This window comes from Ursus maritimus, unplaced genomic scaffold (assembly GCF_017311325.1).
Source record: "Ursus maritimus isolate PB19 unplaced genomic scaffold, ASM1731132v1 scaffold_24, whole genome shotgun sequence".
Taxonomy (NCBI): Eukaryota; Metazoa; Chordata; class Mammalia; order Carnivora; family Ursidae; genus Ursus; species Ursus maritimus.
Window position 1 is genome coordinate 10,294,727 of NW_024424897.1, and position 72,089 is coordinate 10,366,815.

The following is a 72,089-nucleotide window of genomic DNA, read 5'->3' on the forward strand; positions in this document are numbered from 1 at the left end:
CGAATGTACCACTCTGGTGGGGGGTGTTGAAATGTGCACGTGTGAGGGTGGGGCACAGATGAGAAATTTTTGTGGCTTACCTCTCAGTTTTGCTGTGAACTTAAAACTGCTCTTAAAAAAACAAAAACAAAACAACAAAAAACCAAAAAAAAAAAAAAAAAAACCTCTTAAAATACGATGATGTATCTTTCCACCCGTGATAGAAATTTTGACTTTGGTGAAGATACGCTGATATTCGATTTAGAGAAATTTCCTCCTGGAAGAAATACGGCACTTAATAATATAGATACTGCTAGAAATGCAAAGGAGCATTTTTACTTTTAATCTTCCACAAACTGCTAATATGAAGATGCATGTTAGCTAAGGTACATATGATCTAAGGACATTTGTTTTGACCGTTGGATCGCGCCACAGAGCACACACAAGCTACTCAATGACTATAAGAGTTATTCTGACAACAAGCAAGAGTTCGGTCCACATTCATAGCTTTCTTTCCCCCTCCCAATTTATAACTTACAGTCTCAGTAAAATATTCCTCAAGAACTCCACTCTTTTTTTCTTTGATGTTGTAATTTGGGCTGGGGAGAAGTAAGCACTGACACTTGTGGTCGTCAAAACCTCCTTGCCCAGGGACCCAGGAAGGCCATTAAAGTAAGGCCCAAAAGTACTTCATCTGAGTGATACAGCTCCTAAATACTACCCTATTCTCACCAACGTGTTGCAGTCTTTCCTTTTCTTAGGATATAATTTCCTTCAGGTCTGCATGAAGTTAGGAGAGACAAGTTGCCACCAAAAATAAGAGTTTGTGTTTCTATAGCTTCTGTTGATGACAATGTATATAAATAAGAAGAGGTTCCACCCTGGTATAGGACAAAAAAAAAAAAATACATATCTTCTTATGAGTTGGCTTTCTGAAAATGCAACTAAATGAAAGAATGTGGAGGTGGAACCCAATATAAATGCAATGTCAGAACAAAAAAGAACCACCTACAAAAATCTTTCCTTAAAAAGCATCCATTCCTAAAGAAGATACATTGCACGTAGGCTCATACACAGATTTACTACCTACCCAAAGTAGCCTTCTGACAATGGCTTCCTTGAGGCATCATCTTTAAACTTTGAGGTTAGGAAAAAATAAGCAAGTTATGATTCTTAGATACTCCTTGCCATTCTAAATATTGAACAGAAGTTGGGTGTGGTAGGGACACGCAACTCTATTCCCAAGAGTTGCACCTTTGGGGAACGATGTGAGAATCAACATTCAGAGGCAGACAAGATTAATCCCTAAGCCGACCAGCTTTAGGAGTGTATCAGTCATTCTGTGCATTTACTTATGTTAGCATTTTGAGATGGGTATTGGTTTTGTTACTGCATGTAGATATACATATATTATATACAGAATAATATATATATATTATAGAGACATATGCATATAAGCATATGTGCATATAGTAATATCTTTAAATGCATGGGAATGCCAATTGGATGGGAATTTTTTTTTTCATTTGCAGGCTCCCTAGCACATTGCGGGAGTGTAGCATTCCTGGCTCTCCCTGGCATTAAATATTAAAAATATGTTCCAGTCACTGTGAGATTCAAAAACACCCATATGTATTCCCAAACACCAGAAAGAGTGGTGCCGCCCTGGGTGAGAGAGAACTAGTCCATAAACACAGGCTGAGACATAAGCCTCAGATCCTTCCCTTTTGAGGCCCGGGTCCCCTGACTCCGGCTTCCCTGGTGACAGCACTGTCTCTGGGCCCGGGACTCTTTGCAGGGAGCTCTTCCCGCCATCGGGGATGGGATGGCAAGAAACCACCTTGCAACCTTTTCCACTTAGAATGTTTGCCTTCACCAGTGCCTAAAGCTGACCCACAGTCTTTGAATCTCTGACACTGACAAACGGAAGTACAGAAAGTACAAGGAAAAAAAAAACAACTTGGGATTTTATTCCAACTGTGAAGGACAGATGTGTGCTATACCTTTAACCCGATAGGTAACCCTTCATTTTCAGGTCCTATTTTAGGTTTAATGAATTATTTCAAACATTTTAGAAACATTAGATTTTACTTTCTCTACTCTATAACTTTCAGGCATTTTAATGAGATGTAAACATTGGTTCCAAAGTACTCCGGGAAAGAGAGGCACAGAAAATAGAACTAAATGAGAATCCAGTCTAAAATGAGGGAAATTAGACCTGTATAATGTGCCAGGCACCATGCTGGATGTTTGTATAATTTTGTTTTTCTTTTATATCCTTATACCAGCTCTGCATGATAGATAGTATTGTCACCATTTTTTTTTTAGATTTATTTATTTATTTGAGAGAGAGAGGGGAGGAAGAGAAGGGGGAGGGGCAGAGGGGGAGAGAGAAAGAGGCTCCCTGCTCAGGAGCCTGACATGGGGCTCGATCCTGGATCCTGGGTCATGACCTGAGCTGAAGAAGACAGAGGCTTAACTGACTGAACCACCAAGGTAACCCCTGTTGTCACCATTTTGATACATGAGAAAACTGAGCGAAAGAAAGTTTAAGAAAGCCTAAAAGGTATTAATAAGATATATATCACTTTCAGAATGCTTGAGTTTAAAAATTTTTTTAAAATATTTATTTATTTATTTGAGAACGAGAGAGAGAGAGAGTAGGGTGAGGAGCAGAGGGAGAGAATCTCCAAACAGACTCCCCACTGAGTGGGGAGCCTGACACAGGGCTCGATCCCACGACCCTGAGATCATGACCTGAGCCAAAACCAATAGTCGATTGCTCAACCGACTGAGCCACCCAGGTGCCCCTTGAGTTTAGAATTTAATGTGTTTCTAACTTTGATGGCAATGCAAATATTTATTTTGACGCCCATTAAAATGTAAATACATATTCTTCTATCTCACCCTCATAGAATCCAAAGATAGCCCTCTCATTGAAATTACCTTTATTTCAGTTATTTTTCATGACTGCTTTAAGAAGTGTGAAAGAAAAATTATATCTGCTGATTATTCCAGGACTTCTCAGGGGACCCAGACTCTGATGTTACGTCCTGTGACTTAAAGACAGAACACCATGTACTATTCTGGCCAAAATGTAGGTACACCCAGAATATCACATGGGCTCTACATGTTTGGTAGAAAACCAAAAAAGAAACAAAGGCTGCATCTATATGTGGCCAGAGTGTAAACATGGAAACAAGGAAAGGTAGGTGCCTGCCACTTGCTGTCCATTCATCTGATTTTTGTCACTTTTAGGGGAAAAAATTAGCTGCATTGCTTCAAAGCTAACGATACAATTCCTCCTACTGGTCTCATTCAGAGTGATCCAATGTTCACCATGCTTGACGAAGAGTCAACGCTGTTACCGTCATAGCTGTGGTCATTTCCTCATTCCCTTGAGCAAGCTATTTCTTCCTTCTTTTCTTTTTCTTGTTAATTTTGTCTTTTAGGGTGGGGTGTCTTTGGTGGAAGAGTGCCCAGTGAAAGTGCTTTTTCCGGGTCATCTCTTTTAGAAGTACTGACTTAGGCAGATTAAATGGGTATGGGATACGTTACTGGACTTTAAATTCATCCAAGGTAACCCCAGCTCGGTGTGCTCACTCGGTAAAATAAACTTGATGGCTTCAATGTCAGTTCCTTAATGACATTATGCCAAGCTGTATACACTACGAGAATTACGAGTCTCAAGCGAAGGATGTGAAGGGTTAGGTTAATATATTTTCTACCACAAATTCAATAGGTCGAAATTAAAGAATACCAAAAAAAAAAAAAAAAAAAAAGTCATTTAAACAAAAAATAAAAATGTGTACAAAAGAACGAATTGCACATTTCCTAAATATTGTTAGCCTTTTGGGTGATCAATGTGGCAATTATTTTTTAACGTTGTGAACATTCACTTAATAAAAACAGATACACTAGTGGAATTGCCCCACATTTGACCTCCACGTAGCCAGTGTTTGAGAGTTTCTTTTGCATGGGTCTCCTGAGAGTGTGCCATTTATTCATCCGTAGGGACTTTTAAAATTGACCTCTGACCATTTTCCCTATGCTCACTGTGCTTTTTCGATTTAAACAAATGAATGGCCGTGGTGTAACTCCTAAATTCCCACCGGTGATTTTGAGGCCAGAAAAATGCACATGTAGGAAGTAAGAATTAACACGCGAGTTAGGTAATAAAGAATTCTTTTTCTCGGAAGCTTTCATCTTACTGATCAAAAAAACAAAACAAAACAAAACAAAAACAGAAAAAAACACACGGGAAAATCAGTGATTCACAGCACGTTGAGAAAAGATAAATACGGATCAATAGCAGTCCTGTACATTGTAACATAGCAATTAGTATTGACGGGATACCAAGAGACCAGGGTTAAAATCCTGGCTCTCCCTAGAGCAATTTAATTTTGAGCAAGTTTCTCAAAATCTCTTCAATTATGCAAAAAATGACAGTGGTAATACCTCTCTGTTAAGGATTAAAGCATGTAATAGAGTGTAGCACAGAGCAAAGCCGCCTTCATTATTGTCGTTGGTCTTATGTTTTAAAAAGTTATTTGCTTAAATACGACACAAGCAAAGACAAATCTCATTCCAATTACAAACCAACTCAGTAAAAATACTTTGGTTTGTTTTATTTTATTTTGTTTAAATCTCCATCTACCTGAGCAGTCAGCTAACATTCTTGACATGTTCACAAAGTTATTTCTGCGGAACCAGTCTGAGAAATAAAGGCGAAGCAGTCCACGAAAGCAATAATTGCCGATGCCTTTTGCACGATCTTCTCTCAAGCTTCAAAATCACCTAAACGCAAGCAACTATGATAATTTGACACAGCACATACGTAACTTCAATCGCAATTTCCAGAACACCGCTTTATCTCCAACATCATTATTCATTTACTATTTGCGAAGTTGTTTTTATAAAAATGCCAAAATGATTCACTTCTCAGGGATTTTACTATTTAACAAAGAGAAAATAGTCAGAACTCCCTCAAACTCAGAAACATATTATTGACCACATTTTCCAAGATCATTGTGGCCCTTTTCAAAAGCAGTGTTTATATAAAAAGTTTTCACAAGTTTCAAAGGTTGTCCAGAATTATCCAGAACAATTTAAGCTTTCCTGTAATTCTTTAAAAGGAAGACCTAAAGTTAACAACAAGTTTGCCAAATACCGGGTCGGTGGCCTTGAGGGCTAATTTTCCTTGCCATTAAAAATATTTATCTTTGGTTACTTACACTAAATCATTGTCTGATGACTAGAGGAGATGGGAGGCTAACTAGTTAATGTAGATCTTTACCCCAAGACACTGTGATCGGCGACACACCAGCCAGTTTAGATTCATTTGGTTTAATTAGCAGAGGCAAAGATCTTACTCATAGGGCCTGGACTAATGACCCAAAGGACTTTTTCCTCCCAATAGTTCCTGAATTAATGGAGGTAGTTTAGGAATTGCATTAAAGTTCTTAGGGTAAATTGTTTACTAATGATGGCTCCTTAGTGATACAAAACCAAGGGGTTAGTAGAAACCCTAGGTAAGGTCACTAAATCTATAGAATTAATAAGTCCCTGGCCCATTTTGCAGGTGAAAGAATATGTGACTTCATGAGCTCTTTCATCCAAGGTTGTCCTAGGGAAGAATGTGACAGAACTGTTTAAGGTACAGTGGAAGAGAACCTGTGTGTCTGTGTGTGGATGCATAAAGAGCTAAAAGTTGGTACTCCCCAGGAGCAGTCAGACTAGAATGGTTTTTAGGTAGTAATGGGCATCCGTACCCAACTCAGTCCTCTGTCATCATTTCTGACAGAACCCGAATAGAAGGGCTCCTTGGAACAGGAAACACTTGGCAGGAATCTGAGATATTATTAATGCCATACTTTCCATTTCATCTCTATAAAATTATATCATTGCTGCGGAAACGTATAGTCTGAAGATATTTCCTAAAAACTGTTCCAGATTGGTAAAACAAGAAGGAAGAAAGATTGTGACTGACTAGGTCTTATGTGGAATAAAGGAGAATTTCTAAAGGTATTTTCTCCTCCCCTAAAGAACTAATTTGTCACTAAATACCATTCTGGAAGTCTCTTCCAGAGCCCCCGAGGAGCAGTTTGTCTGCCTTGAAGTTCTGACGATTAAAGAAAACATGAATTTATCCATCTAAATCCTTTAGACAAGAAATCCAATCCATTCCATAGCTTTTCAAGTATTCACATTTTCTACATTTTTCCCTTTTTTTAAAAAATCATCCCATTCTTTGTTTTTTATTGTTCTTTATCTTCTTCAAACTCAGAATTTTCAAACAAACTTCAACTTAAAATAGCCAGAGGAACAGGATTAGTTTAAGCTCTTCTTTTTCTCTCTTTCTTTGAAGTCACCTGTTATGATACCTTCGGCTTCAAAAGCGTTTGCTGAGGATTATTATAGATCTTTGGGAATGTAAATATTATAGTTTGTACAGAAAAGCATAGAAGTGGCAAGGAAGGGAATCACGGCCTGGCAGGCAAGCAAAAATATCCAGGAGCTAGATTCCCCACTAATGAGGAGATGTAGCCTGCTGAGATGTAAGTATCTTAGGATCCTGGGTCGGTGAGGGATTGATGTGTCCGTTGGCAAAAGTGTCCATGCAAGCATGGCAGATCAATGGCATTGACCGATTTGTCTGCCTAGAAGTTGTTTCTTTGGTGGCATGTGGAAGGTGGTGGACTGGAAGTACTTTCTCTTTGCCCCTTCCCATGAGTAGGAAGACAGTCTTTCAGCAGGTTTCCTGATGTATCACCTTAGCTTATATTTATCGGTGAGTTTGATTACTGGACATGGAGATGAGTTTCTCAAGGAGCTTACGTACTGAATCCAGCCCAGTCGATAAAATGCATAAAATATACTCCTGCAACTGGGACAGCACCCTGACACACCATTTAGTAGAAAGCTCATGGGACAGAGATAGAAAGAAATGTTGTAACTGACTAGAGTTCGTCGCCTTACATCATGTTTACTCTTTGTATCATGAGCTCTAATTGCATGGCAAAGATATGGTTGGGATCCACAGAATAGGTAGATTCTAGCATTGCCTGATTCTACGGAGCTGGGAGCATGCGGAAATCCTGAAGCGGAAGCAAATGTGCCTTGCATAAGTCAGAACGAATTAAACTGGCCATGCTTCCATCTGATGAATACATCAAAATGCCTGTTTCTGGCTGCTGTGTACATCAGCTGTGGGCAGTGATTAATTCCTGGCCTCCTCTACTTCCACTCATGCCATCAGAGGAGGAGGGAGAGCATCTTTGCCCACTGCAAAGTAAGACATACATAACAAGCCTAACAAAGCACCATGGGTCAAGTTGCAGCAGGAACGATGGCAAGTACATAGGAATGAGTCAATGCAGGATTAGAACAAAGAATGTAATTCATGGAAACCTCTCAAATGTACATGTTGGGATGTGCTGAACAGTTGACTTGAGTGGATTTGCAGCAGCATGTGAAGATAATTTACATAAATGTGAACTCATGCCCAGAAAACAAATGTGACTTGCAAATTTACAACCCTGAAATCATGGAAGATGTACACAGAAGCAGACACAATTTCTAGTAAACAAAACCCATTACTTCCCTTGACGACTCTGAAATGTTTAGTGCACTCCAATCATACACTGCTAGGCCGAGACTAGATGAGCTGTCATCTCTGGTGGAATTGCTGAAAAGCCAAGCCCATGCCCCCCGCCACCTAAGAGTGAAAAGATTTCACTGTTGCGAGCGAGGGTGGTACCTTGGTTCAACTCAACTGGAAGAGTTTGGGAATGTGGACCGAGGTGTTACTCTGATTCTATCTGCCTTCTCGCAGATTGTTTGATGCGTCTACCTGTAAATGTCCTGCCCACACTGCAGACTCAGTGGGTCTTCCCCACCCATCCGACCAGCCCTCTCTCCTGACTCCCCATTTCCTGATTCAGCCATGCTGTGACCAACCTTTGATTCTTTCCACCACCTTCTCCCCTCTCGCGATGTAAACGGTTGTCAAATCGTGTACATTCCTCTTCTGCAGAGTCTCTGGAATGAACGATTTCCTTTCCATTCTCAAGTTCAAGCACTGATTACCTGTCATCAAAATATTGCCATTGGCTCTTAACCAGCTCCTATCTTCACCTCTAACTCCTTACTCCGGTCAACTCAATGTATTTGGCATTTCATCTTCCTAAAAGTCACTATAGCTGCACCATTCTCTTACTCTGAAAACTTCAGTGGCGGCTCACAACCTTCTGTTCCAAATAAAATCATTTAAAATCCTTAAGTTACTTTCCAATCTTATTCCCCATTAATGTCCCAGAGAACCTAGTTCCTAGGCTGGGGCTTCTCAACTTTGGCCCTATTGACATTGGACTGGATAATTCTTTGCTGTTCATTGTAGAATGTTGAGCAGCAAGTCTGTCCTCCACCCACTAAGATGTCAGTAGCACCACCCCCCAAGTTGTGACAACTAAAAATGTCTCCAGACATTGTCAAAAGTTCCTGGGAGCAAAATCCAGGCCCTAGACAACACAGGTCACTTGTGGTTAGCAAGGTAGGCCTTAGGTTCCCCATGTCTGTATGTGTGTTTGCAGTGGGCCCTCTGCTTCGGATGTCCTCTCTACCATCTCCATTCAAATCATAACCATCATTTTCAGTTTATCCAAAAAACTCCCTGTTATCAAAGTCTTCTCTCTGTTTTATCCAGGCTCCCTGAATTGAGTTATTTTCCTTCACCTGCAGATGACAAAAGCACTTTCTATACTTCTTAAGCCATTTATCTTATTTTGACTGTTTTCCTTTAATTTGGCTGCTAACAACATATACACAGAAGCATATTTTTGGCCCACTCGTTAAACATATAAATATTAATGGCATGACTTCTGCAAGCTACTCTCTATTCTGTTGGAACTGTACTTCCCTAGTTGTTATTAGGGTCATTTGTTCTGTTTTGGGTTTTTTGTTTCTGGTTTTTGCTCCTAACAAATCTGTTGCATCTTTTTGCATGAAATTTTTACCAGTGTATACATACTAAACACAATAATCTTGACGGCATTATCTCAATATCACTGATAAATGCACGAATGTGATGTTCTCTCTTACTAAATGAAACAGAAAATAAATCATAGTGTCTTTACAGAGAAGGACAGGGTGGGGTGAGGGAGGGGGAAGCAAAACTAGAGTTCGCTGGACCTTAGGAACTATCTGGTCCTTCCTCTGCCCCTTTACTTGAGGAAACTGGATTCTTGGAAGGGTAAATGTCCCAAGGTGGCTGAGCTAGTGTGTTACAGACAAGCTAAGTACCCAGAGCTCCTGTTCAGAATTTATTGCACTAGACCAGTTGTGCCTCCCGTGGAGCCCTTGGGCCAGCATCCTGTGCACCACTAAAGAACTTGTTAGAAATGCAAATGCAGGGGCCCCACCCCAAGCCTACCGACTTAGAAACTCTGGGGTGCGGCCCATCTATGTTGGGTCTAGTGCAGGCGTTCTCCAACTCCCAGGCCTCAGAATGACTCAGAAGGTCTGTTTAAATACAAGTGGTCCTTTACCACACGCAATGTTGGATGAAAGGTAAACTGTTGCGGGCTCTTGAGAGCAAACTGTGAAAGGCAGCTGTGCTCAATATCAGATTAACAACTTGACCTATTTCCTGGAATTTACAACTTAATCCAGATCCCTCTGTTGACATAGTAAAAATTGTATTCTACTTGAATCACTGCAATGTCTGTTTCATCTTCATGAAGAGAGCATAATGAATTGGCATCAAATTTAAAATAAAACCCACAAAAACGCATTCGGCTCTGATTTTTATCATGTAACACAGGGTGCAGCAATTCTAAGCACAGGGATAGGAGGGAAGGGAAGGGAGGTGAAGACATGTTAAGTTCTTGTCTTATTGGGACAATTGATATAAATGCGAACTTCACAGTCCTAGGCATTTTCGGAACAGCTTTGTTTAGATACAACCATCAAATATATAAGGACAACCACTAAGATAAAAGAACTAGATCAATTAAAGAAAAAGTAAAGACAAAGACATCAATATAGTAAAGGGAAGGAAAGACAGAAGGAGCAAGGAAAATGGAAAACATGAGTATTCATAATAATGACAAATATTCTCCTGAAATTTGGTATAAAAATCAGACATATAAAAAAATACATAGAAAGATACAGAGTGCAGGGAGGAAAAAACAAAAACTGGGTAAACACACACACACAAAGAAAAGAAAGAAAGAAAGAAAGAAAGAAAGAAAGAAAGAGGAAAGAAAAAGAAAGAAAGAAAGAAAGAAAGAAAGAAAGAAAGAAAGAAAGAAAGAAAGGGAGAGAAAGAAAGAAAGAAAGAAAGAAAGAAAGAAAGAAAGAAAGAAAGAAAGAAAGAAAGAGAAAACCACACACAAAACCCCTAAAACATCATTGCCATATTACGGTCTGACAAAAAAATAATTCACTGCAAAAGAGAGGATTATTTTAGTTGAAAAAGTGACAATCCTCCAGTAAGATTGAACAGTCATTAACATGAATACACCTAACAATATATCACTGAGACATACAGGAAGCAAGTGCCATTAGAAATACAAGTAGTGGGAGACCTAACGTGGCTCAGTCAGTTAAGTGACCAACTCTTGGTTTCAGCTCAGGTTGTGATCTCATGGGTCCTGAGAGCAAGCCCCAAGCCGGGTTCAGCACTCAGCAGGGGAGCCTACGTGAAGATTCTCTCCCTCTGCTCCTCCCCCAGCTTGTGAGTGCATGCACCCTCTCTCAAATAAATAAATTTAAAAAAAGAAAGAAAGAAAGAAATACAACTGGAAATAGACTATTTCATCATCATTATAGAGACTTAAGTACACTTATCTCAGTAGTCAAGAGATTACACAGATGAACATACTTAAAGGTATGGAATATTTGAATTATATAATACTTGAACTATGGAATGATGTCATTAACAGGCATATAAATGCACAGAATGTATACCTAACGAAGTACAGATATACTTTGATTTCAAATAGTCATGGCATATTTACAAAAATTGATCATCACATTTGAAAGAAAATCATATTACATGTTTTCTGATCATGGTTTAATAAAATTAGAAATTAAAAGCAAAAGGAAAGAGATGGCCTCCTTCTACAAGAATAAAATAATACAAAAATAAACAAATATCCAACTGGATATTTTTTAAAATTCTTTTTGATAATCTTCGAGTTATTGCAAACTACTTAGAAATTTTTAAAAACATGAGAATGCTACATATCCAAAAGCCTATGGGTTTTGGCAAAAGTGGCACCCAGATAATATTTTATAAATTAATGTATGTATTATAAAACAAAGAAAAAAAAAGAATGGGAAAAATGAGCCCTGTGTTCATGTCTTGCACAAGAACTAAAACAATCATATATTTTCATTGGAAAGTTGTGGAAATTGTAAATACATTATAAACCAAAAAGTGAGAATCACCCACAATCCCACTGTTATTACTTTTCGCTTTCTTGTAACTGTAACACATATGACAAACAATAAATAACTCCGGCTAAATGATCCGAGTTATGCGATGTTTGTGCCGTTTCTAGGCTGGATTTCCCTTTTGATCTTAACCAATATCGCAAGAGAGACACCTTAAAAGTGAGCACTCTGGGAGTAAATGGAGTGAGTGGAGTTTTATTGGTGCATACGCAGGGGGGTGCCTGTGGTCGTGGGTGTGGGTGTGGGTGGGTGGGGGTGTGTGCACGTGGTAGGGTGTGGGTGATGGGCAAAATGAGCTCCCTCATAACTCCTTGTCAGGAATACTGCTTTCCTTTTAAAAGAATTTGTCAAAGGAAAATAAATGGTTCGCGTTAGCAGATTTTCCAGAAAGATTTCAGTGACACGAAAATTTAGTGATTTGGCTTGCCAAATGATTTGATGAGAGCAGTGAGAGGAAAAAAAAAATCTGTAAGGAAGTGATAGAGAATCCTTTGGAATCAAATGAGGGGAAATCGCTTTAGACACCGAGATGGAGAGAGGAGGCTTTCCTATACAACCAACCCTGACAGAAACGTCACCAGTCCTCTGCGGCAGAGCAAGGCTACTCTAGTGTGGCTACAAGTTCCAGGAAGAGCTTGCTGTGTTTTGGGCCAGTGAAGCCATTTTGTTCAGCAGAAGGCATCTGGGGCACCTAATGCGTTTCTTGTTTGGGCATTGACCCTACTAGGAGGTATGCCAGGAGACTACACTCTTCTCTCGGAAAGGACGAGAATAAGAAATAACTAGCATGTCTTAACAAGCTGTGAAATCCTATTCTTCTTGCCCCCTGAATAGAGTCCAATGCCCCAAGATAAAGGAAATCCACTCTGTAATCTGATAGGTTTGTTACTGAGCATTTTGCCAAGAACAACGCCTTTCCTTCCCGTAGTGCCAGGGTCCAGGTGCATAAACTCCAACCTTATAAACTCCAGTACAAAAAAAAAAAAAAAAAAAAACACGTTGGCATTTAGTATCTATGATATAACATGATAGGTAATGCCATAGATTTTCTCAGCAAGGGTGGAGAAGAGTATGCTTACGTCTCTTGCACAGACACATTGGAGGTCTTTTGGCCTGATTGCTAAGATCAGAGCACAAATATAGAAATCTAAAATTAGTTTACTGTGATTGTTGTTCTCATGCCCCCTCAGACCACTGCAAGCTCTTAGAAAAGAGTACCTTTGAATCTCCAACCTACCTCATAGTTCTGGGTGCTGGATGCTTGGTGAATGTGTCCAGAATGAGAAAGGGCAATTTTCTTTTTCTTTCTCTTTTTTTCTTTCCTTTTTCTTCCTCTTTTTTTGGGGGGGGGGCACGGGGAAGGGGAGATGGACAAATGTTTTGAATTTGGAGTAAAGATCTATACTAGAAAATTTAAAAAATTGCTACTACAAATACAAAACTAACACAATACGGTACTTCAAATCATCAAGCACTCTTACAAAAACTAGCTCCTTTTAAATCTCACAAAATTCTATTTTTGTTCTTCTTTTTCAATGAACAAACCAAGGCTCAAAAGTGAAAAGTAACTGGATTCTAAAATCTAGAATTCTCAGACCTTTGTACCCAGAGGCAGGTAATAACCACTCAGAGGTTCCTCAAACACAGCTTTAAAAATCTGTTTGGCCCTGAGTTCAGATGGACTGTTTCTGGGTTTTATTTGCTGTTGTTGGTGTTGGTCTGCTTTTGTTTTCCCCACATCAACCCACAACTAGAATTCAATTCCTCTTTGAGTCTTTCCAAAATGATTTAAAGACCCATTATTAAGCAATGCGGGCTTTGCAGAAAATTTCATATGGGAGGTTGAGTAGGGGTTTTCAGCCTACGAAAGAAAACAAAAACAAGCGAGCAAACAAAAAACCCCAAAACAAACATCTAACTCGTCTTGCAGGTCCTATGTCTATAAGGACTTTTTTCTCTTCCCCCTCCCCCTTCACTAGGAGTGCCCAGCCAGACTTGACTCTTCTTACCTCCGGAAACCCATAAAGATGCAAAGTAAAACAACTGACCATGTGATAGCAAGACCCTCCTTGTTAGAAAGGACCAACTTCGTAACCGCGCAGATTTCTTTTTATCTTGTATAATCACTAAGATGGACGAGGAAGCACCTCCTCTGGGTAGTTGTTACATACCTCTAGGTACAAAGGTCTGAGAATTCCAGGTTCCTGAAAGTAAACATTTCCAACCTTAGATTCCCAAGCACGTTCTTTAGCTCCATATTTTTTGCAAGCATGTAGATGCTTGGTTTTGCAGCCTGGTTTTGCAGATAGCACCAGCTGAACCAGCCACAGGTTTTACCTGCAGGCGGCCATCTCTCCAAAAGGGGGATGTTCTTTCATATCTTATTCATAGAAAGAACTTCTTGGCCTTGCCGAGAAGCTCAGCGCAGGGCCCACACACCATGTAAAATGGTGCGAGCGTATATACCTAATCCTTCAAATCAAGAGAACGTACTCACGGGCATATACACAGACAACAAATAAGGCTGCATTCTTGCTTATGAGACACATCTCGTACCTTCGCATTTTCCTTTTTAAGTAAATTCCATATTGCACACCACTTCATGCAAATCACTGGCAGGAAATAGCAACCTAGACACTTTTCAAATCATGCCAGCAGGTAGATTCAGGATTGCCTTGTTTCCAGAACAGGAGAGTAGGGAGAAGAGGTCACTTTTTTCTTCCAGCAAATTTAATCCATCAGCCCATCAGAATGGGTAAAGAGCAGGGGCTGCCTCTGTAGTTCTGACCCTTGCTCCTAGGTGAATATTGCAATAGGACTGCCGTTGAGGTCTGTGTGTCTCCCTCCTCCACCTCCTCATTGTGAAAGGAGCTGTGTATTGCAAGTAGCAACAGGATTGGGGGGGGGAAGGTGGAAGAAGAAGAAAAAGAAGAAGAATTTTGTTAGCTAGCTTCTCCACTAATTGCTTTTTTGGGATTCTCCTGTCTGTCCACTTCCTTTTATTAAACCTATACAATGATCATAGACCTATAGGATGTTTTAGACCAGGGAATGCTGAAGGTAGAGCAATTTCAGTAGGTCCTGGTGAGTCCAGGTGGCCTCATACGAATGAACAGACCCTAGAAACGGACCCTCTTTTAAAAGACTTCACATTCCGATATCCAGTATGAGCTGGGAAAAGGTAGAAATTCAAAAGACAGCCTCATCCTCCTTATCTTGGCAACTGTGGGCTCCCTTCAATTAAACCTTAAATGAAGACTCCTATTTGAATAGTTCAAATGTCTCAAAATAGAAGGGAGGAGCCAGCTGTAGACTGGGGCCAAAGTACATACTGTATTTATAATTGAACACGGCTTTTTAAATAATTACATCCTTGTGCACGTTTTATTTTTGGTTCTTGAATAAAGTCACTCAGATGAAATTAAAGAGGATGCAGGAGAAGGTGCTTTGATGCTCCTTGCAGTTTCTATGGCAACCCTGGGGCATCTATTGAGCTGCCTCATTGACTGAATGAGCCCGAGCGAGCCACGCAGGCTGCAACTTTGGGCTGCTTCTGGAAGAGGCAGGGAGGAGTGCTGTTGATCTTATGGCCACCAAAAGAGCTTCTGACAGAAATGAAGAACATCTCTGAGGGGTGGATTCAACTTTTCCTGGTTTTTGTATGAATGGCTGCCACCTGAGAGCGCGTTTGCCAAGAGTATCTTGTTAGGGATGGGTGCACACTTGCCTTTGACATGTCGCTATTGGTAAATAATCCGTCGTTACGGGTCTGCGTCTAAACCCCTAATGCAGTTATTTATATATTTTAAAAGAAACTCTCGTAACCTGTTAGGGGAACACTCTGCAGGATCAAAGAAAAATTGTTCAACTAGGGCTTTAGAGGTGGAAGTATATATTTGCAAAAATTCGAAAAACAAAAGCCAAATAAAAGTCTACAATGTGAGATTTGGTTCATCTGTTTGTTAAGCAGGAGTGAACCCAGACACTTGCCCAAGGGATGTTTTTCTGCCCATGTGTCAGGATTGGGGAGGTGCGAAGGCAAATGAGTCCACAGACCTAATCTCCACGGAGACTGGGGTCAGAGCGGTCATTCAGTAGGAAGTGAAAGAACAGCATCGTTGGGAGCAGAGTTTTCACAAAACCAACTTAAGCAATTCCCAATAAGGTGTTGCGAAAGTATTTGACTCCATGGCAACATCCCTGAAAAAAATATTGAATGAAGTGAGGATTCCTGCATATGGAGGGCAAGAATTCTATGTTTGTGTAGTGCGGCGGCAGTACTCAGTGACCGGTAGCTACTGTTGTCCCACGGAAATTTCTCACATCTAAAACGCCACTGCTTTTCTCGGTTGCCAGACAAAAATGACGATCCATCTTAACCAATCATTTTTTAAACTCGGATCTAAGGAAGACCAAGTCCATATAGAAACCTGAATAATCCGCACCGTATCGGAATTCCTCAATAAATATTTGGTCAAGAAGCCAAACCCCTTAGCCTCAACCTCTCAGCATATAATCTGAAGCCTGAAATTAAACAAAACAAAACAAAACAAAAAAACTCTGAAATGAGTACCGTCACCATGAAATCCCTCCGTGCAAGCCAGACATTCTTGTCTCATCTGTGCCTTTCCTGATTTGCCTGGCATTCTGATGTTCATCATATAGTCCTTAGAATGGATTATCTTATTTTCTGGGCACCGCTGATGGGAAGAAAAGACCTAAATGACGCTAGGAGACTGGCAACGGGCGGAACAGCAGCTGATGATTTCATGGACAAAATTTACAAGCACATCCCACCAAGCAGAGCAGCACCTATTAGCTTGCGTTGCACAAGGAAACATTAAATAATACATATCATTTTTTTTAAATAAGCAGAGAATTGTGTAATATTTTAGAAAACCATTCCTCCAAAACAATTGATGCCCTTGAGGCAACAACTTTCAGTTATTTGGAGAAAGCCACTTAGAGGTAATTATTCATCATTATTATTCTTATGAGTTAATAACACTCTTGTGTTGGATTTTAAACTCCTCCCCTTCCACGTTCTTCTTAACTGTCTCTCTCCCTTCATTCCCCAACACTCCACTCCTCTGAGCTTCCAAACTAGGGGACTGACTCATCCCGGTTTGCCCAGAACGTTCCCAGTTTTAGCACTGTGAGCCTTGCATCCAGGGAAACCCCTCTGTCCCGGGCAAACCAGGACAGGTGGTCACCCTGTCCCGGAAGCGGTCACTGTGGTAGTATTATTGTGAGGGGCCTTGCAGGTATTACCTTGTAATTATGCCATTTTTCAAGGCATGATAACAATCCTCACGGAGTGGATCAAATCATCAGGTCACCAGAGTCCTTGACCTGAACTATTTTGGGAAAAAAAAAAAAAAAGACTGGGTTCTTAAAATATGCTGATCATGGACTTGGTTCTTCAGTTAAAGTGGGTAGAGCTAGCCGTCATTTATTTATGCATAAATTTATTTAAATTGGGGAAGGAAATCTGATTGACTTAATCCGTTCTGCCAGCTCTAAGATGGAAATTTCTAGAGGGAAATTTGTTTTCTTCTTTGCAAGTGTGATCTGGGCTGCTGCTGCTTCCAAAGGACGGTAGTTGGAGGTTTTGTTTGACTGCCACTGAAAAGAAGCCTGAGCAGAAGGACTCTGAAAGACCACCCCTGCCTTTTCTTTTTGCATATATATGTAATAACAACTTTTAAAAAGTAGAGGTGAGGCCCATATTGCATTCAACTCACTGCCAGGAGGTACCATTATATATCTTGCTCCGTGGGATCAATCACCAAGAAGCTCATGTTACAATTTTGGCTCCCTGCAGTGGGAAGAAAGCAGAAGTGTATGATGTGGTAGGGTGCCTGCAACCTGCTTAGTAACAGGGCTTTGTGGTTTTGCCTGGAGTCAGGACTAAGCAATTCTTGGTTAATTGAAATTAATCTGAAGTTTGAAATTTACCCAAGTCCCGGAACCAGTGCTTAAATTTGTCATTAGTCTACCCTTTGTGAGTTGTTCCTTCTCTCCAAGAAAGGGATGAGAAATGGGGGAGCAGGTTTTGAAGGAGGGGGGAATCCTGGGCTCATGTGTCTTGTGTGGAGAAACAATGCAATTTCATCACCTAGGAAAATTTTATAAAACTAAGAAGCAGAAAGGCCTTGGGGTAAATGGTGAAAGTTTTACCAAGAATGCCTCCAAATGGAAAGCATAGAATACTGGCAAAAGCACAGCTAAATGGCCTCAGTTGAAAACTCAGCTCTCATAACTACTTGCTGTGCGTACTTGCACAAGGCGCTCAACGTCTCTGGTCCTGGTTCCTCATTTCTTTTTTTTTTTTTTTTTTTTTTAAAGATTTTATTTATTTATGTGACAGAGAGACAGCCAGCGAGAGAGGGAACACAGCAGGGGGAGTGGGAGAGGAAGAAGCGGGCTCCCAGAAGAGGAGCCTGATGTGGGACTCGATCCCAGAACGCCAGGATCACGCCCTGAGCCGAAGGCAGACGCTTTTAACGACTGCGCTACCCAGGCGCCCCTGGTTCCTCATTTCTTAAATGAGGATAGGTAACACTGCCTACTCCATAGAGTTGCTGTCAAGGTTAAATTACTTAATACTTAGAAAGAATCTAGAACCGTGCTTGAAACACAGTTAATGCCACATGAGTATTTGTTAAAGGAAAAATATTAAGGAGCAACCCATATTTCAAGATCGTAGATTTTCTCAAGATTTCCAATCATGAAACAACAGTGAAGTTAGTCCAAATCTGCTGGAAGAAGTGGCATTTGCTCTGAGACCACATAGCCCTGGCAACTTTGTGTCCTGAAACAATATTCAGGTTAGTGGATGAAACTAAGTATGGAGGCCCGTAAAACCTGAATTTGGGTACCACCTCCATGGCTTATTAGCTTTAAACCCAGCCTCGGTTTCCTCTATACCAGGGGTGGATGAATTACAGGCCGTGGGCCCAATCTGGCCCATCACCTGTAGTTATAAGTAAAGTTTTATTGAAACACAGCCGCGTCATTTGTTTTCCTATTATCAGTGATTGCTTTTGCACTCCGAGAGCAGAATGGAGACAGACCCTCTGTTGGGCAGAGCCAAAAATATTTACCGTCTGGCCCTTTACAGAACACCTCTATCAACTTCTGACTTACGATAAAAGAAGAACACTATCCTAACTTGGCAGGGCGGGGGGAGGGTCGGGATTGAGATAACATGTAAGCCAGAACCCTATACGGAGTTTAGGGCTCCATAAAGGATAACTATTATCGTTAAACAGTGACTCTAAATCTAAAGCTTAGAATACCTGTCGGTGGTGTTTGCTGGCTTGTTTTCTACCCTCTCTCTACCTCTGCCACTCCGTCCAAAAACAAAATATGAGCTTGACTTCCTCTAACTTGGATTAAGCTAATCGGCCACCGCACCACACCTCCCCGTCCAGCCACGTCTATGGCTCTATTCATCCCCACTATCGGCGTCTCCGTCCTGGGCTTGGGGAACATTGGCTCCGCATCTCAGCAATGTTACAGTAACCAGACAGCAAGCCCGCAAATTCTTGCGCCCATTTGTCTTCAATTTTTTAATTTTTTATTTAGAAATAATAAAATAAGACATAATATATAAAAATATGTACAATCCATGGTTTGTGCAGTACAACAGGAAGACTTTTAGATACAAAAAGACGGCAAACGGGAAAATAATAACTATCCACGATTGTCAAAGGCCGGGGCTGTTTTCAACTCGCCAGAGCCCAGAGCTGAAACCCAACAGAACTAGAAAGGGGATTCTAGTTGGGGGGCCGGGGGGGGACTATGCAACACTTTTCGTTTTCGCCCTAACATTATTAGACACAGAGTGAAAAAGAACTCACCCTGCTTCTCAGAACAAGCTTTTTGCCTTTGCTGAGTGGCTTATTATAAAACATGAGCTGACATTTGTCACTTGCATGGGGACATGATTCGGGGGATCGAGGTCATCGAATAGACAGTCAAGGTTTGGGGTGGGGGCTCACAGGGAAGAAAGGAAGTGAAGAGAAGAAATAATGCATGAATAGTTTTTTTTGTTTGTTTGCTTGTTTTTTTAAAAAAAGGTAAAACAGACTTTCTCCAGGAATTTGGAAATGGCTACAGTGCTATATTGACATCCTTACAATGTCTGATTCAAGTATACTCTTAGAGGGATAGAAAACTATTCCATTCTCAATAGTCAAAATAGAATTCACTTTGTCTATCTTTTATTTAAAAATAGGATAACCAGGAATCTATGCCTCCTCCCAAAAATATAATGCCCATCCAGATACGAGCAAAAATTCTTTAAAAGGGAGTAATTCCTAAGTAAATTCAACGGGGGTTTGCTTGCAATAGAGAAGCAACACGTAGCTGGGAATAGACCCCAGATATTCACGGCGAGTCTCCTCTGACTTCATTCTAATGATGCATATGCACTAATTAAGGAGACCCAGTCAATAAGGACAAATGTTTTGAAGGTAAAATGGAACAAAAAAATGTTGTGCATTACCTGTGTCTTGGCTCTTGACAAAAAAAAAAAAAAAAAAAAAAAAAATTGCCATTTAAAGCTTGTAATTGTTAAAATACTAATAACTAGAAAAAGCTTTCAAATGAACAGTCCATGCTGAAATAAATAACAGAACATAGCAATACGAACCTTATAAGGCTGGTAAATATTTGCTAAAACCATGCTAACCGGTAGCATAGAGGTACTAGCTCTCCGAAATTGCTGCACTGAAATTATACTTTCTATGGCAATTTTTTTTTCTTTTACAGACTTCTATTTACATTTGGCTTTAAATATGAAAATATCTGATAAACTTTATAAAATGTACACTTTAAAAACATAGCTTCTGCAAAATTTTCTTGGAAAACAAAACAAAACAAAACAAAAACAAAAACCTGTGCACCAGAAATTTTAGATTTTTTTTTCTGTTTTTCAGAAAGAAGTTGAAAGATTTCCCTCCCTCGTTCCTGCCCCCAGACCCACCCCCTTTCAACTATCTCAAGTCTTTTTAAGTGGCAGCACTGTTGTGTTTTGGGAGGAGCCCTCTTAGTGGTCACCCTGTGCTCCACTGCATCTTCATTTAATTTACATTATCACTGAATACTCTTTGGTTTGATTATTTTCCTTTGCAAAATATCGAAATAGCAGCAGCTGAAGCCCTCAGTAACCTCTCGCCCTCAACAGCCGAATTGTTCCCTCTTCTGTCCATTCTTTCGTCCCATCAGTCCCAATTCTTCCGACTCTCTAAACAACTTCCCAGACCTGCCTTTAAATTTGGATTTAAAATAGCTTGCTTGACATCTCTGTCTTGGTTTCCACGAAAAGAACGCCACAGTTTTCAAACCCATCGGCTTTGAAGGCTGAGAACAGCAGAAACTGTCATATTATTGCAGGCACGGCATTCAGAGATGGGTGTTCAAGAACCAGAGACCATCACACACATCAGTTTATAAAATACAGGATTCCAGAACAAGGTGTTTTTTAATGGCATACAGGGATATAATACCATAAGAGAGTTGATTTTGAGACTCCAATTAAAAAGAAAAGTCAGCAACCCCCAGAATTCACACATAAAGAACTTTAAACCAAAAAAAGAGTTCCATGATTGAGTTAGAGCAGGGGAAAAAAAAAAAAAAAAAAAAAACGTTTCGATCAAGGCAGGCAGCCAGGCAGGAGAGACTTCGGGAAAACAATGTATCCTTAGTCACCTGCTCTAGGGCTCCAGAGGCAGAAGAATCAGCTCAGATCCAATCTCAAATGTGCATACATAAAGGAGAAATAACCCTTTCAGATCATTATCCCCTCTACTTGTGGCTGTGTTATATTTTGTATGGCTCTTGTTAACCCCAAAATACTGCAACATTTTCATCCCTACCCTCTACCATTAAAAAAAAAAAAATCACTTTCCTCTCCCTCCCGAATACTTGAGCTGAGGTGCTACATCAAAGTGGCCGGTCCACACCTCGCCGGCTCCCCCCCTTGGCATCTGCAGCCTCCCTGACACTGTAGGACTCGCTCCAGACAGACTGATCGGGAGAACCAGCCTAGAGGCCAGGCGTGGCATCTTCTCGAAGGCGAGAGTCAAGCTGGAAATGTCCTGACAGTTGGGGCAATGCATTCAGCCGCAAGGGTTTAAACCTATCCATCTTTCATGTTAGGTGGCTCAGCTTTTGAGGATGCCGACTAACTCCAACCTAGGTCTTATCTTACGGAATAAAGTCTGGAATGTGCAAAAAGGGGAAATCCAGAAAAATCGAAGAGCACATCACCATCTCTCACCTTATGCGTTGGCTTGGCCAGCCCTACCAAGCAGGAGAGAAAAGATATTTTGATTGTGTAGGTGTGAGTCTTACTTCACCCTTCTTCTTCCCCTATCATACACAAGTGGCATGAAAGAGCCAAATTGAAACAGCACGACATTTACTAGACTCTGAGTGTATGATGTTCTATTTTCTGAGTGAGGTGAAAAAAGGAGAGGGCAGTTCAAGGTCTTGCTGAGGTTCAAAGTTATTGTTTCTTGATTTCAAGGCAGCCGCGGGGCTTTCTATCACTTTTTAGTATAAGCTTCACTGTGCAAAAATGTGCATTATCTTTGGTATTTATTTTAGGTAGTGTAACTTAAAATTTGAGATAACCCATTAACATCATGGAAGAAGAAAAAAAAAAAAACAAAACCCAGAGGCTACCATTTGGCTAGTGTTACATAATGCCCTTATGTAACCAAAGAGAGAGAGAGAGAGAAAGAGAGAGAGAGAGAGAGAAAAAAATCAATTCTAGCAAACAAATTACTGGCCTCAAAAAAATCAGGCTCTCATTTTGGCAGCTTAATAGCCAAATACTTGCCACTTTGAAGCACATATCATGAGCTTTCAACAAAGTTCAACACTGACTTTTAAATTACACGAGAGAAAAACTACACGGCAACAAAAATACAATTTGTGTTCATGTAGTTAGCAGCTTTTCAAAAATTAAGGCAGAGTCTTGCCTTTGTTATGCCATTAAAAACATTCTTGTTCCCTAAAGAGAAGCATTCTGGATTAGTCAAATACCCAACCAAGGCTTGCCTGCAAGTTCAAGTTTTGTAAAAACACAAAACAAAACATAAAAACCCCATAACTTATTCTACAACATGTATGTGCCATTGGGTCACGGGGGGAGGGGAGGAGGCATGTTGAATGCTTTACGTTCATCTCCGAGCTTACAGTCTTTCTTTGAAACCATTGTGCTAGCCTCGGTCCCTCGTGGCCACTCGCCTTGACCCACCTCTTCACCAGTACCGTCGTCTGAATAACTGTTTTGGGCCTTTGACCAACAGACTGTTATTTTAAAGTAAAATATTCCAGAGAAGGAAGCAGTCATATCTCCGACTCCCGCCGTAAGGGCCTGGGCTCTAGAGGGACACTTGCCTGGTTGTGAAGGTCTATGTCAGGGGGTGTGTCTGTACTGGTGCTTTCTGGAACCCCATTGTCACTGTCATCTTCCTCTTTGCTTGTGAGGGCAACTTCGTTTTCGTAGCAAAATGAATTAGCATTTGAGAGGATATATTTCTTTTCTGCTAAGTCTCTGGCACTACAAAGGGGAGTGTTGGGCACTTCATAAGTCTTGTGGAACCTGGAATAGTCCACTTTGTAATAGTGCTTCTCCTCAAAGAGTACAGGCTCGTAGCGATGGCCCCAGAGGATTTCATTGGCCAGATAGGAGCTACGGCATTGGGTGGTCATGGCGGTGGCTTCCACCATGCCTTCCAGAATCACCACAATTTCAAAGTCTGCATTGTCAATGTCCTGTTTACTCAAATCATATAAAGGACTGTCTTCATCTATCTCGTGGACTATCGTGATGGGGGACACCAGAAATATGCGGTCAATTCCACTGTCAAACCCGACATTGATATCTATTTGATCCAGGGGGATGTACTCCCCTTCAGAAGTAATTCTGGATTTGAGCAGCTGGGCTCTCACGTGAGCTTCCACCAAATGGCTCTTCCGGAGATTGCCCACCCGCCACATCAAACACAGCTTGCCGTCTCGCATGGCGATCACAGCATTGTGACTGAAGACCAGAGTCTCGTTTCTCTTCTTGGGCTTCGCCATCTTCGCCATGACGGCGCCAATGATGAAGGCGTCGATGATGCAGCCCACGATTGACTGGAACACCACCATGAAGACGGCGATGGGGCACTCGTCCGTGACACACCTGAAGCCGTAGCCTATGGTTGTCTGGGTCTCGATGGAGAACAGGAAGGCAGCCGTGAAGCTGTTGACCTCAGACACGCAAGCTTTGCTCTCTTTGGATGCATCCAGATCCCCATGGAGCAGAGCTATCAACCAAAACACACAGCCAAAGAACAGCCACGAGAGAACGAAAGCCAGGCAGAAGATAACCAGCATCCACCGCCAGCGAATGTCCACGCACGTGGTGAAGATGTCGGCGAGGTACCGTTGTCCCTTCTCCCCCACGTTGATGAACTGAACATTACAGTGGCCATCTTTCTTCACAAAGCGGCTCCTGCACTGTTGTCGAGTGTGGACTTTACTCTTCCCATTCCCAAAACCATTTGCAACCGCCATGGTGGCCAACTTCATTCCGTCTTCTTCCGAAGAGACAATGCTATAGCGGTTGGTTCGCACACTGCCCATCGCTTCTGCCGTGGACGCCAGTGCTTCTGCTTTGGAAAACAGTCTGAGTTTTTGCAAAACCCTTTGGAGAAACAGTTTTGAATGTTCAGTGAGGACACGCACACAAAAAAGAATACGGAGAGATGGGGGTTTCCAGGAGCCTTGAGGGTCTACCAAGGTCTGTCTACTGACATGCAGAGCTGCCTCAGTGACTCAGCTGACATCCAGAGTACATGTCCTGAAAACAACAACAAAAATGCCATTATTCATTAGAAAAGAAGTCATTACTAAGGGGTTCTACTCTCTAAGGTAACATTTCCTAGCAAGACACAGCCAGATACACATAAATACACTCGACAGTAAATTATAAGGTATTTAATTTCTTTATAGCCTGAAAATATTTTTATTGTATCTGAAAACATAAAGTCATTAAACATAGTAGAGTTCATTGTTTGGGACAGTCTTTTAATCAAAATTTCAGGTTCTTTTTCCCGTATTTATTCCAGCAATCTAGGCGATTCCATTTTTGCAGATAAACCTCTCTTATTCTCTCTGGCCTTCTCTACTTGCTAGGGTCCCAAGTGATTAAGCAGAAGAGAGACTTGCTAAGTCCAAGGTTTGTCACGAGGCTTTGAGAACTCAGACACGTCTAGAGAACAGTTCGTATCAAGGCAGAATATTAATATTAATGGCGTTGCAGGTGCATTATGGGAGAATACTGGAGCCCTCAATGACATGGTGGAAATCAGAAGGCACAGACTATTTGTTTAAATGATTAAAGAACAACAACAACAACAACAACAAAACTGAGCAGACAGCCCTTATGATGATCTGACATCGGTCCCAATTTCTGGAGACTGTTTGGGCTTGCTTCGTCACTTCTCACACTGCAAGCAGCCACTTTGCAGAAATGCCCGATAACATCTCTGTTAGTGCAAGTGATTCTGACTTGAAGGCGTAGGTTTGCTCTGGGGGATAAAGAGCGAGTCTGTTGCCTAGCAATGAGTCCTGAAATTCTCCAGAGATGGGACTGCCATGTGTAATGACAGGCTAGGAAGTAAGCACCTATGTGCCAAAGGACCAGGTCTTTAGCGGATTGAGATAAGGCAGGAACTCATTTCATGTGGGTCCAATTCTGTGTTTTCCCAAACAGACAACTTTGTAGGAGTAGATCATAATTGTCAGTCAGCTTACTTTCACTTCGAGTGCTGCTGTTTGTTATAGGTTCCCATGGAGAAGGCACTCACCTTTACCTAATGTGAACAAATAGTTTTCAGTTTTCTCCTCCAGCCTCATCCTAACCTCGATAAAAACTATCTATTTAACTTCCCATCTTCACTCCAAAGAAACTATCTTTTCCTTGACTCACAAAAGTCTAAGATAAAGTCCAAAGTGTTTCCCTGTATCAAACAGAAATTAACAAAATGAATACAGCATAGAATGAAAACCCAGAAGTGATTCTCCACTCGTCCAACAACCCAATCAATCTCCTGTAGTAAAGGGGGACGATGGAAAACAGATGGAAAAGAGCAGAAATTCACTGAAGCCCTGATAATGAGGATTCCACTTTTTCTTTCTCCCCCAAAACCACACTGAGATTAAGTAGTTAACAGAACCAATTTCAGCCTAGCCACCTGCAAACAAATCAAACAAGTCATTTATCTTGTTTTTGCGCACCCCCTTAAAGACAGGCAAGGTGCATTGTCTTTGAAAATGCCTTGTTACAGTCTTTTCACTTCTCCCTCCTTATCCAAGTTATTATGCAAGAATGTGCCCCAACACATTTTTCCTGAGATTAGTCATCTGTGAAAATTGCAATGTGTGTTACATTTTGGCAGCTTTTGACACGTAAATGATGCCCGATTTGAAAGTGCCTTTGAATTACTTTATAAAAAGAAGTTACTGTGCCTTCCCAGTCTTCCACCTGCTTCAGTGTTTTGTCTGCTTCCCTATGAAGTTTGTACTTGGACAAAAGAAATAAGACTCCTATTCCTCAGGGTTCTAGATCCTGGACATGGAAAGAATTTTTTTAACCGGTGATTTCAGATTATTGGGCTCATAAGAAACTGCCAAGCATTTCTACGCAAAACCAGAGAGAGATAATAATAGAACATCAGATGCAGGTGAACTCTCCAAAAAAGGGGACGGGGGCGGCGGGGGGGAGGCCTCATTTAAATAGTGCTTGTATCCTTGAGGTCTGAATGACTTCAGAATCTTCTAAGCTGACACCAAGAAATTCCCTTTTCATGATTCAAAACAATCCTTCCATCTGAGTTACCATTAGGGACCATGAGTAGACAGTTTCAAATTTCTTCTGACTTATTTCTGCACTCTTTCCAGATTAAAGCATAACAACCATATGAAATCTAAAGACTGAATTACGACCTTCCAAAAATCTTGACCCCAGGACACTAGTTTGAATTCCACAAAACACACAAAATTCCAGCTTCCTACCAAGAGCTCTCTGCCTTTCCCAGTTTGAACAGAGCCTGTATCGAACGACTATTGTCTTATTTCCACTGTTAATGACAGAATTTGTCCCACGTGTGGAGCACCATTTAGAAATTTTACCATTCTGCCTGGAAAGGGGGAAATTTTTTTTTTTTTTTTTTTTGGCACAATGGACATTTTTGTCACTTCAAATAGATATGCTTCTAAACAGATTTATGTGTGTATATGTGTGCACACACATTATGTGTATTCAGTGTTTTGGAGAGCTGACTACATAGCAAAAATCTGGAGCCTGCCACAGTTGCTGGCGTGATTGTCTTAACATTTCATTATGAGAATGCCCTCCTCACTGACCTGCCCACATGCCCCAGTGGCTTTAGGTGAGCAGAAAACTTCCTTGCCTGCTTTTCTCTCACTAAAAATCACCGATTCATGAGCATCTGGAAAAGAACTTTCATTAGGAGTAGGGCTTTTGTGCAACTTTATTTTAGGCATATCTTCAAAATCATTCTTTGAGAAGCGTTCGATTAAGAGGAGATGAGAACACTAAGTGATCTGACTCCTTGATGGGTGCAATTCAGGAGAGACCATGTTTGATTTGATGAACAATGTGTAAATTCCCCTCTGAGCCAAAATATTGAAGGGCCTGATGTAAATTTAATAGATACAAATAATCATTTTACCCAGGCTATAACCAATGAGGTAGAAAGTATTTCTGGAAAATTGAAAGGCTACATGTGGTGCTGTTCATGTTAAGACTATTTATAGGCTGAGCCAAAATTAAGCATAAGCAATGGAAAAAAATAGTTCAGCCATTTCAATCTTAGGTAGATGTTAAAGAGAGAGAGCGCTATACATAAACTCAAGGTCAAGGAGATAACACTGTATAAATGAGTGAAATCTAACTCATTTTTCCCATATAGGAAATATTTCCAACTTGGGTGATAAAAAAACTATGGGTGATAAAAAAACTAGAAAACCATAATTATGACAAATACATGAGAATAAACGTGTCTCATAATATGGTCATGGTGTGCAGTGGATACGAAAGTTTCTGTCTATGGATAGCAAGTAAGGAGAGTAAAAGAAAACGTGCTGGGCTGAGAGAGAGGTCTGCTAATGAGTGCTTAGAGCAGTTACTCCCCAGCTGACGCCATATAGACCAGCCTGAGTGTGCTCTGGGCACATGTTGCTATGTGAGCACAACTGCTAGCAAAGCAACCTCTTAGAAGCTCAGTAAACAGAAGGGGGGGAGGGGAAATAGGGGAAGGGCAGAGGGATAGGCATTTCCCTATGTGAGCCCTCTAACATCTAATACTCAACGGTGCAGGTAGCATCACCCAACATTTGCAAATGCTGAGAAATATACACAGCTGGTGATTTAAAAAACCCTGCAACGGTCTATCTGTTCAGGTGAAGATGTGGCCAGTCTTGCATGCTACTGAGAAGTCATACAAGGACTCTACAGCCACCCAGAGATTCTACACCTAGAGCATCTGAAGAAATAATGTGTGTCCTTAAAAAAAAAAAAAAAAAAAAAAAGGCCAAATTCACAAGCGTTTAGAACAAATATTCCTATGGATACCAATAACGTTAAAGAAAGTGCTACCAAAACAGGAAAGAGAGGGGTTAAAAGCAAAATTAAATGACCTTGACCCTAACTTTGACCCCTCTCACCATCCCTGTAGTAACACCTCTTACTCCTGAGCCTTGAGATTTTTCCAGCTATTCGCAAATATATATAAAGCACTTGAGGTGGGGGTGGAAGTGAGCTGGAAAAAGCTAACAAGTGTACAAGTAATATAATATATAGCAGACCTAGGGCAGTGGTTAGTGAGAGGAAATCTAACAGCATATTGATTATTAATGTGAAAAGAAAGCAAGTGGTAAAAAGCAATATGCATTCTTTGCATACCCAGAACACGTTTTCAATGCCTTGTTTCCTAACAGGTAAATTCTGAGTTTATGAAAATCCCCAGGATTCACAGCTGCATCCTAGTTACCATCCCACTGGTAAGGCTTATCCAGACACAGACATTAAACTGCCCATTTCCTATCTCGATTTTTTTTTTCAATTGTCATGACGAGTCTATGTTATGATGCAATCTTTTTGCAGAATCCAGTCTTTTTGACCACTGTGCTTTCCTGAAACCACGCTGTCTTCAATTTAGGTACTAATGCTATTTACTAAGAATAATACGTTGCTTAGGAGAGAGTGACATATGATGTGAAAGTTTTGCGGTCTTCGGGCTCAAATCCAACTCGGGCTCGCGCTCTCTTTCCCCAGCAAAGCAACTTTGAGACGCTCGCTCTGTTTGGAACTCGACGCTACACTTGAAGCAATGACAAAGGAAAAAAAAAAAAAAAGACGCCGAGGATCAAGACTAGTGCTGAGTCCCAAGTCTGCCAAGGTTTGAGACCAGCGCTCTAGAAGCACTCCCCACCCCCTCGCCTTTTTTTTTTTTTTTCTTTTCTTCCTTACAGAGAGAATCGAACACAGGCTCCCTCGCCCTTGTCTCCAAACTCAGTATCTCGCTACAGCTGGTGCACTGGAAGTTATGAGCACAAACAGATGCTCAGCGAAATCTGTTTCTATTGCTCAACTGTTCCAAGCATGTCTCAGTATTTTTAGCTCTGGGGATGTTCTGGTGCGCACACAAACTCTATAGGCATGATCTGGGACTCCGCATTGTGGGTAAGCGCTAGAGCAGCGTGACAGCTGGGCACCTCTGGAGCAGCGGGGCAGGGTAGGGTTGGGGACGGCGGCCCGAGTCCACTCCCCAGCACACACAGGCAGCGGGAGACAAGGAGGGAAGAAAACACACAGCAGCCCTTACCTGTTGCTGGCGCAGGAGCATGGGGACATGAAGTGGAAGTGGGGGGTACAGAGGCATGTAAGATCCAGTAGTTTGTAAAAGCGAGTGAGCCAAAGCAAACCAGAATCCCCAAGACCCAGCTTGCCGGCGCCGGGGAAGGCTGCGCGCTGGCCAGGACTCCAGTGCGCTCTGCAATATCCTGGGCTCTTTTGAGATACCGGCCCGCCTGGCTCCGCCCCCGGCCTCTGCCGGCCAATCGCAGCGCGCCTGGCCACACGGCCGGCCCCGGGAATCGCGGCGGGGAGGGGACGATGCTACACCCGCGGCCCGCGACGCTGCCAGCGAGGAGAACCTGCCGCCGCTTCCTCCCCCTCCGCCCTCCGAGCCGGGTTTGGGAGTCCTGCCCTGGCAGGGGAGGAGGAGGTTGCGCCCCAGCTGGGACAGCAGCAGGTGGGAAGCTCCGCGGCCGGGCTTTTGCGGCTGCCTAATTGCAGCCTGGCCTTGGGCAAAGCTTCCTAGCCCTCTCCGAGCCCCACACTTCCCTTTTCCTCTCCTCGGTAGCGGCTGTGCTGTGCGTGCTCCTCGAGGGGCCCGCGAGGTGCCAGGGCCGGGCGAAACGTTTGCAGGCGGGGAGGATTGCATTTCAGCCCCGGCGCGTCTCCCTCTCCCCTTGCTCTCACCCAGAGCCCCACGCCCCCCGAATTCCCCGCAGAACCTGCGGGGCGCGGAGGAGCCGCGAATCCAATGGGGAAAGGGACCGGGACCGGCGCGCAGAACCCGGCTGGATTTAGACGCGCACAACTGTTGCAACTGCAGAGCCGCTGGGCTCTTTCTGCTCCGGGCTGTTGGTGAATTACTTACAAAGCGCCTAGACTTCTCTGAAGGGTGAACGACTCGTTCCCTCTCGCATTGTCCGCCTTCAATCTCTTTCTCCACCACCGCCCGGCACGCTCTACTGATCTAAAATCAGAGCAATTAGAGTAATGAATTCTCTGGAACAGCAACTCCTACAGACACTCAGCTGTGCCCTCGCATCAGCGCCTCCCAGCCCTCATTCCCAGCAACCAGGCAAGAGCATGTAGACCCTTTAAAAACCTATTGTCAACTCCCGTGTTAACCGCGTCTGGATCCTGGAACTTTACAGATTAATCTGTGTGTCCGTGTGTCTGTGTGTGTGTCTTGTATGTGTGTCTGTGTGTGTGTGTGTAAGTGGAGTAAGTAGATAAACCTCTGAGTACTGTGGTGTCATAACGAAGATTTGCTCTTAAAGGACACAATATATTTAGGAGTCTTCCTCACACAGAGTTTGAAATTCCTGTGTGTGTGTGTAATGTTTATTTCCTCAAGCGAGCAAATGCGTCTTTCGTGCAGTTTATTTAAACCTCTAAAAGGCCTCCCTAGAGTCGCCAAACTGCTTCGCCAATCTAGCTCGTATTCAGGGCGGTACAGACAGGGTGGACTTTTGTGTGTAGGGGAGGTGAAACTGACAATTCAAGGAAAGGGTCTGCGCGGGTACCCACTTCCTAGCCTCATACCCTCACATGGCCCCTAGGAGGTGCTGGTGAGATATGCTAGGTTTTGCAGATGCGTACTTAACCCTGCTTCAGCAAGTGTGAGAGAGATAACTGAAATGAAAAGTGTGGAATAAGTTATGCGTGCGGTGTCTCTGCTTTGACAGCCAAACGTATTGCTGTGCCGTTCCACTCGCTGAGATTATACAGTCCTCCAAGCCCTGAAACCGTCTTGCCTTTAAAAACCCTGGATGCGGGGAATAATGCCTCGCACCACGGGGGCGGGGGTGGGGGGTGGGGGAGGCGACTGTCTACTTTAATATTTATTAAGTAATGTATTACTTTTAAACAGCTTAAATTAACTCTGCAGAATAGGTGGATGTATAGAAACCCAGGCTGTAGCCGCAAGCTAAAAACGTGCAGACAGACAAGCTAAACTCTATGTAGTCAAAGGAAGGAGAACGAGTCACATCTCACGCCACCACAATGGGCTTCTTCTGAAACGTGTTTCTGCATGGATTTCTTCTAAGAAACAGGTGGGAGAGGTCCAATTAATCCCTTAAAACACATTAAGCCTAAATGGGAAGAGGAAATTAATCATTATGTATGTTCTCTTTATGATGATTCAATCCGTGCCACTGTAGATGGCTAAGAATTTTCCAACCCATGTGAATGCAGAGACGCAGCATTTTTGTTTCCAGGTAATGAGCTCTTTTTGAAAATCAGTCACCCAGAAAGGGATGCCATTTCTCTGGAACAGGGGTTGAAATTGTTTTATTATTCTACTCTAAATTAACTGAGTACACCCTAGGCCAAGATACTTTCATGTAATAGAAGAGTCTTTAAAGAAATGAACACAAAGTTAGAAGGTGATGGTTGGTTGTGTAAATTTAGTTATGGGAGGGGGAAAATAAATGCACATATCCTAATCTTTCTTTTCAACTTCACTCTTACCCACATGGGCTGATAGGCAGCAATGCTTCTTTCTTGAAGTAGAAAGTTAGAGAAAAATTGGTTATTGCAATAAGCTGCTTGCCAGCCTGAATCGAAGTTTTACCTTAATTATTTACCTAAATAAGGAAAATGAAGGGTTACGCTTTGTAAGTAAATAAAACGTTGTAAATGCATGTTAGCATTGATTAACTCTGCTGCTTCATATTATAGAGGGAAAAAATTAAATGTGCATTTTAATTAATGGGTGACTTTTCACTCTGTCCCTATTAGGAAAATCCTAGTGTTCCAAAGCATTCAGTGCTTTCTGGAGTGATGCATGATACAGATTTCTCTAGTCAGAGTATACCTTTTTTGGCTGAATCAGTCCTTATTTAGCAAAAATCCCCATTAGTTTTGGACACCAATGCAGCTGGGTGTTGGGATCCATCTGTGGATTAATTTTTTCCAAGGAAATGACAGTTATGCTCTTACTGATTCCCTCCACAGTAACCACCTATAATATTAGAGCCAAATATTAGTCATAATCTAGATCTGCAGTCAGATTATGAATGGTTGCGTGACGCAGAATGTGATTGTTCCACTAGCAGCACAAATCTTTCCTTTGCACTTATATAAATATCTCTAGCAATTAGACATATTTCCAGACTTCTATTAACCGTCTATGCAGTCCAATTTTACAAGGAGGAGAAATGAAAATCTCCTGTCATTTGCATCTGCTGGGTATTGAGAACCCCTTACTAATCTTCAGAGTAATAATTGATATCAATAAGTAAAACATAAATGTCAGATGAACTTAAAGTGTAGGCAGGATGAGTTTGCAATCTGCTGCAATGAGGACAAGCCATTGACGACGGTAGTGTGAAGCACCGAATGTCATCTTATCCATGGGAAAAGAGCTTTGGCAATTTCACTTACCGTACTGGTAAGATTTCATCTTCATTTTAAATTCCGTAAGTGTATTTGTTGAGTAAATACTTTGTACTTTAACGATATGCCGAGTGATATGGGAGACTGACGAGCCCTGGGAGGAACAATTCCTTCAGTCTGAGAATTCACAATCCCTCATTGAGAGGGTAAGCAAAGCACAAGTGAAATCAAATGAGTATAAATAAGGCAGCCTATGATTGAAGTGCTAAAATCGACCATGCAAGGAAAGAGAAAAGAATCTGGAGAGTTTCTGAGGAGTGAAATCAGCTAGAATTCATGGGCAAGTTTAGAATGGAGGACTTAATCTGTGTGACATAGTACCATGTAGAGCTGGGTTAAGGATGCTAAGAGCAAACCAGAAGACAGGATTGCCTCTTCATTCAGTTTATGTCTTAAAATGCCAGTTATGCTCCTAGATCTGTCTATATACATGTAATCATGTCTATGAATTATAAGCTGCTTCTCTGAAGGCTGAATGTCTCTGCCTACACAGACACTGTTTCTTCTAAAGCAGTGGGCTTTATTCCATAAGCCTTATTGGCCATTTGTGACCACTGTAACACACAGTGATGATGCCTTATTTTTCTGGCATACCTGGGAATGCAGCATATCATATAATAGCTTTTCTAACTAATTGACATTTCTTCGTGGTGAGAATCATCCTCTCTAATACACTCTGTGCATCCTCGAACTCTATCTGATTGCCCCTGGAGAGCTCTGTATATCTCTACTACAGCAGGTTTTGTTCTCTTGTGCTATTACAAATATGTTTCCCTCTATATCTTCCACTTTTCAAAATCCACTGCCGTGTCTTTTTTCTCTTTATCTCCTCATTGCCTTGCACACGGCCAAGGAAATACATCAGTCTCAAAAACTGTCAGCTGAATGATGGAATGAAAGTAACAGTATTTTTGAGTATACGACGACTTTTGAACAATGACTCAGTATCATTATAAGCATAAGCTATGTTCACCTGCCACAGAGGGGAACTATCCGGGTACAGTGAGAGCAACGCCTTCTACATTAAATGCCCATAGACGAAGCTTATTTAAGTCTTCTGTTTGGTTTTTTCTCTCTTCTCCATCAATGACAGCCTTCACTTCTCATTTTTGCTTCTGCCAAATTTATCAGGCTGCCACCATGCTCTATCTAATTTGTTGATTCTCATCTGCACTGGCCTGAGAAATTATATAACCAAGGTTGCTTAAAAATATATGCAAAGTGAAAGCAAATATAATCTAAAGGGCTTAAAGTGGATATATATTTTTGAAATAGTATGAGCAGATGCCAAATTTGGAGTTACCTTGTTTTGGTCAGTTTCTTTTTTTGGGTAAAAAAGCTTCAGGATATGGATTTATGACATCTATTTTAGCTTCTCAGAGCATTTAAATGCTTTAGTCCTTGCATTTACTGTGTAATGAATAGTTGAGGAAGACCTCTGGGTAAGGCAGGTGCCTTTGTGTCTGCAAATGTGCATATGTCTCTACATATATGTACAACAAAATCATATAGTCATTTATTGAGAAATCATCTGAGTGCTTCCTGGGTCCATTACTATGACCTTTATTTTCCATCAAATATGTTAAAACCAACAATCATAAGTGGAATCATTTTTTTTTTTTAATTCACACTTGCAGAGTAGCTGAATTATTATTTAGCCAATTACTCTTCTGTCATGCTCTGGAAGACTTTACGTATTTCGTGTGGGTGAGACAACTACACTCTGGAAGTGCCGTATTCATCCAGACCTCCCATTACTGTGGCTCTGAACACAATGATTATGATGACCGTTTCATCCGTGTGGTCTGCGGCACATCAGCTCCCTTAGAGGTAATGAGCCCAAAGTCTCGGTTCATTCTCTGTTAAAGTCAATGGCAGCTCCTTAGGTCAGGGAGCCTTGCCATAAAATGCCTGCAACTTGGCGTTTTCCAGAACTAACAACAACAAAAAACAACTTCAGACAACCAAAGTTAGTCACCCTTGTAGACATTTCAGGAATATGCCACAAGATACAAAGAACGAACAAGACATATTTTGAGCACTGTCAATGATACTGAGATGTTCTTTTTTATTTATTTATTTTGGTCATGTTACTTTTGAAAGAAAGAATACATACCCGATGTCTAGGTTTGGGAATATTGGCTTTAACAGTGTGTGCGTGTGTGTGGTTTTTCAAGTGTTAAGTATGTGTAGGTCTTTTTTTTTTTTTTTAATTGTCAAAGCAATTATGGAAAATGTACAAGGTAAACATTAAAAGTGTAGGAAAACATAGACACTAAATCCATATTCCCACCATTATAAATACTTTGGTATGTCTCTTCCCTCTTTTCCTATCTTTCTATTTCTATTTTATATTTTTATATATTTTTTATAATTTTAGGATCGATTGTGTCATACTTTTGTCTACAAGAGTATCATACTTTTTATATGTATTTGTCATGCAGTTAAAATTCATTTGAAAGCATATATTTTAATGTTTATATGTATTTTATGCCCATATGTATGAACCATATTTTGATGAATCATCACCTTTTCTTTTTTTTTTTTGTTAAAGATTTTATTTATTTATTTGACAGACATAGAGACAGCCAGGGAGAGAGGGAACACAAGCAGGGGGAGTGGGAGAGGAAGAAGCAGGCTCATAGCAGAGGAGCCTGATGTGGGGCTCGATCTCACAATGCTGGGATCACGCCCTGAGCCAAAGGCAGACGCCTAACCGCTGGGCCGCCCAGGCGCCCCCATCACCTATTCTTATACCTTTATATTCATTTTTGTTTTATACTCGTATAAAGATGCATTAACTGCTCTTATAGATTGTTTAACTCCATCTCCTACTATTTGTTAGGTTTGCAAATGTGGAATTACTAGGTCAAAGGGTATGCTCTCTCGACACTTTTTTTTAAATTGCATTCTTTCAAGTCAAATCCCAATGCATGCATTGAATTCCAAGGATGTTCTAAGTTGTGTGACCTTGACAGTGGTGACGGCATTGGCATTGCACGGTGGGGAGAGTTTGGGCTTTGGGTCAGCCTGCTCTGTGTTTGTGACATTGATCCATCCAGCTGTAAAAGACTGTTAGAGGGATTAGAAATAATGCATAAAATGATAATGCATTACATCGAGGGATTAGAGATAGTGTACATAAAATGCTTGACATCAAATGAACACTTAGGCGGTAGAATTATTTACTCTAGCTCTTGCTGCTGCTGCCACTAATGATGATGAGGTTAATAAATAGAATAACTTAATTGGGGGAGTAAGATGTCTTCAAGAGATATTTATATATGATAAGCCTTAAAATAACATAGCGAGCTGCTGCAGTGCCTGCCTCAGTGCGAAAGTCATAAATGAAGAGGTGAGTATCTGAGGAGTTAAGGAACATTTTCATGGCTGTATCGAAGTATGGCTGGGTGTTAGAGGGAGAAAAGCAAAGTGGATTTTCCAGGTTATGGTCAGCATTTGAAAACATTCACGAATAAAGGGATATTAAGATTGAACATTAAATTTGAGCCAGATTTTAGACCCGTAAGACAAGCATGAGGAGTGGAGTGACACTTGATTCTTTAGACAGGGAGGGATCTGCAGATGAGTGAACGCAAGGCCAAGAGATGTGAGCAGGACTGTTAGAACACTGATCAACTGTCATTTCTCTGTTGCCTCTGGCCGTGGTCCTACCGTGTGATCTTTTCTTCTGGATTTCTCTTCATGCAATTTTCTAAATCCCAATTGTAATTGATAAGGAGATCGAGACAGAGAAATTCTTGTTGCAAAGAAGCTCCTCGTGTGAGTGGAGGCTGTTAATACAGCCACTAAGCCTGTGGATTTCAAGCCCAAGTTTCCTTCTGCTTTCGGCAGAGAATAACTTTTCATGGCATCTCTGCTCAGACAAATCTAGAAATTATAGAATAGGGCTGATAATTTTCGCAGCCAATGACTAATTCCCCCCAAATGGTTCCTACTCTGACTCTAATATATAAAATTTGGCCTTGCAGTCCTCATGCAAGACCTATTTCCAAATATCTGGCTAATTCTTCTGCTTCCCTGTGAGAGACTTTCTTCTATATAAAAAATAAATTCGATCAGTATCTAAGGAGATGAGGAATCGTTTCCTCCCTCATTGACTTGTGTTCTGCAGGCAGATAGCCTTCATTGGCCCTTGGTCAGTTTATCTTTTAATATCCAAAGCCCTGTGTATAAGTTACAGACAAGTTACGTGTATCACAACTAAGCAGAAATCAAATGCTACACCGCATAGTAATGATAACATTAATGACTCATGATAATAGAAAAAACAGCATTAATAGCATCATATGATTATTTAAAGAAAACCCAAGTTATGTTACTGCCCATTTTATAAGTGCTTAACGTGGATATTTCAATGTACTAATTAGGATCACATCCAGCTATTTCTTCTCCTCCATTTGGATTTGAGCTTCATCCAGTCCATTCTAAACGTTAAAGAAATCCAAAGGCACGATCACTGGAAAGGAGCATTTCAGAAAATTGCTTCTGTGGTTAGCAACAGAGAAACTCTGAATTTATTACACAGACTTAAATTCTGTCATGGTGTTTCAGCTTCTAATCTTCTTATCAGCAAAGAAGATCTCATTTTAGAACTTGTATTTATGCTAAATCTGTCTGTTTATGTGGTTGGGATAACTGAATCACCGAATTTTAGCAAGGCAGGAACTGACACCATAAATAATGACTTCTTGTCACCTCAGGGTCATCTTCCTGCGTGTAAACTGAAATATTAAGACTCCTACTGTACCTTCGAAGTCAACTTGGGGGAAAAAAAATTCATTAAGAGAGCGAGCTTTCCCATTGACTGAGATTAAACCTCTTATAGGTGTTAACCTGCAGTAATGCTTTCCAAAAAGAAAAATCCTTGAAAGATAATAATGTATTTCCTGCTTGGGCAAAGGTTAAAACCCAAAGCTATTGTTCTTAATGCCTATTATTTTAAAATAAAAATCTAGTGCCTCCTTAGTACCGGGTTAAGTGAAAGAAGGAATGTACTTAATAATTAGTGGGCACAAAGCAAAATCAAAGTGCATAAACGTGAAAATGCACACACACACACAGAGTTCTACCTCTTGACCTCACGGTGTCACATCTAAAAACGTCACAAGACGTTGAAGACGGCTCAATTTTGATCTATAGTTACTGAGTTCTGACAAAAGAGCTGTAGTCAGCTTGCAGACTCCAATTTCTCGGCAACTTGCTTTCATGATTCTGATTTTATGGTGTTTAAGAGTTCAGTTATATTTTACAATTTGCAATTTAAAACATTATCTACTCACCCATCGCACACATATTTCTTATGCATGAAAATGTGAAACTTTCAAGGCAGATAGTGGCGACTCTGTCAGTATTTTCCAAAAATAGAATAATCTATAAAGCTCTGAGGCTAAACAGCTCCAATCTTTCTGCAAAACGCTAGCTAAGTACACATAACTGAAGCCGTGCTTCCCTTGGAACAGCCGACGATCAAAATGTTACTTGGATGTCCTGGCAGAAGTTCATCTGAACGTCTACTTGGTCAAAGCATCATTTAGCACAAAAGACTGTCACCAGTGCCATAGTCATAGTGTCAAAATCCAGGCAGTATAATGGAAATCTATGCATGTCTCCTTAATCCTGGGCTCACAATGGATCGGCGCTCCGTCCTAAGTGAATTAAGCACAGATATTAATTCACTCCTCTCTATGTTCTCTCTTCTTTCCTCATGCATTGCTCGCCTTGGTTCATTTTCCCTCTCTGTGCTCCACACAGTATTTCAATTCCTACAAGAAAAGAGGACCCAGACATAGCCAGAGATCCAGGCGGAGCACTTGGAATTGTATTATTAGCATTATTCAGCATTTGCTGCATCTGTGCAAATGTGGTTCATGATCTGACTGATTCCAGCGTCACAGGCTCCCGGACAAAAGCACAGCCCATCACAGCAACTTGCCGGCCAAGCCTCAAGCACACTGAGTATAAAAACCAACCCATACCCTGCAGGTAAAATAGTCCAGGCGGCACAAAATAAAAATAAAAAATAAGATAAAAACCATTTTTGAAATTACTTTTCCACAAGGGAGAGCAATTCTCAGTGAATGGACTTACGGGCCATGACATAAAACCCCCCAAAATGAGTGAAAGAACAGGAAAAAGAGGAAGACCCCTAGGCACGGACAGGTGTCCTGTTCTTTCTCCTGTCTCCCGAACCCTCTTCGGAGTCTCCACCAGCAAGGAAGGCAGCCCGACCTGCAGCCCCGTTTCCAGCAACATAGGGACCGGAGATCTCTCCTGCAAGGTTTCACCCCCTAACGCCACCGAAGACCCCTCAGACCAAGAAAAATTTTTCTCACGGAAGAGTTTGAGAGAGTCTATGAGTTCATGCTAGAAATGAATTTCCTAATTTCCTCTCTGGGCAAATACCAGGGTATTTATTTCTCTTACGTAATTTCCAGGGAGTCCGCTATGTGACCCGACTTCTATTCTGTTGGTCTACTGAGGGACCTTACCGTCAAACGGTCACCCTTGGTGAGAACGTACCCAAGGACTGATATATGACTGCAAAGGAACTTAACAATTCCTGGAAGGAAAAGGGTTAAGAGCCAGTAAAAACAGCATAAATTTACACATGACCTAGTACGATTACACTTTTATTCTCTTCCTTGCAGGGAACAACAATGGCAACCTCCATAACTAATGCTTCTGGTCCAAAACACGTTCTCAACAACCTTGTGGTTCGAAAGGAGCTCTAGACAGAGAGATGTACATGCCGGTGGTTTTTCTTTCAAAAGGATCTAAAAGGTTCATTACATCATAGAAAAATAATCTCAACTATTGGGAGCAGGGAGCAGCCTTGTGATTGGTTTGTGATGGTCTGATTCTGGCTGACAAGTTCTAGAATTACAACTGTTCTGTCCTGATCTTAACCTAACTTCGAGGAAGGGATGGGTGGCTTCAGTAGCCAAAGGACTTGACTTCAGAAAGAATCATGAGCAGAGAAAAGCCAACAAACGAACAAAAACAAAACAAAACAAAACAAAAAACTGGTCCTGGAGAAAAATAGGGGACATGCATTTGTTTTCCCTTATAGATGAGATCAAATGCTCCAAAGAGTGAATGAACCAGATGCGGCAGTCCTCTAGGTCCTAATCCTGCAGTGGAGGCTTCCCTATGGAAACAAACTGGTTGCAAATGGAGATCTCTATAGAGTGTCCCGGTCTGGGGAGGGGGATTGGGGGGAGGCTGTGATAGAAAGTGGGCAGAGCTAGACTGCAGCCCTCTGTCCGCCCCCCTTCCCCCCACTGCTCTAATCCCTTAACTCCCTCCCTCCCCACCCAATAGTCCCCTTTCCTTTTCTCCCTTTCTCCTCTAGGAATTTTCCATCAGCTAGAGAACAAAGACATCAGTTGTCACACTGATGGGAAAAGTTGCATGTTTGCGCTTGGCCACGGTGGCATCTGGGTGGCCTTGTATTTGCCTATGGAGCCCACTGATTCTAGAGTGGCGTGTGGCAGCTGCTCCGGGGCCATGTCCTACCAATGTCACTCCGTTCTCCTCCTCCCTTCTCCTCCTCCTTCCTTGCGGTTCCTCTGCAAATGTCTCAAGGAAAACCTTTATGATGCTTCCTGGCAATGAAACTCAAATATCTAGATCAGCAGGTATCTGGAAAAGGTAGTCTCGGGGACTTCTCAATACAGTTAATTGTATTAGAAGTACTAATGAAGGACTCAACTAAAACGAAAAAGGTAACAACCCAGGAAAAGAAAAAATGAGACATTATGAGATAGTGTCATTAGGAAATTTTTTTTCCTTTAAATATTAATTTTTCAAAACATCTGATTGCTTCTGTAGAATTTTACTTCACAATCCCCTTTATTTTGTTCATGAAAACAACACAGGATTGAACATTTTGGTGGGAGAGTATCTACATCAAAAAAACGAACCAAAGATATATGATTTATATGCAAATGTCACTCTATTACAAGACCCATAGAAAACGAAAGCTTTTTCCTGAAATCGGGGCCTTTCTGATATTTTAAATCAAGGATGTCACCCTGTTCTAGAACAGGAGATCTGCAAAGCTGCAGCCCACAGGCCAAATCTGGCTCACCATCTATACAGCTCCTGAGCTAAGAATGATTTACAGTTCTCAACTGGAGGCAGAAAAAATTGAAAGAATAATATTTTGTGACACTTGCCCGTTTTATAAAATGCAAATTTCTATCTTCATTAGTAAAGTTGTAATTGGAATGTAGCCACGCTTGTTTGCTTACAGATTGTCTATGACTGCTGCTTCTGTTGAGTCAAGAGACAGAGCCCATATTTGGCTCACAAACCCTAGAATATTGACTCTCTGGCCCCTTATGGAAAAAGTTGGCTGACCACTGGTCCAGAATACTGCTACGGGCATTAGGCCAAATTGAGTATAAAGGGTATGAAAGCCATTCTTTTTTTTTTTTTTTAAGATTTTATTTATTTATTCGACAGAGAGAGAGACAGCCAGCGAGAGAGGGAACACAAGCAGGGGGAGTGGGAGAGGAAGAAGCAGGCTCATAGCGGAGGAGCCTGATGTGGGGCTCGATCCCAGAACGCCGGGATCACGCCCTGAGCCAAAGGCAGACGCTTAACCGCTGTGCCACCCAGGCGCCCCGAAAGCCATTCTTCATCTCTAGTACTAGCAGGCTGAATACTGTCAATTGTAGGATTTATTTAACTGTTGGTGCCTCCTTGTTAAAATGGAGAGAAAATGCTCATAGATTTATTTTTAGGATTAGCCATATACGGAGTATAAAATACGTATTCGAACAATAAATATTTTCTGTTCAGACTAATTATAGTTGACATATTCTGATCAAGTTCACTTACATGTCAAAATTAAGTGTCTTCCAAGTAGGCTCCTAAAATAAAATATAGGTTACTGTTAGTATCAATCGTTAAAGAAATCAGTGAACGTCAAAACTGATTCTGCGGAGAGTGATTTTTGCAAATCTATAGCCTAGCCTGTTTTAGGCTTGCAGATCCACAGGGGACCTGCGAGTCTATGAAACTATTAGACAAGTTTTTCCCTTTGAGCTGCTTCAACTCAAGGAACCTTGAATTTGATCTCATTAACAATCGTTGTGTTGCATGTAAGAGTATTTAGTGATTGAAAAATATTTTAAAAAATAAAATAAATAGAGAAAATGGATTATTTTGCAAAAGAAATTAGGTCCTGAAAAATGTTTAAGGACTCTGAACTTTGAATGCAGATTATAACATATGATGCCATTCCTTTGAGAAAAGAAAATCTTTATGTTTAAATCAGTTTCCAAATCTGAACCTTTCTGTATTTGTCTTCAGTGCGAGGATTAGGATGTGATAAAGAAGGCAGTACACACCTCAAGTGTGAACTTAAAGAGGCACCAAAAAAAAAAAAAAAAAAAAAAAACCAACAACCCAGTAATCAAGATAAGTAATAGTTAAATGAATACTTTTTTAGAAATAACTAAAGCAAAATAACCTATGATAAACAAGAGAGGTCAAAATTTTTATATGTATTCAGATTTATTGGAGTCGCCTGCAGTAGAAAAACTCAAAATAGCAATATATTAAAAAATACAAACCTATTTCTCTTTCATGTAAAAACACCTGGAGATGGGCACCCCATGGGGAGTATGCTGAGGGGCCCGATGCAAAATTTAACAATGACCTAGGAGATGTGATTATAATTTATTTTTATTTACTTATGTTTGTGCATTGGCATTTTCTCATTTTTCTCTAAATATTTATTATTTCATAATAAAGAACAAAACCTAATCCACTGTATGATTTTAAGACTAAAACGAAGATGCCATTCCTTTTTTATTAAAAGTTTGTCTTCTTTCTTAAGACCAAGATGGCATTTTGATCCTTCATTTGTGGAGGTGATTACAAAGAATATTGGGTAAATGCTGTTCCAGGGCACACAGACTTTGCAATCACATTTCCATACTCATTAGGGGAAAAATCTTATGTCTGTCTAGAAACACAACTTAATCATTCATGTAATATTTTGTTCTTTAGCTGTTAAATGAGTGAACGCAGAAGTAGTTCTAGGGGCGCCTGGGTGGCACAGCGGTTAAGCGTCTGCCTTCGGCTCAGGGCGTGATCCCGGCGTTCTGGGATCGAGCCCCACATCAGGCTCCTCCGCTATGAGCCTGCTTTTTCCTCTCCCACTCCCCCTGCTTGTGTTCCCTCTCTCGCTGGCTGTCTCTATCTCTGTCGAATAAATAAATAAAATCTTAAAAAAAAAAAAAAACGTAGTTCTAAACCAAGATAAGTTCACTGGTGAGGCTAGGGGAAATTTCCTCCCTGGGTTTAACAAGAAAAAATAAAAAGCAGAATGCACATATTTAATATAATTCAATGGGCACCTTTTACTGCCCAGCCTCACAGAAGGCAAATCCTGGTAAATTCCTTCGAGGAACAGAAGTACAAAGTCACCAAAATATAGAATTAATAGGAGTTTGGTTTTTTCTCCCCAAACTCCACTAGACATGCCTATAGCCTAATTTAATCCTATTCTGCAAGAGTTACATTGTCTGTTTATTTTAATATCAGAAGCTCAGTATTAAATAGGGCTTTGGATTTCCTCTCATTTGAATACTTCCTTTAAAAGGGAGAGAGGTGGGAACACATCCTAGCATTAACTCTCCTGCCCCTGGTTTGTCATCGCGCTATTAATAATATGAAATGCTACGCCCACAGACTGACCCTGAAAACCAGATTCTCATATGTGAAAATCTTCCCAAAAATATTGATTTCCAGTGAGCTTGTTTCTGATAGGTTAGTCACCGGACATTAATTTTTCTTAACCCATTTAGACAGTAGCATAACAGTTGTGCTTCCGTAGAGAAAAATTTAGCCATTCAAAACACGTGACCTGGAGAAAAAGTTCAGAATTGCCTCTAGGAATCAATTAAAAACACAACAGAGAGAAAAACCAAATATGATACTGATGGGATTTAAAAACTAGTAAAGTATTGCATTTCCTGAGAAACTGTAGGGAGAAAATTCATCAAACATTAAAAAGAAATAAAACAGCTCATTGATTTCAATGGAATTTTGAGTTTTGGAATCTACTCCAATGAAATGGTAATGGTGCTACTAATTCCCTCAAACAATATAGGATCCCCCCCCCCACATCCTTTACATTTAGCTTAGTTATTTTTTATTTTTAAAAAAGGGATGCTAGTGATCTTTGGGGTTAAATATTATTCATCAAAAATCCATGGATAAAAAATCGATGATCTTATTTTATACTGTTTTAACATTGTACAAATTTGAAGAGGAGGTTGAACAAGATTTTCCTTGCAGTTCTGTCCAAAGTTATTTTTCTGTGATCTCTTTGGCCAAACTAAATTGGCAGAAATTTTACCTTATGTTATTGGCCCTCTTAACTTTGTCTACTAGAAATAAAATTGTTATGATCTCTGTTCAAAACCTCCGCATGAATGTAAGTCCTGTGAGAGTCGTGGAATTTAAATGATTACGATGTAAACACGGTGAAGTAGCTCTCCGTGACCTGGGTGGTTTCAGTCCTATGACATTCAATATGACATCAGTATAGATTTTTTGTTTGTTTTTGCATAGTTACTTTAATCTGTTGATCTCTGAAAGTTGATATAAAGGTGCCGTTACTATTATTACTATTATTATCATCATTATCATTGTAGTTTCCGGTTCAGAGACTGTTGAGCAAAAGACCACCTCTTTCTTTCTGTAAGTAATTGTATGTAAGTTTAAAAACTATAGTATCCTGTTTTTCCTTCATATGGTCTCCTGGAAAAACTAATTAGATGGCAGCTATCATTGCCAACGTACAAAAAATAAGAATATAGTGCATTTGATGCTTTGTAATTATTTGTAAATAAGCCTACTAACAAGTCTCTGTGAGCCTCTCTCTTGTTTGTATGTTATAATAGTCCACAAATGCATCTTGGCTACACAATAAACAGCAACTTTAATATAAATTAAATATAAGTACAACCCTCGTCCAAACATTACAATTGAACTTACAATGACAACCACAAATTATTCATCAGAGTTTTGTTTACATCAAAAAGGCCTCTTTCTAAGAGTATACATTGAATATTTTTCATTCATCAATATGACAATGCATGCCCTAATTTACACCCAAACATAGCTTTGCAAATAGTTAATGCATTCATTAAAAAACCCACTATCGGACTTGAATCCATCCCCCTCTCTCTTTACAATACTCTCAATGAAAAGTGGACTTCTCTAGTTTGTATATTCTATTGATTGATTGAAAATCTCCCTATTCGATCTTAGCATTACTTAACTCCATGCTCTGTAGTAGCAAATTTTAAAAGCATGAACAGTAAATTCAAAAATCAAATTTAGGGGCACCTGGGTGGCTCAGTTGGTTAAGCCTTTGACTCTTGATTTCAGCTCAGGTTATGATCTCAGAGTCATGAGATCAAGCCCCGCATTGGGGCTCTGTGTTGAGCGTGCAGCCTGCTTAAGATTCTCTCTCTCTCCCTCTCTCTCTAAAAAAAAAAAAAAAAAAAAAAAAAAAAAAAAATCAAGTTTAAAGAACTTTGTTATAGAAGGATATCAAGGAATATCCCAAACCAAGGCAGGACCAAATCCATTCAGATCTGTCCCCTCAAAAAAGAATGGACATGGAAAGGGTCCATTGGAGAGGTAATCAATAGCAACCCAGGGTAAGTACAGGGGGATGGGGCTGACTTTAACGGAAAAGACCAGTTTTGACATTAAACGCAAATATGTGGGGAAAAAAATCAAACCCATAGATGAAAAGAAAAAATAAAAGTGAAACTATCATGAAGACAAACAAATGTTGGATTTTAGCTCTTTGGCTCCATCACCAACCTTCGGCAGCCAGGTAGACACAGCTCTAGAAAGACCTCAGCTCCAAACAGACTCTGTACTCGAGTACTCAACACAGCCTCTTTTACTACGCTTTAATACCAGATCCTAAAAAGCTTGTGAAATAGTATACAGACTCATGGGCCAGGATGGCGTCTCAGCACACCTTACGCATTTGCCTTCGGCAGTTGGTTGTAATCTAGGACCAAACAGGGAGGGAGAGTGAGCACGTTGAGTCAGAGGCTTTTTTCTCCTTGGTGTATGTACGTGGTCAGATGTTTTTCCTGAGCCAAAATGGTGATCTAGCCACTTCTTTCTGGATCTTCACAATTAGTGTTTCCATGGCAGAGAAAATTAGCTCTTTCTTTTATTGACTTGTGTGAGCACCTGTGCCACACACAGAGATGAGCTGTGTTCATTTCAAAAGTTGGGGTTTTTTGGGTTTTGTTTTGTTTTGTTTTTGAAATCTGGGTTTTTTTAAAATTGGTAAATTCTTGCGAATTCAGTTTTATGCCAAATGTTATAGATGATGGAAAACACACAGCCATGTTGACTGATGTGACCTTCAACATAGTCACAGGACTCTGAGGGGCTCTGGGGGCGCCTGACGACCCCATTATATTTTCCTGGTCCATTCATGCTCCTGGGCTCTGAGAGGAGTCCTGGAGCCATTTCCACCTCCCCTCAAACCTGGAACATACACTCCACTCTTAGCTGATTCCCTTTCTTCTCGTCAAGAAGTGGAAGCAGAGAGAAGGTGCTCTTCCCTCTCCAGGCCCCTGCACGCACCCGTGTCTTCATCCCTGCCTGGGCACAAGCTTCTCCCTCCTGTGTCTGTAGCTGGAAGGTCCCCCTCCCTCCTCTTGTAGACCGGGTGCCGTCCCTTCTCATCTATTCAAGGCCTCTTCTTTATTTATCCCCTCTCTCCTACATTGTCTATTTTTTCCTCTCTATGGGATCGTTCCCATCTGCTCATAAACATGCTTAAACTACCTCCCACTAACAAAAGAAAGAAAAATACAAAGAAGGAAATTAAAAAAAAAAAAAGAAAGAAAGCGTCCCTTGACCCTGTACCTTTCTCCAGCTCCTACTTCATTTATCTCTTCCTTTTATCAAAACTTTTCAAAAGGTGCCCCTGTCTCCTCCGCCCAAATTCTCCATCGAATCTCCTCCAGTCAGGCACACCCCCAGGCATTCTTAACCCCCCCCCCATCAACTCTGTTTCCTTACACTTGGCCTCCAAGCAGTATTTGACAATCGCTTGCTCACTTTTTTTTACTCGGCTAAGTAATCTCTCATCTGTCTCTTCTCCTGCCTCACAGGACAGCACCTTCTTGTCTCCCTTTAATGACTTTATTAGTTTCAACCTCCCCATGTTGCAGTGACCCTGGTGCTGGGACCATCCAACAACCCCCTCCCCGAGTCTCCACTCAATTCCTGGGGGATCTCATGCAAGCCTGTGCCAGTATAGACCTATCTATGCAGAGGGCTTCCAAGTTCTCATTCTCAGGTCTGACCTCCCACAGCTTCTCCAAATCCACGTATACGGCCGCCTACTGTTTTTTTTTTTTTGACTTGGGTACATACAACAAGGGATTTGAAACACATCGTGGACCCAACAGAACTCTTAAGTTTGGCTTCTTCCCCAGGCTCTCAAACTTGTTTCTGCTCCAAGGCCTCTGCACTGGCTTGGAACTCTGTTTCCCCAGCTAGCCACATGGTTCACTTTCTCTCTTCTAGTTTTCTGAGCAAATGTCACCTCCACTGAGAAGCCTTCTTTGACTACTCTACCTAAAATGGCACCCATCACTCTCTGCACACGTATATTCCCTTATTTTCTTTTTTCATAGCAACTGAACTGTGCTTGGCGTTAAATTATGTTCGGTTTGTTTGTTCATTTGTTTGTTTTACCTTCTGTCTCTCCTACTGGATTGCAAGTTCCTAGAAAGATCATTTTCTTCAGTTTAGTTCATTATTACCTTCACGATGTCTATGAATGACAGACATGAGGTAGATGTTCACTAGTGAATACCTGAATTAGTGAATGTCCAAAAAAATGGGGTACTGCAATGGAAAATTTTTATCTCACTGACTGCATTATTTCTAGTCCTGGCAAATAAACAGAAGGATGATAGATATAGATAGGTAGATGATAGATAGATAGATGATAGATAGATAGATAGATAGATAGATAGATAGATAGATAGATGATAGATGGATGATAGATAATGATAGATAAATAATGCTAGATAATGCTAGATAATGATAGTTAATGACAGATAAATGATAGATAAATAATGATAGATGATAGATAGATAATAAATAATGATAGATAAATGTTATATAATGATGATAGATAGATAAGGAACAGGGAAGGGGAGGCAAGGAGAGAGAAAAAGTAAAACTAGTCAAAAAATGAAGCCATGGTTTAGAATGAGGATTATTGGTCATTGCGACGAACTCTGGGTAAGGATGTACAAACAGAAGATAGGGGTCATGTTTGGTTTCTGCTACTTTATAATTACACGACTGTAGGCAAGGTGTTTTCTGATTCTTAGCGTTTCATTGATAAGGTTGTGAGAAGAGGTACATGGGGGATATTTCTGTTATAAAATTCTGTGGGCCGCATCTCTAATTTACGGTGACATCATACCTCTAAAGGAGGCAGTGTTGGGACATGATGACACGGATTCGAATATTAAGATTGGAGACGTTTTTCCCCCAGACAATAAAAATAGAGATGGGCACCACGCACTGGCCATGTACTCTGTGCTAAGTATTGTCTTGCGTGCTTTTGCCTGCCGTGAGTCATGCAGTTGTCACAACAGTCGTGGGAGGAACGTACTTGTACCCCTAGGTAACACATGAGGAAACGGAGTTTGAGAACGTCGTGCGAGGGCACGCCACTAGACATCACAGAGCTGGGACTCCAGTCTAGAGCAGGACGCCTCCCGGATATCAGTCTAAATTAAACGAGAGAGTGTAGCAGAGAAAGAGAGATGCAGAGCGACTACCATATAGACAATGAGAATCAGAGACAGAAACAGGGAAATTGATGGGTGTAAAGAAGACAGAGAAATAAGAGACCAAGAGACAGATGAAGAGAAAACCAGGGCTAACTAGTAAGCTAGCATGCTAGCATGGCAATGCCTCCGTGAGAATTTGTTAAACTCTCTGGTTCTGTCTCTCTCTCTCTCTCTCTCTCTCTCATTCTCTACACACACATACTACTTATAAATGAGAGATTTGGGGAACTTCATTTTTTTCTAATAGTTTCATCCTTGATAAAACTATAGCCTTGATCAAACCAGCACTGATAATATAAACCAGTGGCCATTGCATTTCTGAATTTGGTACGAATATATTCTTTAGTCCCGATGCACACGTACTCTGTGGGATGGTGGCCAGTCCTGTCTTTCTCTGTTCTTCACATCTGGATGCTGACATAGTGGAATTTAGAAATTTAAAAAAAAAAAATCATTTAAACAAATATCACAACTCTTTGAAAAGCATAAAACTTATGAGATTATAACATATTTACAAAGCAAATCTTCACTCATGATAAAAATTGTGTTTATTAAGCTGTTTCTATTTATGCATTAATGTGGTTATTCTAATCTAGTATTGGTGATTGATACTTAAATTCTGGTTCCTTTCTCTTACTATAAATAGACTGCTGGATTAATAATTAGATTCTCAATGCACATGATTCAGATTTCCATGTCTATATTTGTAGATCAAGAACGGCAACCTAAATGAACTTGCATTTCGTCTTCTAAATACGTAATTCACATCGAGGTAGCAGAGGGAAAACCTAGTACATGGAATCCATACCTAGACCAATGCCATTTGGTTGCTTTTCAGTGTATGCTTTTTTCCGATTTAAGTGGTGCCCATTATATTTTATTTATAGCCTTTATTGGCAATGTGCTTCCCAACTTATTCTTCCAAATATCCTCCCATAATAGTGGGGAGAAAATAAAAACTTAATCGATTTACTTCATGGAAAAAAAACATGTGTTCTCTTGTGACCACAAGGTGGCACAATGGTGACCAAGAATATTCAACATCCTAATAGAATTGCAATTACCAGAGCCTTTTACATAATTGTTGTTATTAATACTGTGTCTTATTATCATTATGATATTTCAGAAGACCCACATATCACCTTAGCCTTTAGGGAAGAGATAAAGTGCTTTTATTTATTTTTATCATCCTCCTTCTGCCTGCAAAATCATTTATATTTTGCTTTTTCCCAATCCCCAACCCCAGGAAGGACAAGTAGGTGTGTAGCACCTTCATTTAATAATTGTCCGAAGTATTAAAACAAAGAGTAATGGCTTAAATAATAAGTTACATATCTGGAGAAGGATAAACAGAACTTTATATTTTTTGATGTAGATGAAGTTGTTCTCAGTTTAGTTTTAGTCATCCTTTGACCAGTCTAATGTTTATTTGTAACATAAGAATACAAAAGCCATTCTAGAAACTTCAGTTACAATAAAAGTTCAGGTTCGTCATTTGCAAATTGCTCTTTCTCTGGTCCAACACCAGACATGATCTTGGGAAGAGCACCTAGGAGATTCTCATGTGCTGTCCACTTCTTTTATGATTGCTTGGTATTGAGATTAAACTATCTCTCCTCATGCTCAGGGACTCAGAGACCACTAGTGTCTGGGAAGCAAGGTCCTGCAATCATAAATGGTTATAGTTATTGGGAGGGTATAAAAGAGCAGCCACCTTTTCCCAACTGGAAATGTAACACAGGCTGGCCAGATACAGTTGCTCCGTTGTTCACTGCTTAAATCACCAATCTGAAGAAGCACCTTTTAGTAGTAATACAAAGGGTTAGTAACATCCTTCACCGGAAATTTTTTCCTCAACCTCCATAGATCAAGTGTTCTGGCATTTCACAAAATTTGATAGCATATATTTGATGCCCTTTGTGAGTTTGCCATAAATTTAGGTGGCCCTCATGAGGATTCTAGTGCTCTATTTCATTTACCACATTTTTCATGCCACTACTTGCTTCTTGCCCTTGTAATTAAGAAGCAATATTTTATCTTTAAAAAAAAATCAGACTTGTATCATTTTTAAATTCCTTGAATTTTGCTGTCTAAAATAGATCCTATTTCAGAAAAAGACAGTAATATCAGACCTGCAACTAAGTTCAACAAATGTTATCGTAGCTGCATTATCGATGTAGTATCATGGGAAGTAAAAAGGCACATCACAGTTACACATTAAAGGATTTTATACGGGCGCCTGGGTGGCTCAGTCAGTTAAGGGTCTGACTCTTGATTTCGGCTCAGGTCATGGTCTTGGGCTTGTGAGATTGAGCCCTGTGTCGGGCTCTGCATTGGGCGCCATGCTGGGAGTGGAGCCTGCTTGAGATTCCCTCTCTTCCTCTCCCTCTGCCCCATCCCCCACCAAAAAGAAGAATTTTGTAAGAAGCAGAACATAACATGAAATAGAACTTTCCTATAAAATCCAGTTAGTACAATAATCATGAGAATAGGGAAGATTGCAGCAAATTACATACACTAATGAAGAAAAGCATAAAAAGCCAACAAGAAATACAAAAAGAATCAGGGTGAGAAGGAGAGGGAGGAAAAAGCATCACATTTTGAGGCTGCAAGGAATTCTGGAATAACAAAGCAATGTCCTTGCCATAAGTGTTCAGAAACAGTGGGCCAGAGAGGTTGAGTAATTTCCTGAAATCCCACAGCTAATTAGTGGCAGTGCAGGGAATAAAATCAAGTATTCCTGGGAGCAGGAAGAGAATACATCTAGAAAGCTGACTTTAGACATCAAGATGAAAGCATGGCTAATTAAAAACAATAAGTTTGTGATAATACAGCATTATTATCCTATAGCTGATAATGTGTTTGCTTTCAAATCCCCTCGAAAGATGCTACTGTTGGAGTGCCTGGGTGGCTCAGTTGGTTAAGCGTCCAACTCTTGATTTCAGCTCAGGTCACAATCTTGAGGTTGTAAGATCGAGGCCCATATCAGGCTCCATGCTGGATGTGGAGCCTGCTTAAGATTCTCTCTCTCCCTCTGCCTCTGCCCCTGCCCCTCAAAAAAAGAAGGATGGAAGGAAGGAAGGAAGGAAGGAAGAAAGAAAGGTGCAAATCCCATGTACCAGGTAGTTATATATATGCTTACATATACGTACATATGTATGTATGCGTGCGTGTGTGTGTGCGTGTGTGTGTGTGAGTGAGTATCCTGGTACATACTTCACGATTGGTCCATAAGGTAAATACTATTATCTGCATTTATACTTATGCAGGAACAGAGGCTCAGTGACAACTAAGACATTGCCCAAGTTCACATAGCTGGCAAGGGGCACACCTGGAATTTGAACCCACTCCTGTTTGATTTCAAGTCCACGATCATCGTACTACCATAAGTCATACCTTAGAGAACAAGAATTGTTTTCCCTTCATCCCAGATGAGGTTGACACACTTCTATTCTGGCACAGAAAGCGTGGCTCTCAATCTTCTGGATGCTTTGCAGACCCACCCCCGCACATCGTGAGTCAGCAAGGTTTTGCAAGTTCAGTTAAGCCATAGCTTGACTGGGCTGCGATGGGTCATTTTTGGACAAGGAGCCTGCTTCTCCCAGAACCCCTTTAATTTGCTGGAACATGTGGATAAGTTTGAATATTATGCGTGATATTCTGGCATAAAGTGGTTAAATAGTTTTTGAAGCCGCTTACATGCAAAACCTAGTTGGCAATTAACACAGGAGAGTATCCTGTAGGGTCTGCAGTCTGATTGCTCCTTGGGTTGGTGCTATTCACAAAGCTTTCTCTGTAGATGAGCAGAGTAGTATTTTTATTCTCAAAGCACCATTTTACTCCATCTGATGCCTCACACAATGGAGAGGAAGTGTGGTTTACATAATGCAAAGTGGTTTTGGTAAGACAGGACGCATGCCATTTACGTTTGGATGGGAATAATTTATATTGCTTCTACGAAATGCTGCTTTTAATATCTTTTGTTCCTTTTTTCTTCTTTTTTTCGGGTGGAGGCGGGGGCTTAAGTCAATGTCAAGAGTCAAGGAATGTAAATTAATCGACAAAACACTAAAAAAGAAGAGTTTGCCTCTGGCCACGATAGCTTGTACTTATTAGCACTCATTACGGGCCAGCTACTGTTGTGAGCATTTCACAAAACTTACTGCATTTCATCCTTGCAACCACTATGAGCTGGGGTCTGTTACTTCCCTCGCGTCACAGCTGAGAAAACTGGGGCACAGAGAGATGAAGTGAATTCCCCAAAGTCACACAGCAAGAACAGAGTAGAAATGAAAATCTAAACCTAGGCATTCTGGTTGTTAAGCTTGCACATGGATGACAGCTTACTACAGCCAGAAACACTCTAGGGTAAGGGGACTAAGAATCAGAAATGCTACCCAGGTTGTTCCAAGTCACGCAGTTAATAAGATGACCGAATGCTGGCAGCTCAGGTCTATAGAACGCTCTCAGGTTGGCCCCCTTTCCTTGTAGGTCCCGCCTCAAACACCACAGTGTCCCTTTAATGGATGAAAAATCCCACTCCACGTTGTGTTTGTTTATTTCCTAAGGCCAGCCCTGCCAGAGGACTAAAGGTTCCTGCTTCCCAGGGAAAAGCCTGGTGACAGTGGCTTAGTGCACGGGGGCCGCAGGCCCCACTGTGCATTCCCACTGCCCTGGAAAGGGGGTGGCGGGGAGCCTTTTTTAAGGCAATCATTTTTGTTTACATCTTGGAGAAGATTATCCTCACTCATCCTGGCTCTTACGGGCTGTGTCCCACATTTTTTTTTCCTTGCTCACTCTCCAGTCTCCCTAAATAATCAATGACCAATTAACAGTTCAGTTCAGAAGAAACACTTTTGAAAATAATGAGCTTTTATTTGACAAAGGGTCTTGAAATGATGGCTTTTCCCTTTCATGATTACCGAATGAAAATAGCTCACTCCCCCTGGGGGTGGGGGATTGGGATAGGCCAGCGATGGGTATTAAGGAGGGCACGTATTGCATGGTGCACTGGGTGTTATATGCAAGTAATGAATCATGGAACACTACATCAAAAACTAGGGATGTACTGTATGGTGACTAACATAACATAAAAAAAATTATTATTAAAAAAAAAAAAAGAAAAGAAAATAGCTCACTCCAGGCCTCATCAGAGCTGCTCATCCTCTATTCAAAATAGCCCTGGGCATTGATGGTTTTGTTTTCTTCCTCTGCTGCCTCTCCGGCTGTGTCTCTGTGGGCAGATAACCTCTCTAATGTTGGAGGTTTCCTCATTCGTAAAATAGAATCTGATTAAATGAACTAATACCTCTTTGACGTCCAAAAAGTCTTTGGTTCTGGAATTGGCAGCTGGTAGAGGCTAGCGCAGTCTTTAACCTCTCCCCAAAATCTAGCCTCCCTTTCCCATGCAAACGGGTATCAGAAACAATCAACAAGGGGCGCCTGGGTGGCACAGCGGTTAAGCGTCTGCCTTCGGCTCAGGGCGTGATCCCAGCGTTATGGGATCGAGCCCCACATCAGGCTCCTCTGCTATGAGCCTGCTTCTTCCTCTCCCACTCCCCCTGCTTGTGTTCCCTCTCTCGCTGGCTGTCTCTATCTCTGTCGAATGAATAAATAAAATCTTTAAAAAAAAGAAAAAAAAAAAGAAACAATCAACAAGTAGCAGGATAAATAATTGATCTCCAGTATGTGCTTCTAATTCAAATATAGAGCCTTCTTTACCCATGGTGCACAGCGCCTGTGACCGATGAGTGTTATGTGGAAATTTGTCCGTTTCTGATAACTTACTGTGAAGAAGTTTTCACAGGGTCTAAACCTCTTGGGGCTCTTTCTCTGTCTCAAGTTCAAGTTACTTAGATAGTGATTAAGGATGTTTTATAGGCCCTTGCGGTAAATGATAGCATAGAGAAAAAGCATTCCTTGGCCATGTAATTTAGCAGGACTTAATCTGTTTGGGTTTTCATCCACTGGGCTTGTTGAAAACTTGAAATGATTAACCTGTTTCTCTGCAGCCCGTAGAGGTTCCAAAGTTCGCATCAAGGGCCTGAGCTCAGTGATTACCCAGCTCAGGTTGCCTTTTTTCTTTAGAGGATCCTTCATCTCAGTCCAGCTGCTTTTTTCTTGGATCGACACTAGATACAATATTCTTTCACTTTGCAGTATTTACAAAATAGCATAAATCAATGAGACCAAACAGCAAAAGGCAGTCGTTTATTTAACTTAGTTTATTTAAAAATTTTCCCTGCTCCGCATTCAGCAACTAAGAATCTATTGAACTTCAAACCCCCAGCCATGTCAGCTCAAATCTCCAGACGCTGTACAGAAGATCCCAAACCACAGGCGTGGCCACTCCCGAGGAAAGGAGCCCAGGGTGACCTGATGGGGCTGATGGGGCTGGCCCTCGGCCAAATGTCATCACCCAGCCACACAGTCCTAAGAGGACTGTGCTAAGTCGCTTTGGAAAAGTAGGCTCCGTGCAAGAGGAACTTGCGAATCCCCTTGGTCCTAAGGGTTTTCTTACTGAAGAAAAGTTCCAAAACAGGGCAGATGGGTGATGGTTTCCCGGCAACACTCTGATTTTGCCTTTTCAGGAAAACGGAGGCCTGGGCTGCTCTCTGCCCACAGATTCATTGGACCGGAGTCTCAGCTACGAGCTTTCATTTTCAAAGACCTCCTATCCCGGAGAAACTTCTGCAGACATTTGCCACGCGCCTCCCTCGTGCCTCATCGATCTGTTTCTGTGTCTGTGTCATCAGCCCTCCTCGCCTGCTGTATGTGGCACCCAAAGCTCTTTCTCTCCGGAATGTAGGTCAGGCTGCTTATTTAAAAATGAAAGTGAGAGAGCCAGAGAGGCCACGCCAACTTTGGAATTGAGGGAGGGGTTTGTGATTTATAGGGAACCCGAGGGTGGATAGGTGTGCTTTCTGGGAGTCCACAGTGGAAGCTTCCTTTAAGAAAAAAAAAAAAAAGAAGAAGAAGGGCTTACACACATGCCTTGCAGAACACTCAATACAGAAGAATCAATGCTTGTAATGAATGCAACTCATAGAATATTCTAAACCAAGTAGAATTTGGTGCCTCATTATTTAGGCCTAGAGAATCGACTTCGCACACCTCCTGGCCGAGTCAAAGTCGCTCAAGTCCCCTTGAATACGTGGATGCAGTTGGGTCTCCCCGGGGGGCTGAGCAGAGTATTAGCAGAGTTTTGCTTTTTTTCCCCCCCAAGCTGCACAGTACTTGCTTGCCTGAGTTTGCCTGAGTCTCCGTGGGTTTCGGTTACTTGCCCTAGTGAAAGTCCTGTTGATGTCATTCCGGGGGAGGGGAAGGAAGGAGATAAAGGGCAGCCCCACAGCAGGCCTGGTCAGTCTTCTTATCGAGGTCACTCAGCCATCCGTGTCTCAGAGGGATTTCCAGGCCCAAAGTAATTCTTTCGTGTTTGTTTTACAATATAGTGGCATTTCCTCAAGTCCCCAGAAAATATGTGCTTTCCACAGAGACCAACCCCGTCCAACGTCAAGTACAAGTACAAGCTGGACCCAACTGGGCACCTCCCTTTCTCTCCTTACCACTCGCTGTTTGGTGGGAAATCATTTCTTTTCACTCATGCAGAAGAAGTCCGGAGATATGCCATGTGGGGCTGCCCTCTTTCCTACTTTTCTGACCTCCCTTGTAAGGGGCATCCTCGATTGCCCCTCTCTCTGGACCTTCAGCTACAGAGTCTGAGTTATAAAGCAGAAGGATGCATGTAGTGAGTCAAGGGGCATATGCTGGCTAACTCAGACCCAGGGAAGGGGCTTTCTTAAAGGTCACATCCAGAGAGCTCTGCTGTCATCTCATGGGCCAGATCCATGCCACTTAAGTGACCCCCCCCCACCTGCCACCCCCTAGCTGCAAGGGAGACTGAGAGGCTTGGTTGTGTGTGTGTGTGTGTGTGTGTGTGTATACATATATATATTTTTTTTATGGCACAGTGTTGTCCCCCTTGGGAATTGGCTAGTTAGGATGAAGCAAAGAATAAGATAATTGATGATACGGAAATTAAAAATATCCACCCCACTGTTTTGTTGTGGGAACAAAGTGTATGTGTGCAAAGCACCCAAGGGTGCTTGATGAACCAGGGGTACCTGAAATAGCATTTCCTCCTCTCTCCTGGCGCTCCCTCCCTCTTCGAGGGCCCAGTTCACAGGCAGAGCGAGCACACAGTGGAGAATGCCTTGATGCCACAATGTGTTTCCCATCTAATTAGGTCCACTGAATAATTTCATCTTTAGGGAGAAAAATAGCTGCCACCAGGGGAAAAAAAAATATTCGGCCTCCTTCTCATCACGGACTGAGCGTTTGAAACTAGAAATATTTTGCGGGGAGCCTTCTTGCAGAGCTTACAGAAACACAACTGTTAATTCAGATATAGCTGTTCTCCAAGCTGTTAAAAACCCATAAAAATGCTTTATAATTCTGCCTACGTTCTAATTCTGTGAGGCAGCAATCTCATTTTTGGGTGCCCTGTACCCCATGCTGGCCACGTCGACAAGCGTTCACACTAACCTGAAATATAGGCAAATGCGCACAATTTCTGCATGATTTTAAGATCTTTATTATTAAGTAACTCATCGGGGGTGTGAAAGTGTGTTATAACTATGAACAGAAAATTAGAGATAAATGTGACATGGGAACGCGGATTTTACATTCTACTTGGGGTAAGAGGATTTGCTGGTGGAAGCACATAGCTCAGGGAAATGTAATTATTGGACATTGACGCTTCTATTCTGATACCAACAAAACCAGAATCACGGATTGGCAGAGTCCAGGAAGCAAAGCAAAGTGAAATGAAACTCGATGTGTGTGAAACAAACTTAGAAAGTCGGGGGAAGGGCATTTGGGTTTGTTGTAGTGTGGTTGATTTCTACTCAGTAGACTGTGGTACTCTAATTGAGCTGAGGAATGGCCACTACAAAGTCCCAATCTACAACGCATGTGTAATTTTAAAAGTGGGTTTTGCATTTCTGAAGCAAGACAGAAAAAAACATTGCATTCTTTAGATCTCCGATATTAAGCTTCAGGACAGTTTTACAACCTGGGATCTTGAACAAATCTCTTATTCATAAAACAACAGGAATAAAAGATTTGCCCATGTGCATTTAAAAAAGTAACCTCATTGCTCATAGTCAAAAGAAGGAAAGAGGGAAAAGAAGGAAGGGAGGATGGAAAAAGAAAAAAGAAGAAAAACGAAAGAATAACACTTTGCATCCCTACATATTTTACTTTGATTGGTAATCGCTAACTCTATGATTCAGTTCAATTTACTTGTAAGCTTTAATTTAAATGGGGGGGGAGCTTTTCCAGAAACAGGAAAAACGATTTGTGTGTACATGTATTTAAATAAAATAAACAAAGGAAAAACTGTGGCATATACTTATTGCCAGCTCAGCAATGATGTAAAAAAAAAAAAAAAAAAAAAAAAAAAAAAGAAAAAGAAAAAAAGAAAGCGAGTAAAGAAACACATAATTCTGAGTGAAGCTAATAATTGTTCAATTTATAAAGCTGAAAGTGACTTTACTCATAGGGAATTGGGCTTAAAGTAATCATGATTAACATCTTTTAACACAGAAATAGAGCATACAAATTTACTTCTTAAAATTTAAGCAATTCTATAACACTTAGCTTATCTGTTTAATAATGTGCCTAAAAATCACCTGCATTATATTGCACAAAATTTTCCATTTAAATGATCGTTCCAAGTTAATGGGAGAGTTGCTGAAAATCTAGAATTCAAGTCATTCATGTCTTGCAAAGTGACCAAGACTGGAAACATACATAACTGCTTTTGGGCACAAAGCAATGCCTTTCCCCTTGCTGAGCCCTCCAGGTCTCCCCGCTCCTCAAAAAAAGTAGTTTCACCCCTTACGGAGCCAGCAAACAGCTGCAGTCTTTCAGGACACAGCACGGGGTCTTCTCCCCAGCAGTCTGAGAATGGTTCCCACCGCCCTCTATTCCCTCGTCCCATCTCTGCGATCCTATTTCTTCAAGTTGCCTTTGGAGAAGATGGGGGGTGGGCAGAGGAAGCCCCCTTGCCCGAGAAACTAGAAAGTCACTGTTGGCTTATTGTTGTGCTTCCATCTAAAGCCGTTTGCTGCAGTCCCTCAGGGCATTTGAGAGAGAAATACTGCTCTGAATAAGGTCAACTTCTCTTCTGCCTTAGGAGTTAGAAACAAAACCAAAAACCAACAAAACCAGCTTCTAGCACTCATTGGTCATTAACCTGAGCAAGCAGCGGCGTGTCTATTTCTTAGTCTCTACCTCTTTCCGCCAATACCAAGACACCAGGGGGGCAAGCATCGAACCTGCCAGGTGAGTTCAGTTAAACGTCTCAATGTGACAATCTACTGGACGTCTAGCTAGCGTATCTTGGTTAGAAAGACATGACGTTTTTCTAGGTGACTACTGTCAATGTTGATACATGTAAAAATTTGTTATTCATGCTGGCTGCCTACCTTCCTACTTTGATTTATGCCAATATCCTCCCTTCGTTCCTGATCACCCAATACGACACCTCCAATTGAAGATGCAAGTGTGTGATATAAGAGGAGATGAAATTTAAATTAATCCATTAGGCTCTTAATAGCCTCCCTAATACCAAATTTGCTAACACACACACAAAAGTTTAAACCATGGGATACTGTGAAAATTTTAGATGATCTTTCACCAGACTGAACCAGCTCTTCTTCTCCCCCATCACCATCGAACATAACTGTACCATTCCTTAAAAGCCCTGCTTGTAACTACTTGCCTTAAGGGGACTGGCTACAGAGTCAAACGATTGAGGGATGGCCTGGTCATCACAATTTGAACTACATTTGGGATTCTACAGAGATTCTGTTTAAAGTCAAGACAGCTTTCTGATAAGGTGCTTCCTTACACTCGTCCGTGGCGGAGGTGGTGGTCTCCTCGGGGTTTTCACATCTGCTCACAATGGCCACTGCACTAAACGACCTTCTTCTGACCGGAGTGTCTGACGGGCCAGATCCTCGGGCTGGAGGCGCTTTGTCCATGTGGAGCTGCTGGTCTTTCCAGTCCAGTTGTTTGGCACTGCAAAACGGTGCGTAGACCTCAACGCTCCCCTCAAACTGTAAGCAGTTCACTTTGTAGTACTTTCTCTTAACTTCCAGGACATCATTAAACCTATGGCCCCAGAGAATTTCTCGGGGAACGTAGGAACTTCTGGATTGGTGGGACGTGCCCGTGGAATCCCCAGTATAGATAAATGTCACCAAAATCTCAAAGTTATCTTTAGCCACTGCTTTTCGATCAAGGGCATACAGAGGGCTCTCGTGGTCAATTTCATGAACAATGGTTACTGGTGTGACAAGGATGATCTGGTCATTGACCAACTTTAGGTCTTTGAACGCCATCGTCATCCGCCCTTCGCTGTCTTCTGTGTAGCGGAGAAGCTGGGCTCTCACTGTGCCTTCTACCACATGGTTTGGCCGGAAATCACCGATGCGCCACATGAGGCAAAGCTTCCCATCTCTCATGCCGATGAGGGCAAAATAGCTAAACCGAATGGTTTGGGCTCTCTTTCGAGCAGTTGCCATTTTGGCCAAGGCAGCGCCAATGATGAAGGTGTTTATGATGCAGCTCAGGATGGACTGAAGGATCACCACGAGCACTGCCATGGAACATTCTTCGGTGACACAGCGGTAACCATAACCTATGGTGGTCTGGGTCTCAAGGGAGAATAAAAACGCTCCTGTAAAGGAATGGACGTTGTCAACACAAGGTGTGATGTCCGGATCATTTAACAGATCGCCGTGATGAAAGGCAATTAGCCAAAAGATGGAGCCAAATATCAGCCAGGAGAGAATATAAGATAAAGAAAATATCACAAACATATGACGCCACTTGGTATCTACAAGAGTAGTGAAAATGTCAACCACATAGCTCCCCCATTCTCCAAAAATGTGCTTGAAGTACACGTTGCAGCTACCATCTTTGTGGAGAAGACGTCTTCTGGCTCTTCTCTTCTCAGCTAGGATGTGCTCCGGGGGGTAGCCCGGGTATTTGGGGTCCACGTTTACGATCGGATAGCTGCTGCCGAAGTAGCTCATTCTGTCCTCTGTCCTTCAGGCATCCAGGTGGATTTTCTACTAGTAATAGTTCTGTTGCTCTTTGTTGATTTCAGTTTTCAGTTAAAACCTGAAAAAAAAAAAGAAAAGAAAATTAAATACGCCTTAGCTTTAGCTTTTAATTTCCATCTTTATAGCAATTTGCCAAATTTGAAGCAATTTTATGCCATCTGAAATGGCGAAGACTTCATTTGAACGACAGAGACATTCAGTATTGATTACTCATTTCGGTTTAGAATTCAACTCCGTCATTATAGGAACAAAATATGCAATTAGAGAAAATAACATTTTTATATATGCAAAAGCCTTGGGTAAACACTATGATTATCCCAAATGAAGCCTCACTACCTTTCCTGACCTGACATAAACAAAAGTCTTAATTTTATAGACTCTTCTGGCATGAGGGCGCTTGGAACACAAAGCAATCTATAATGTAGAAAGGCAAAATAGAATTCGGATATCTGTCTAGCAGGGTTATAAGCCTTCTAATTGTTGAAGTCAGATGGTTTTTCTAAGGATGCTATGAAGCGTCGCTTCCTTCATGCTGACATGTAACTTACATAGGGGTTGCCGCAGACCCTCCCCTTCAGCGCCTGCTGCCTCCTCTCTCTCTTCCCCGGACGTTTTCTCTTCCTCGTGCACTTCCCAGGACAGAACAGAACCGACAGCGCCACTCTCTCAGATTCAAGTCCTTTCCCCTAGCTCCTTTAGTTTTAAGAGGGCAAAAAAAATGTTCTTGACCCCAGAGGAGTTAAAACCACGCCCAGGTAAGCTTTCAATAAGGTATAAAATTGCTGTTGCTTTTGTCTCATGACAACCATCCTTTTTCTTTCTTTCTTTCTTCCTCTTTTTTTTTTTTTTTTTTTTGGACACTGCCATCTCTTCTCTTTCCCTCTGAATAGAAGCCGAAAATTTGCCAAAGTTCTAATCTGTTTCCCTCTTAAAGGGAGCATACTACAATTAGACCTTTCTCTCCAGCTCTACAGTGTAGTCCTGATGCTTTCACAGCCATCCGCAGGCAAATCATTTTTTTCCCCTCCAAATTCGATCTTTAAAAGATCAAGGCAGAACCTACAGTTCCTATTGCTTTTATCATCCCTGGAATAGGCCACTGGTTTTCCCAGCTCAAGCCTGAAAGTAAGTTTTAAAATTTCAATGTTAAATGGTCTTTACTTACTTCTAAAAAAAAAAAAAAAAAGCCACTGCAGCCCACTATATTGATTTCGTAGTTATTAGAATATGTTTTCCACATAACCTGCCTGTGCTAGATGAGGGAAGGGAGGATAAGGGGGAGAAAAGACATCCCAGCCAGCGCTGCAGAGAAACTAGAGTCAATACTGTTACTGACATTGAGACCCACCCCCCTTGAAACTGACCGAGGAAATTAATCACAAAGTACTTATCCAACACCTTCCCTGAAAAAGGGAGGAAAGAGTTAATTTCCTTCCAGTCAATAGGAATCACTTTTCTTCTCCAGGGATCAGGCCCACTTCACAATAAACACTTTGTTTGGTGGACCACTGCAAGGATGAACTCTGCTTTCAGCCAAAAAATCCTGTAAGGCATGTAGGGGTTGCTCTCCATCCATCCACACGCCCCCAGCCACTCTGCTCACTCGTCCTCCAGATCTGCTTTGAGTAGTTACATCCCCTCCTTCGTCCTCAACCGGGTTTTGGGGGAGACAGTTGTATAATTTCAGGATGTGACCCAGGGTTGACAAAATGCTTACCGGAATGTTGAATGTAAAATGTTTCCACAAATTTTGCCCACACCATATATCATTCTTGTAGGTTCCTGTCCCATTTGTCATCAAGTGACACTTGACAAACACAAGATGCTGCTTAAGGTTTCTGGGTCCTCACTCTCTCACCTGATCGTTGGAGGCATGCGAATGGGACCTATTATAATCAAAGGCCCATATGATTTCAAATTAAAGGTAGATTTGGAGATAGAATTGTTTCCTTGTTAAATGCTTCCAACCTCTTTCCTTAAAGGGAACGGCACACACTGTGGGAGTCTGAGACTAAGAAAGCTCAGTTCATAAATCAAGAGCTACTGTGTGACTCTGCCCTTTTCTGCTGCCAAAAGAAAGAAGAAAGGTTTTTATTTGAAATGGCATGCGGTGTGAATTCCAGCGGTGCCAACAACTGTTATAAACAAGCCGTTTTAAAAACACCTTCAACGGTATGCTAATTGGGGGATGAATTTTTCAACTAATACAAGCTGTAACTGAACAAATTTGAGACTGTGGGAAGTTTATTTCTGAATAGTGTAATTGTTTCAGGGATACAAGTCACAGCTGTGAGAATTCTGCCCTAAACCCACCATGCCCTGTGTCCCCACCATGGCACACCACGTGGAACTGATCATTCATTCAACATATCCAGAGAAAAGCTTTCAAGTTCTGTTCAGGTACATACCCTTGCTTCATCTATTCTTTGATTCTCCAACCATGTAAAGGATACATTTTCTGAAAGATGATTGTCTTTAAGCTAAATGCCAGATTATAAAGAAACTAATTGTATTGAGTCTTAACCATTTCTCAGATTACCCAATAAGCAAAGAATTTTATGGACCCTCTTTTGTCAAAATGACTAGACAAAATATTTATTAATCTCTTGTTGCATACGTTGCGTTACTTTGAGCACTTTCCCCCTAGTTTGCCATTAAATAGTAGAGGATAAGACTTGCCGATTGAGTGGACAGTCTGCATGTCACAGTGTTACTTAGGACTAAATCCTGGCTTTCAAAGCACCTCCATGCTTTCATAATCATCGTGTCACCTTCCATTCCAACACGAATATACATTTGCAACCTTCCTACTTCTTTATTTCTTTGTGCATGTTGTTCTCCTTGCTCTCTAGAAACTGATGGTGGCTATTTGATTGGTGGTAAAATTCCTTTTTTTTTTATTAAAAATGGGAATCTGAGCACTGCAATGACAGAATTATGGGGTATAAAGTGCTGAGGAAATGCAGAATCTCCAGTCCCCCTTTGTACCAGCTTCAAAGTATTTTGCCAGGTGGTTAGTGACAAAGGCAGAAAAAACCCGCCATTTCTTTGTCACGACATGGAGTTCTAATACAGAGGTGGCTAGAGTGAGAGGCAAGGCAGGGTCAGGATGGCGGTTCGTTTCCCAAGAATGCCATTGAAGTCATTACAATTTACTCCACCCCGTGTAGACCACACAGAGAGAGAAAGTTCGAGGGGTCAGCAGAGCCAATTCTGACAGTGACTGTTCTCAGACACTATTCGTTGTATTAAGTTCAGGCATAAAAAAAAAAAACAAACAAACTTAATTGACGTGCGCTGGTGGGACCTGCTTTTAGTCCTCAGCGTTCTAGATCGTTGTATGGGTTCAAGGAGAAACTTTAATGATTTAGCATATTTCAAATGGGCTACACACAAGACAGGGAATATTTTCAGCAAAACAAGGAACCATCCTGGGTATCTGTCCCCATTTCTCAATGCATAGAAGTGCCTCGGTCAGACTCACCCATTCCAAAGCAATTTTTGTCATTTTGCTGTATCCTCTCGAATGCAGCTCTTTAACAAGGAGACGACTCTGGCAGGGAGTTCTTCAAACTTCAACTTTTCATTAGCATGTTGAAGGTACAACATAATGATTGAAACTTTATGATCCCATGTCAACTTCAAAATAAAATTTGATCTTGTCTCTAGCATCTGCTTACTATAAATATAGTAATAGTGATACGAATTGTCTTTGTGTGATTTGAGACACACCACAGACAAGGCTCTAAATGCCTTTGGTGAAATTCAGTGATTAAGGCCTGTGGCCTATGATATTAACAAGTACCCTCTTCAGCACGCTCTAGATTTATGTGAAGTCATCGGCAATCCAGTGACTCCTGGTGACCATTAGATGAGATCAATTTTAGTGGACACATGAAAGCCGAGGAGGCAGAGAGTAGAAAGGGTGGCCTAGATTCTGTGTGCAGGTCGTTGTGTTTTGAGACTGGCTTGGGTGCAGCTTTGTGGTGCGTGGAGGGGCCAGAGGGGNGGGGTGGGGGGGTAGCAGGCAGGTAGTGAGAGAAGGTGCAGTCAGATGGCACTTGTGGGTGGGCCCTGATTGCTAAGAAGGAAAGAAAAAGGGGGTGTTAATGGGATAGGACAGAACCCAAACAAGTTAGGGTTATTTTGCTCAAAACCTGTCCCACAACTTATTACCTTGGAATTCTGCCTGAGCCTTGTGTTGCCTGGAATCCTCCTAAGACATTCAGACACAGTTAGGTGGAGCAGAAGCCATGAGATGCTGCCCGGACTTCTCCAAATAGTCCCTGTCTCCGGAATGTCAAACAGTGTCTCCTTTGTTGACATTCTATGGCGTTCTCGAGTTTCTTCTCAGCTGCTCAGAGCAGGTCTCTGCTGGAGATACAGCCTTTGACCACTCCATTCCCTTCTCCCTCCCACCCTAGCCTCCAATCCCGGTCCAAGTTCTCAGTGACAAAGAACTTTACCTCTTTCCTGATAAAACTATACAGTTTCTCCTGAATCAGTTTAAGAAAGTTTTATGCCGGGGCGCCTGGGTGGCTCAGTGGGTGAAGTGTCTGACTCTTGATTTCAGCTCAGGTCCTGATCTCTGGGTTGTGAGATCGAGCGCCAGGTCAGGCTCCGAGCTGGGCGTGGAGACTGCTTAAGATTTTCTTTCTCCCTCTCCCCCTGCCCCCTCCCCTCTCTCTGATTAAAGAAAAGTTTTGTGCCAGTTTATGATAGGAAAGGGGCTCGCTACTATGCTATGAGCAAACAACTGAACTGAATCTAGAGTTGGGAGGGAGAAGCAGAAATCTGGCATTACAACATTGCTAGTAACTTTACCTAGAGAGCCTCTTTCTAGCCCATTCTTTTCTTAAGTAAGTAATATCTACATCTTAATCATAAATCCTGCTCCATCCCAAATGATGCTGTGTTTTATAAAGAAGTAGGAAAAATTTAGAGGCTGGGATGATGTTTCCCCATTTTCTGGATGTCAAGATCATACCAAAATAATAAGAATTATGATTCCATGTTATCCTGCCTTAAAAACAAGTTACCTTAATAAGCAACAGTCTGAAATAAAATGTGTTTTGGTCTTGCAGAGAGATCATGAATTGGGAGGCAGATTCCAGTTCCAGGACTGTCCCCAACATCCTGAGTGGCTTAGGAGAGTAACTTTTCTCTGAACCTCAGTGTCCTCATGCATGATGCAGGGATAAGAATACTTATGTTACTGAGTGACTGTGACTCTGAGTGAGATAAGGAACAGGAAGCCATCTTTCGCTGTGCCAAGCTCATAGTAATCATTCAGTAATTGTTGTGTGAATCTGAATCCTACGAGGGCTCAGTTTCCCCCTCTGTAAAGTATCAGAGTGTCTGCTTGAACCCTGTCAGAGAGCTTTCCACTTACGTGACGGATGGGCCAACAACGTGGCTCCCAGTAGATATTTCTATTGAAGTTCAGGGATGGCACCACTGTTTCTAACACTAAGCCATGTGGCTCAATTCTCTGTCTTTCCACTAGCTCCCCAAAGCTCCCCAAAGCTCATTTTGCTTTCCTTTTCACAACGGTCACCAAATGGGAAATCCCCTATTTCTTGTCCTCAACACGTATGCACACACACACGCACGCACACCCCTCTCTCCCCCAAACACAGACACACACAGACACACACACACAGACACACACACACACACTTGCATATACATGCATATACCTGCTTTCAATTCAGTTTTTAAAATGTTGCTTAAAAAGAAATTGTATGGCCATTTCCTCTGAGCAACCAAGCTAAAGGAAACAAGCCTGACAAGCTTGGCAAAGTTAACAGGTTAAAGAAATTCACAGGGCGGTTATCATGATTATTCTTTGTCTTAAGTGGTATGGGCACGTTTTACGAAGACGGTTCTGAAGGTTTCTCCTGTTCTTATCGTGATCATCAGCCCGTCCCTGCCTTGGCTGGATGCCAGCCTGAGTTGCTCAGAACTTACTTTGAACTGTACCTGGGTTGGTTGCAGAAGCTGGATAGCATGAGATCTTACGTCCTTTTAAAGACCACAGCTCAATTCCCTCTTGGTGTGGAGGGTTCCCCAGGGATCTCTAAAATTCTCCAATGAGAACTTGTTGCTGACTATTTTCATTTTCATTGTTATTCATTTTTTAAAAATAATTGAGCCCCTACTGTGTGCCAGACCCACCCACTGTTAGGAATTAGTAAGAATCCTACTGCCTCGGAATGTGCCTTGGAGGGCTGTCAAAGTGAAGCATTAACTCGGAGAATGGCTGGAGAGGGGAGGGAGGTAGCCTTTTGGCCAGGGTGATCAGAAAGCGTTTGGTGAAGGACTTGACCTCCAAGTGAGAGCACGCTCTTCACTATTCCTGCCTGTGCCCTTCAGTAAACATGTTCTCAACTCGGGCCTTGTTTTCTATCTTACTTTGTTTGTTTGAGACACGGTCACTATCTAGTCGTTAAGGCCCTCGCTATTTACAGGTGTAGTCTGGCTGCTGTGTGCTTTGTTCTAAGCTAATTTTAAGGCCTGCTTCTCACAAGAACCTATCATTACAGGAACTCAGCTGCATTTTATCACTGAAATCAGGCTTTCCTGATCAGTTAAAAACCTAGTTTTACCTGGTCTACCTTCTAACTCATTTCTTGCCACTTTCATCCGGAGGGATAGCTCTGCCCTGAAATGTAAATAACCCTTCTCTTGCTACCATGGGTCCCGTCCAAGCTCCATATTATGGTCCTACATTAGTGTTGTTAAAGGACAAAAGTATGCGGATCAAAGACTTGGATTCTAGGCATGGTTCTACCACATCTCAGCTGCATCTTACAAATATCTTTCAGCTTCCTTTTATTTAAAACATACGGACAATGGTTGACTCTCTCAAAACCTTTCGGTAAGGAATGAATGGCATAATATAAAAGAGTACCATGACCAGCATCTTGGAAGCTGTCCTCATCAGAGCCTCTGTTTAACCCTTAACTTGAATACATATTTCTCCTCTGTTTCTTGCAATAGCTTATAATACTGGGTCTTTATCTAGTCTCGGAGAGACAGATGACTGTCTGAGCTACAATCTGAAAAATGAATACAAGTTAACCAAATAGGAAGAAGGAGAAAAAGAGTTTCCCAGGCGGAGGAACAGCATTTGCAAGGCTGCACATAGAGCTTGCTTTCCAAAGAACTGAATTCGAGGATGGGGGGAGGGAGTCGAAGCTGGACAGAGAGATAGAGACAGAGCATAAGTGACCTAGTAGGGAGAATTTAAGATTTGGGTCTTTCTCCCAAAAGAGCAATAAAAGCAATTGAAGTACCTTCACTAAGAGCACGGCATAATAACATTTCCATTTTTAAAAAGACCACTCTGGCGATCCAGTGGAAAACTGGTTGAAGTTTAAAAGCCGTCGCAGGGAGTAACCCAGGAAGGCATTTCAGTGATCGGGTAAGAGAGGATGGTGGCTGGGATTAGGATGATGCCGGTGGAAGTGAAAGAAGCCACTTACCACCAGCGCGTTTCTTCACTGGCACCTGGAGCAGAGTCACATGACCTTAGAGTGACCAATCAGAGCTTCACAAACAAGACATTGACTCTTGAGGCAGTGAGGCAAGGATGCCGAAGCCCATGGTCCAGGCAACTACATGGAGTCAAGAGGCCACTGGTGTGGAGGGGCATCTAAGTGCCACCAAAGAAGGGTACAAGTCGCAGCTCCTGGGAAAACAGTCCCTGAGATAATTTTCATTTTGTCCTGCCCCTTGCTTCTGCTCATATCAGGTTTTCTCTTTTCATCCTTCTTTTGATGCTATAAGCTACCTGTTATCTTTCCAATAATATTTTCTTCTGCTTGTGTTACTCAGAGTTTTCATTGCTTGAAACAGAGAAAATTCAGTTAAAATTTAGTTTCATTTGCATTTAAAAAATATCTCCCAGATGCAAGAGTGTGGTCTAGTCACTCTCCCTTACTCTCATCACATAAACCAGCAGCAAGTCCTGTGGGCTCACCTTCAAAGTAGATCTTAAATCTAATCATGTCTCCTAGTAATCGAAGCCCCTATGTCCTCGGTGGACCCCCAAGAGGGCTTCTCTTGCTGCCCCTGTGGTACTGCAATCTATCCTTTTTAAAAATAAAATCAAAGATGTCACTTTCCTGCTTAAAACCCTCCAGCATCTTCCCAGTCTTCCTATTGCAATTAGAGGAATTTGCATAATCTGTATTACATACAGAGCAGATAACTGTGACCTCCACCCACCTCTAGAAATTACCATTCTCCTTCCCACTGTTCATTCTCCAGCATCACTCTCTCCCTCTTTCACCAACACGAAGGTCCAAAAATTATAGTCGAAGGGCCAAATCCAGCTCACTGGTCACTTTTGTAAAGCTTTATTGGAACACAACATTCAGACCATTATTTATAAAATTGTCTGCTGCGACTTCCTGTCAGGCTATCACTGCAGACTCGAGTGGCGCGGTTGCAGCAGGAACAATGTGATTCACAAAACCAAAATATTTATGATCTGACTCTTTTCAGAAAAAGTCTGCTAACAAGGCTATTCCTGCCTCAGGGCCTTTGTACTTCCTTTTCTGCCTGTGTGACTTCCTCTCATCACTGAAGTCTCCTCTTCAAAGTCCCCTTTTCAGAGAGGCCCTGTCTGTTGAAGAGGTAAACAAAAATCCTTCCCACATCCTTATTTTCTGGATCGTAAACATGATTTTCATTTCAAAACGCTTGCCACGACTGGTCGATGACTTATTTGTCGGCTGGATGACCCCATGGAATGGACTGTAAGCTCCATGAAAAAAGACCCCCTTGCCTTATTTGCCAGTGTATCCTTGGCACCCAGAGTAACGCCTGGCGTGCAGGTGCCCACTAAGTAGACCTTGAAGGAATGAACTAATACATCCTTAAGGAGATTTCAGTAAAAGGTCCTAGTAAAAGGACCAGCATTCCTAGAAGTGTTAAAACATCAGTGCGGACGGTTCTGCAAACACCAGCTCTCAGTTCCTTCCATTTACCTTTCCTCTCCCCTGTCCTAGCCACCAGTTCACATGTAGTTCAAAAAAAAAAAAAAAATCATACTGTTTACTTTAGGTTAGCTGCTTCCCTAGGACTGCAGATTTCACTAAGATAATGCCCGTAACTGTGCCACAGAATTCTGGAAATCTGGGGGAAAAAAATGAGTTTGGCACAAAGAAGTATTTCGTAAAGTTTATTAAAGCAACAACTGAATGATTAGAAATGTGGTTCTCCCAACACTGATGCGTGTAATTATATTGTCATCGTAAAGTTATGTTCAACTATAATATATATTATACTATTTAATTTGAACCATTTCTAGAGGTAAGATGGTGTGAAGCGACAATAGTCTAGGAGTTTGTTACGTTCTCTGATCTAGCAACTGTACGTGTGCTCGTTTATCCTAAAGAAATGATCATGGGTGAGCACAGCGACGTGGCTAATTTGTACAACTATTTGTAGTAGCAAATTTTGGCCCTGGCCTCGCCATCTAATAAATGTGGGATTGTTTCACAGGTGATGGTACGATCATAACATTGCTTGTGACTTTTAATGTAGCCATTTAAAGTGATGGAGTAGAAGGAGAAACAACATGAAACATATTGTTTGGTGGAAAAAATAAAACAGGGCTTAAAAAAAAACAGTGCTGTAAAACAGCTTGTATGATATGATTTTTTTTTTTAATAAAAGAATGCTACACAGCAAAATGTTAATTGTGGCCCTCTCTGGTATGATTATTTTTTGCTCTTCCTTTTTCTTCTTTTTGCTTATTTATATTTTACGGTGAACATGCATTGCTTTAGCAAAGACAGAAAAACAGGTATTTTCTGTTGGTACCAATTCTGAGGCTCCACAAAGGGAAAGCAAACCAATAGCAATCTAAAAGCATTCATTAGGGCTTTTAAAAGGCAACTATAAATAGCCCAGAGAGGCAGACAGTCCTACAGACGTTTAAAGTCAGACATTGATGCTGTAATTTTTTGCTGGAACAATTCACAGAAACAAATACAGTGACATTTAATTCATCTAAGTAAAACCAGATCTCATTTAAAACGAGGGGGGGCTGGGATGGAGAGGGAATCGGGTCAGATTTGGCCACTGGAGACCAATTGCAGAAATCATGAAAGCAGTTGGTAACAAATCAGGGATACATAAAGCAGAGTTAAAATTAAACAGGCATCAAATGCAATCCTCCCTCTCAGTGCCCCCTTTTCTCCCTTCCCCATTCCAAAACATATTAAACTGTTAATACCTTCATTTCTTGGCTGGCTATACCAAAGTCTGTTTTAGGCATCTTTCTTTTATCTTAATATTTTCAATAACTTTGGAAAGAAAATGTTAAAAGTTGTGCTATTTTGCAACTTTACTACTTTAAGGCCTATGTTGTTAGATTTTTAAGACCCTAGGAAATGGTCCTTTGAAATGGGTGGAGTTGAGAAGGGCGGTCAGATGTTTATGATGTAGATTTGCCTAAATAGATGGCCCTAGCCAGTTCTTAATAATTCATTTCCATGAACCCCAAAACCTCATTAAGACACCTCGGCAAGCAGTACAGCACAGCAGTGTTTTTTAAAGTGTAGTCTACCACCAACCCGCTTGCAAAATCCTAGGGGAACATGTTACACCTGCAGATCCCTGGGCTTCACCTCAATCATTTTGATGCCCTTCCTCCCCACCCCAACTCCAGTTGATTCTTATATATCCTCAAGATAAAGACCTACTATCTGAGAGTTACAAGAATTGAGATGCTGAGATTGAGTTCAGATATCTGCTTAATAATTAGTGAGACTAGGCACTCGTGCATAAGTTTCTCAACCTCTTTGAGCCATGATTTGCCCATCGGAAAAACGTACATCATACAGTTGCCATGAAGATTAAATGAAGCTGCGTTCCCAAATCTCCTTTCACGGTGCTGGTATTTAATTTCAATACTTCCAGCTATGACTACTGTCCATTCAAGTATAGATCTAAATGACAAGAGAGAGAGAGGCTGCCATTTTCTCTAACCATAAATTATTAGATTGGCAATTTCCCAGACTCGTTTGAAAGTTCCCTTCCAGCATCTAATTGTCTGGACATGACCTTCAGGGAACATGGCAGAGCTGCCCAGAAAAGCCACAAGTATCATTAAGAATAGGAGTCCTTATGTACTACTCACCCACCTTGCTTTCTAAATGCCAGGTTACCTATGACTGACCTTTAGTAGCTCCCATATAGTTTGGTTTGGGAGCTGCTTTGGTTGAACCTCTCTGTGCATTCCAAAACAAATGTCATCTATGGAAAAACATATGTGCCATGACTTTTGACCTTCTTCAAGTTTGGAATTTATGGTAT

General features: G+C 41.4%; 2 protein-coding genes across 3 annotated transcripts; both read right to left on the reverse strand.

Annotated features, from left to right (window-relative positions):
* Window positions 1-11,722: 11,722 nt before the first annotated feature.
* On the reverse strand, window positions 11,723-29,489 carry KCNJ2 (potassium inwardly rectifying channel subfamily J member 2). 2 transcript variants are annotated; one of them, XR_005837338.1, is made up of 4 exons: window positions 29,352-29,489; window positions 22,852-24,301; window positions 15,493-15,636; window positions 11,723-14,307 (listed from the first exon to the last, which is right to left on the reverse strand). XR_005837338.1 is itself a non-coding variant. In XM_008693693.2 (3 exons), exons 2-3 carry the CDS (start codon window positions 24,082-24,084, stop codon window positions 15,583-15,585), a joined length of 1,287 nt encoding a protein of 428 aa, XP_008691915.1. In that variant the 5' UTR covers window positions 24,085-24,301; window positions 29,352-29,489; the 3' UTR covers window positions 15,312-15,582. The 2 variants fall into 2 exon arrangements, 1 of the variants encoding a protein (XP_008691915.1); XM_008693693.2 differs by lacking the exon at window positions 11,723-14,307 and having other exon boundaries at window positions 15,312-15,636.
* Window positions 29,490-54,352: 24,863 nt separating this feature from the next.
* Window positions 54,353-60,830, reverse strand: KCNJ16 (potassium inwardly rectifying channel subfamily J member 16). Its single transcript, XM_008693691.2, has one exon. The coding sequence runs from the start codon at window positions 60,726-60,728 to the stop codon at window positions 59,472-59,474; it is 1,257 nt and encodes a 418-aa protein (XP_008691913.1). The 5' UTR covers window positions 60,729-60,830; the 3' UTR covers window positions 54,353-59,471.
* Window positions 60,831-72,089: the final 11,259 nt, after the last annotated feature.

Bases quoted from the DNA above. Each gene is read 5' to 3' on its own strand.
- KCNJ16 (XM_008693691.2), bottom strand. From the start codon at position 60,728: ATGAGCTACTTCGGCAGCAGCTATCCGATCGTAAACGTGGACCCCAAA.
- KCNJ2 (XM_008693693.2), bottom strand. From the start codon at position 24,084: ATGGGCAGTGTGCGAACCAACCGCTATAGCATTGTCTCTTCGGAAGAA. The intron at 15,637-22,851 runs GCAAGTGTCCCT...TATTTTTTTCAG, and splicing joins ACATAGACCTTCACAACCAG to GGATGTTGCCATGGAGTCAA.